The 68,513-nt window shown below is 36.5% G+C and overlaps 1 protein-coding gene across 1 annotated transcript; it reads left to right on the forward strand.

Annotated features, from left to right (window-relative positions):
• Window positions 1-4,586: 4,586 nt before the first annotated feature.
• On the forward strand, window positions 4,587-50,247 carry LOC306855686 (gamma-aminobutyric acid receptor subunit beta-2-like; the record flags this gene model as incomplete). Its single annotated transcript, XM_079394491.1, has 7 exons — window positions 4,587-4,801; window positions 18,493-18,575; window positions 36,027-36,164; window positions 38,234-38,386; window positions 42,573-42,817; window positions 48,620-48,760; window positions 49,900-50,247. Exons 1-7 carry the CDS (start codon window positions 4,596-4,598, stop codon window positions 50,245-50,247), a joined length of 1,314 nt encoding a protein of 437 aa, XP_079250617.1. The 5' UTR covers window positions 4,587-4,595.
• Window positions 50,248-68,513: the final 18,266 nt, after the last annotated feature.

Raw genomic sequence — 68,513 nt, forward strand, 5'->3', positions numbered from 1 at the left:
TTATATTGGGACACTACCTGCAGCCTCAGCCCTGACACATAAACAGCCGGCTCTTTAGTAAAACTATTTGACTTATAAAAAAACATACATACTGTTTTGGAAACATTTAGTTGCAAGCAATTCTCTTTTAGCCATGTCGACACATTAACCATGGAAATCGTAAGATCATTTGCAACTTGTGTGAAGCAATTACCATGTAAATAGATTACAGTATCATCCGCATACATTTGTATATTAATGCCAGGACATGCCAAATGAAGATCATTTATATATAGAGCAAAGAACAGTGGACCCAAAATAGATCCTTGAGGAACACCATTAGAAGTACCTATATCAGTTGATTGGTGATTTTGTACTCTAACACACTGAAGTCGACCTGACAGATATGATTCTATCCAATTGAGTGAATGCAAAGAGAAATTGAAACTAGATAACTTAGACATAATAATTCTATGATTAAGAGTGCCAAAGGCTTTCTTCAGATCAAGGAACACGACTCCAACTACACCACCTTTGTCTAAAAGAGTTTTAATATTTGCTATAAAAAAAACGATTTGCCGTCTCTGTTGAATACTTTGCTCTAAAACCAAACTGCATTTGATGCAAGGAAAAGGATCTATTACTCAAGTGATGACTAATTTGCTCTGCAACTAGTTTCTCCATAACCTTAGAAACGGTGGGTAATATACTGATTGGCCTATACTTGTCAATAAAAAAGGGATCTCCATCTTTAAATATTGGAACAACAACAGCCGACTTCCAAACACTTGGACATTTACCAAGAGAAACTGAAAGGTTAATAATTCCAATAATAGGTTTGATTAGTGTCGAGCTAGACTCTTTGAGCATAATAACATCTATACCATATTTGTCTTTTGCTCTAGATGGTTTAAGGGTAACACTTTAGAATAAGGTTCCATTTATTAACATTAGTTAACAACATTAGTAAACATGAACTAAGAATGAACAATACTTCTACAGCATTTATTAATCTTAGTTAATGTTAATTTCAGCATTTACTGATGCATTATTAAATTCACAAGTTGTGTTTGTTAACATTAGTTATTGTAGTGTGAACTAACATGAGTGAACAATGAACAACTGTATTTTCATTAACATTAACAAAGTTTAATAAATAGTGTAATAAATGCATTGTTCATTGTTTGTTCATGTTAGTTAATACATTAACTAATGTTAATAAATGGAACCTTATTCTAAAGTGTTACCGGTTTAAGAGATCTAATTGTTCTCATAACATCCAAATCACTAACAGGTCTTATAGTAAAAACGGGCTTCACTGTTGTAACTGGACAGCCAAAAAGCAACGTGTAATGGACAGAGTCAATAAAATGAGGATTAAAAATTTCTGCTACTTCAGCTGGATTGTTGAATGACTTTCCCTTTATTTCCCTAAATTTTCCTGTCTTCATTATGTTGTCCTGTTAGTTTTTTAACTGGTTCCAAATAATTATAGGATTGCTTTATCTATACTGAATAAAATTATAAACGCAACACTTTTGTTTTTGCCCCCATTTTTCATGAGTTGAACTCAAAGATCTAAGACTTTTTCTATGTACACCAAAGGCCTATTTCTCTCAAATATTGTTCACAAATCTGTCTAAATCTGTGTTAGTGAGCACTTCTCCTTTGCCGAGATAATTCATCCACCTCACAGGTGTGGCATATCAAGATGCTAATTAGACAGCATGATCATTGCACAGGTGTGCCTTAGGCTGGCCACAATAAAAGTTCACTCTAAAATATGCAGTTTTATCACATAGCACAATGCCACAGATGTCGCAAGTTTTGAGGCAGCGTGCAATTGGCATGCTGACTGCAGGAATGTCCACCAGAGCTGTTGCCCATGAATTGAATGTTCATTTCTCTACCATAAGCCGTCTCCAAATTCGTTTCACAGAATTTGGCAGTACATTCAACCGGCCTCACAACCGCAGACCACGTGTAACCACACCAGCCCAGGATCTTCACCTCCAAGATCGCCTGAGACCAGCCATCAGGACAGCTGCTGCAACAATCGGTTTGCATAACCAAAGAAATTCTGCACAAACTGTCAGAAACCGTCTCAGGGAAGCTCATCTGCATGCTCGTCGTCCTCATCGGTGTCTCGACCTGACTGCAGCCCGTTGTCGTAACTGACTTGAGTGGGCAAATGCTCACATTCGATGGCGTCTGGTACTTTGGAGAGGTGTTCTCTTCACGGATGAATCCCGGTTTTCACTGTACAGGGCAGATGGCAGACAGCGTGTATGGCGTCGTGTGGGTGAGCGGTTTGCTGATGTGGGGTTATGGTATGGACAGGCGTATGTTATGGACAACGAACACAGGTGCATTTTATTGATGGCATTTTGAATGCACAGAGATATCGTAATGAGATCCTGAGGCCCATCATTGTGCCGTTTATCCACGACCATCACCTCATGTTTCAAACCCCCCCGGACCCCCTCAATACAGTAAAACTGCACATTTTAGAGTGGCCTTTTATTGTGGCCAGCCTAAGGCACACCTGTGCAATAATCATGCTGTCTAATCAGCATCTTGATATGCCACACCTATGAGGTGGATGGATTATCTTGGCAAAGGAGAAGTGCTCACTAACACAGATTTAGACAGATTTGTGAACAATATTTGAGAGAAATAGATCTTTTGTATACATAGAAAAAGTCTTAGATCTTTGAGTTCAGCTCATGAAAAATGGGGGCAAAAACAAGTGTTGCGTTTATAATTTTGGTCAGTGTATATATGTAATTATTTAATTTCCTTTAAATGTGAAGTAAGCAGTTTTAAAAATCAAAGCATATATTCAAACAAACTTTGCAAATGCCACTTACACATGACACCCTTACAATTATTCTTATCCTTACAATATATTTCTTATTTTATCTGAGGCTTGATAGTAAAGAGTTAATGTGTGGCAAACACTTGAGTTCAGCTTACCTGTCAAGAAGCAACTCTGCAAGTTTGGCACTTTCAATGAAATCCAAAAATTCCATCAAACCTTGTAAAATCACTGTCATTGTTTACCCTTTTTTACACCGTTGTCTGTCAATGTGTATTTTGGCAAGTATTTGAATTATAGCTTCTGTTACCGAATCTGAATTTATCGCTGTTGGTTAAGCTGGAATTAGATTGACAGATGAGTGGACCACTCTAAATATTTTGATGGGGCCTGGAATACTCAGTGTTTACACCTTTGGGAATATTAAGGATAGCATTCAGTTTGCCGTTTTTTTTTTTTTTTTTCATTTGAGTAGCTGCACTTTTTAATAATATTTGTTCTGGAACTATGAAGACATTTACAAATGATCTTCCTTAGTATATATTCCCTTTCTTTTCTTTATCAAAGACATATGCCTTGCTTGAACACCCCGGGAAGTACTGAATATATAATTCCAATCCTAACATTTCTATCAAGCTGAGAGGTCTGTCTATTGCTCCTGATGAGAAATGGAGGCATGGTTTGGAAAGTGGAAGTATAAGTGGGAGTACAGCTTGTTATGAACAGGGTTTTTACAGAGATGCTGGAGCATGTGCTGATGGGACAGGGTGCTCTATATATTGTATTTTAAATTGTATTAAAAACTGTAAATAAATTTGTGGTGACCATTAACTCACATAAACCAGCAGTTCTTGTGTGTCATAACACTGTCGAATTATATCATTCACAACTTATATGTTACTTGTTTGCTGTTTTACAATACTATATTTTACTGTTTTTACCTTTGAAATAATGTTTAACATGAAAGTGGGAAATGAGTGAGCTTGATGGGGGTTGGTTCTTTAAAAAATGACAAGGTTGTTTGTTTCACAAAATAAATGCAAATATAATATAAAACTGATGCATATGTTTTCTAATAATGTTACATTTCACGTCACCTACTGTCACAACTTATTATCTGTTGGCATAGCATTTCACATTTTAGTATTTCAGCACAACTTTAATTTGTAGCTGAAAAATGTGGGCACATTGTATCAAAGTTTGAAATAAATAGCCCCAAAACACTGAGTTACAAACATGTGTTGTAAAATGTGTTGTACATCTCTCATATACTGTCACCTGCCTGGATCTCTCTCATGTGCGTTTGTAGATTCATGCTTTGTGTTTGAAATACTTTATACTTTATCATACAAATATATACTTTATCATACAAATATATACAAATACTTTGTCAAATAGTTATTTGACAGTCCAAAATTAGCAGCATGCAGCTTTTTAATGACATGAGGGCATTTGTGTTGGGTGAACTCTGTCCTCAAAGTGTGATTGAAATGATTAATGCTGTTTTGATCAGTGTGCTCTCCTCTGTCATTATACCTGTACTCTTCTCCTGGGTTTTTCTTATAGATCTCAGCTCCTTAACACTCATTTTTAACCTGATGTGAACTGTTGTGCTTTTAAAGTTATACATCATCAAATTTTAAAGCCAGTCATGCAATACTCATCCCCAAAAGATTTTAAAATATACCCGAAAATGCCTCCTTCCTTCTTCTATCTTTCCTCTTTCTTTGACATTATTATATTTATAACCCATTAATCTTTCTTTGTATGGTTTATTTTTCAGGACTACACATTGACTATGTATTTCCAGCAAGCCTGGCGAGACAAACGTCTGTCGTATTCTGAGATTCCTCTTAACTTGACGCTGGATAACCGGGTAGCCGATCAGCTGTGGGTGCCGGACACATACTTCCTAAACGACAAGAAGTCTTTTGTACATGGTGTAACAGTGAAGAACAGAATGATCCGTCTCCATCCAGATGGCACTGTGCTTTATGGGCTCAGGTAACAACTCAAAAGCATCTATCCATCACCTAATAATAATACTATATATATATATAATTTTATTTAATTATTATTACTTTTACTTTGCTTTACTTTACAATTAGGAACAGCCATGTTCCCTAGATGTACACAACATCAAACTGATTGAAATCGACAAGACTTATACTGTATATGTGATACAATGACAATGTATTTAATTAAAAGAAGAACTTAATTAAGATGAGGATTATATCTGACATGGCTACTACAGTGACTTTTCTGGACAGTCCATGATGAGAAGCTTGTTATTGATTTAATTATCTTTTTAAGTCAGATAGGAAGCCAGTAGTGCTTAAAAGTTGGCATAGATGCCCATGTGAACCGAGCAACGTGAAGTGAAAGTTAGCTTTGCTTATGATATTGTGGTCAAAATAAATTAAGGGAAGAGTTGTGGAAAATACAGTACCACCATCACAAAAATTCCTATTCTAATATGTTTCGATTTCTCAGAGAATCCCTACAGTTACTAAGGTTTTATAGCATAATTAAAACACAAATTTAAATAACCAGATAATACTACTCTGAACCAAATAAGGCTTTAGATCTAGGGGAAAAATGCTGGAAAAAGTCAAATATATATTTAATTTATTATAGTTTGTTTTTGTTTACTTTCTACTTTTTAGGTAATACAAGTTTGCATGTTACATGTTTCAGCTTTTCTTTAGGGATACACGCTGATTTTTTAGTAAAAAAAAAAATCCTACTCTCAATATCTCAAAGTCCCTGTTCTTCCTGGTGTACTAGTCAGCTGTCCCAAATACTTTTGTCCGTATAGATAGATAGATAGATAGATAGATAGATAGATAGATAGATAGATAGATAGATAGATAGATAGATAGATAGATAGATAGATAGATAGATAGATAGATAGATAGATAAGCAATTACTACGAACTCTTCGGAGGTAAGAAGTACAATCGACTCTGACCTACAGATTTACTCTTGACATGAAAATATTACTGTTAATGAGAAACTGGTTGGGATTTATTGAACTACTGCCTTCCTCCAAACGATTACCTACTCCAGTAACGATCCAGCTTAATAAAGCTGCCTGTGGAAAGAAGTTGGATCATTTCAGAGCTCCACTCTCTCTCTCATTTCTCAGCTGGATTTCAGGATCTTTCAGCACATGGTTTGTTGGCTGTGCACTGGAAGTTGGCATTACATAACCTCTCATCTCCTTTCTCTGGAGCAAAGAGCAATTAGCCAATTGTTTAAGAACATGATTCATTGGTTATTAAAATCTGGCGTATTATTGCTGGGGCCATTTCGCTCCTCGTTTATTAGAGAGCTCTACTGTCCAAAGCAATCTCATCTGTCACTAAACTGTGCAGTCCGATCAAAGGAGTTCAGCTCATTATTCTCTTTGTTGTTCTCAGATTTACATATTTGAAGAATATCCTCTCAGGTTTTGTGTAACCTGTCATTCGCTCTAAGACCTGTCACATTTTCTCTCTTACTGCTAAACTTGATGTAATTCACTCTAAACTATGTCATTAACACATAATATAACAGCGTTATGTGTTTAAAAACAACAGGTATTGTACAAAATACAATCAGAAGTGATGTGCGCTGTGAGTGAACACTCTTTTATGATATGTGTTAAAGGTGCTGTTATGAGTGACAGGAGGATATAACTTCCTGAGGAATTTCCTGTTGGGAATTTTATGGAGGAATAGTGAGACGTCTCTATTTACACACCTGAACATAAACAGTGAGAAATGCTTTTAGGGATGAAAGTTGGATCCAGTATTCACAAGACAACAGACTGTCAATGCCTCTGATATTTTTAAATGATTAAAGTATATTTAATAGAAATGTTTAAGTCTTTAGAATTGTTTATACAGCTACAAATCATATATTTTGCAATGCATTTTAATGCAAATTGCTAGCTTTTTGTTTTTTTGTTTTTTAAAATTTGTCCTGAGTTGATGAATTGTGCTGGTGAATCTTGAATTTCACTAATGAAGGGAAAACTTTTGCTTACCAGTTTTCTAAAAATTGCATCTCATGAACCTTCAGCTGGCAGAACAGAGCAAGAAGTAGAAGAGACTAAGGATGTAGGCACGTTTCTGATCCCTACTTTGGCCCATGTTCACAGTCATGACCTTAAAATAGCCAAGGCATGCAGGTCAAAAATGACGGCCGAATCATTCAACCATTTAGGTATGCATTTCAATAATATGCACCGTACTGCATTTTACATTTTACAGTAAATATATTTTAAACACATGCATACTGTAACAAACACTCACACACACACACACACACACACACACAAACACACACACATGTGCCTATACAGAGTTGTGACCGTTTGTCTGACTCCTAGTAAAACTGTAACTGAAAATCCTGTCCAGTTACTTGCAATCAATATCCCACATATAGTAATGTGCAAACTTGTACTTTTGAAACTGATATGTGCCATACAGAAGCCATATAATATCAGGACATACTGTTATAGAACATTATAAGCATTATAATCTTATTGTGAACTACGACACAAGGGCTTGTCTTTCTGATGGCACTTTTATGTTTATTGACACAAATACTTACTTTTCAGAGATGAACTTAGGGTTTTGAGAAAGTTACAGGCTTTTGTGTTGTGCTGTTTGTATGAATAATTTTAAGAAATTCACTTACTGGCTTGCAAATTCTAAGGATGATTTAAGGAATACAAAAGTAAAACATAACAGATCACATTTTACCGCATGCATTCTGTATTGGATTATATTTTAAAAGTAATCCTCCCAGTATGTACAGTATGCAAGTTTTTTTTCTTCTTCTTTTTTTTAAATGCGAGAAAACCCTAGCAGTCAAAGCCTTCCAAATTTATTTAGAAAATCATAATAAATTCACAGGTTGTTCTCATTTAGATGCTATGTTTTACAGTTTTGTTATATTTTCGTTCTTCATTAAACTGAACATTAACAAATTTACAAATGATTACAGTCATTCTTATGACAATCAACTTGAAGCATTTTTAAACCATCACATATCACGACATTTTACTTTTGAGTTCATTTGTAATGTTAATTGTTCTTCTTAATGAGTGATTCTCATTAGATACAGTAATAAAATAATTGTGTTTGTTATTAACGCCAATTAAGGGCAGTTCAAAAAGTACCATTAGACCTGAGTAGGCCTAAATATTTTATGACTTAAATAATATACTGAATAGATTTGTTTTTCTCTTTACAGAAATGAGAATGCTTTTTTTATATAATTATAGTAATACAAACTGCATCTGCATATTTCATGAAAATAATACCAAAATGCAAATCTTAATGGTTTGTAAAGACTATTCTCGTTTCTTCTTTTTCATCTGATGGTAATAATTGATACGTTTTATTTTGACTAGTTTTATGAGATTCATCCATACAGTAAATTAGCATGCATTATTGACTAAATAACAGTGTAAATGCAGAGCAGAGAGGCAGATGTCTGAAAGATGCTCTGACTTAAGCCCTGAAGCTACAAGCACAGAAGTGAATCACAATGCACACCTGAGCTTCACATCACTGCTGCACTTCTCCCAGAGTCAAGCCATCTAACAGTGCCTGGGGGTTTGCCCCTGTTCCTCAACACCACCTTCATCTTGAAAGAGAAGTCAGAGACATCAGCAGAAAAAAAAAAAAAAAGCTGGCAATTTGCTGCGTGACATTGGGGGTCAGAAGCGCCATCACCTTGGGCTTGTGAGAATCCAGTCTTGCGGTTAGCAGAAAGATAGTTTAACAGAATAGTGCGATGCTAACATTTATCATTATTATTATGATTTAAGAATTTTAGGTTAAACTCTTAAGTATACCTCTATATCAGTGTTTCCCTTATCTGACTTATGTCAGGTCTTGTTGTCTCTCTTTCTAATGAGCTAATGAGTTGAATCAGGTGTGTTTGATTAGAAACGGTTTGATTTTATAAAGTGTAGGTGTGTCTCTAGGAACTGGGTTGAGAAACTTGTAATTAGTAACTTTTTTGTCCCATTTTACGTTAGATGTCCTCAGTTATGATGCACTTACATTTTAAAACTAAGTTTTTTATATAATGTTCTTACTGTTTACATACATACTCTGAAAAAAAAAAAAAAAAAAAACTCTTGCCAGATTTGCATTCGCTGCTGATGAGGTTGAAATGTGGGTAGGGAAAGGTTTAGGGGTATAAAAGTATAAGTATATTATTTATGTTATAAAAGTATGTCATTTTAAAAGATAACATACAAAACAATTGTACAGCAATTGTTACTTTTTTGTTACCATAGTTACCCTTTTAAAAGGTTCTAATATGTACCGCTTAGGTAATAATATGTACATTTAAGGCACTAATGTGCAAAAATGTATCTTTTAAATAATAATAAAGTAACACTTTATTTTAAGGTGCCCATAATACAGAGTAATTACCTAATTAAGTAATTAGCAGTAGTTGTTGTACTTACATGAAACAAAATGTTATGGAATAGCCTGTAAATACAGTTTGTAATTATGAAGATGTAATGGACAGCTAATGTTACACACATGTATCAGACTGAGTCTGTTACACAGCTACTTATGCAACCAAAAATTGTTACATATGTGTTGCAGACTTTTTACAACATAATTATAAATATAAGTACACAGAGATAACAAGCTACTTAAAATAAAGTGTATCAAGATTGTACTTAAGTGTACTAGTAGCTGTGTAACAGACTCGGCCTGACACACACACAAACCTAATTTCAAGGCGACACATTCCTGATCAGGAATCAAAGCCCCACTCCCAGCATGTGACTGGCCGGCCGATCTCTTGCCCTGAACCTCCTTATCTCAGGAGAACTCTAAAAACCCAGAATATATTTGAGAAGAGCATCTGGATATCTTTAAAGAACAGCACCGTCAATGTTCGTGATCGGTTTACTATAAATAAAGTCGAACAGGGCAAAGACCTTGTCACTCCGGCACAAACCCTCCCTGATTCCCTGACCATTAACGCAGTAATTCAATGATGTTATCTGCAGGGAAGACGGTTTTACAGCCAACGTCCGAACTAAGCAAAACACCAGATCTCCACGAAAGTGACCTTCCCGCGACCTCGCGTTTCTCCCCAAAAGAGAAACGCGCCTTTTTACTCTCTAACAGACAAAGAGACGCAATGTTTTCGCTCAAGTATTTTAAAAGGGACAAATTATACTAGTTTCTGCTATTGAAGCAATATACTCGAAAACAATATATACAATAGTTCTAAAGTTATTACAATTGACATACTGTAGATCCAGTGTTTGGCACTCACAAGCAGTCTAACTGACAGGTATCTGTTTTTGAATGTTCACATACAGATACACTTCACCATAATGCAGTTAATAAATTGATTTGTAAACAAAAGTATTTGTCAGATCGACACATTAAGACTTGCAGTAAAAATATACACCTCTTTGTCAATTATTGGTGAACAACAGTGTTTATTTAATTGAGAAATAATTGAAGGCTGTTAGTATTAAACTTTCAATATAAAAAATAAAAATAAAAATTCTGTGCAATAGCATATAGTGTTTGGAGAACTTAAATTGGTTTCAAGAATCATGAAATTTTACTGGCATTTGCACTATTGAAATTTTGATTTGAGAGGGAGATGTGAGTTTAAGCACAACTTTTTAATCACTGGTTAAATGAGTGGAGTAACACTGACATGAGTGCTGTCCCTTCATAAAGCGAGCGAGAGCCTTTGACTTCACTGACACTCTTTACATGTAAGAGCTATTATATGCACTCATGCTTGATTATATGAATATGCATGAGAGCATCTCCTAATTAGATTTAGATATGCTCTTTATGTATAACTAATTATAGTATAATTAGCCCTACATTAGTTGAACTATCTTGCTGAAGTAAAGAAATGCATCTTTCAAATTATATGATCAGTTACCAAGTGCCTCATAAGTCTGCATTAACAGTACTGAAAGTTTCTGCTCAAGTTCATTGAGTTTGCTGCTTTTCTATTACTTGAGGTCAAATGCATAATTTATGACAAAATGTATAATAATAATAATAATAATAATGCTTATGATAATAAGCTTCTGAAGTAAGCTTGGGCACACCAGCAAGAAGTCAGAATAATTTACTTACTGCCTTGTTTACTAGACAGTCGGTATGCCATTATATATAATCTGCACTGGTAATTAAAGATTGTTTGACTTTGGAATTGTTGTGGCCCTGCAGTAAAACAGATGGCTTTGTTGTCTAAGAGGGGTTTCATAAAAAAAAAAAAAAAGTTCTATGTTTTTATCAGAACGATGCAGTGACAATTAAAGTCTCATTAAAGACTGCATTAATTCAGTAGCAAAGGAAGCCTTTTATTTCTGTATACATTTTTTCTAAACACTTTCTGAATCTAATGCTCATTTCATTCCACCTTTGCAACCTTCAAAGTTTTGAACTAGATGTTTAAAATCAACATGTAGAACTATCTTTGTGAAAACTTGCCCTGGTCTTAGTACATTTATGCAATCATACTTCTGTAAGAGTTTCCAGTTCGCCATAATTATCAAACAACATCATAGATCAGCTGAAATGACGTTTCCTCTGAAATATAGAATAGATTTGGTGGTTTGAAAACCATCTGCTGCTTCAAGCTTTGTCATTCACAATGTTTATGTCACATTACAGGTCATTTATATTCTGCAGTGCAGCAGTCTCCTGCAATGCACTGATTTAGTGATATTGTAGGTAACACTTTTTTGATAGTCTACTTTAAACATATGAATAACTGCTATTACATATCAACTCACAGTCATTAGAATTTTAATAGACTGTCTGTTTAACATTTACTATATATATATATATATATATTCATTTATTTATTGTATTTTTTTTAGTTTTTTTTGCCAGGCATCTGGTGTGCCTGGTGTTTCTTCACCTTGAGAGCTTCTGTACACTTGAGCTAAGGACACAGCCATCTTGTTAGCTTCCTTTACTTTAAATGTGGCGTATATGTTTTCTTTATCTCTAATCTTTTGTGCTTATACCACTACTCAATCTTGTACTCTTCTGAACTTTCCCTCCATATATGAGCAATATCACACGAGCAGGAGTGTGATATGGCTCTATATCAGCACAGCTCACAGTCATGTCGGTACAGAGCCATATCAATCTCCTGCTCATGTCATATTGCATTTGTACGTTCCACAGAATACCATTTTAAATACCCCAAAAGTTCTAGTGTAACTACTTTCTTCCACCGTATCTGCTGTTCATTTCTTACACCCGCTTGTCATAGAGAATGAAGAAGGTAAAACAGTATTTACATTTTCAAACAGCTGTTTTCCGAATTTTCTATTCGCTTTGGTGTTCATTTTCTATGCACTATGGTGATAAAGAATCATTTTCTGATATCCTGGACACAGTCAGTGGAGTCTTCCTGCATATCTGGACTATTCAGCCAAAATATGCTGTTTCAATCAATTGATTACATAGTTGAACAGATTAGTCTCAATAAGCTTCATTATTTAACTGTGTAGCAAATGTTATTGTGTTAAATGTTATATTATGGCTGCATCTGAAATCAAACACTAGGTACTTTTTAAATAAGCAAGAGACTTGTTAAAAATATGCTCCGTATAAAATGAATGTGTGTAGTATGAAGGTAATCTGGATGTAAAACATGCGTCACTATATTTGCATGCACTTTTATAATGCGATTATAATGGGATTTTGGAAATAATACTTTAATCAAACTATTACAACAATCAAACTAAACTATGCAATTTAATCCTTCATAATTGGAGTAACCCTAACTGCATTTAACTACATAGCGTTCACAAATTTTAATCACAATATACAGGTATGTAAACACCTGAATTCTTATCTTCAGTCAGAAACAATGTGGAGAACATGATGGCAGCATAAGAATCCACAGTACATAGAAAAGATCCAGAGGCCAAAAAATGAAGGGTTGCTAGAAAATCAATAGATAGGCCTATAAAACAGTTCAAGCATATCACAGTATTCGTTTAAATGTTTAACCTCTATAAATGTGCGCTGTTAGACGCATATCCAACAGTTTAGGACATGGAGGCTCCAGCGTGGTCACTTGTATTTTTTTTTCTGACAGTAAAAACAACTTAAAATACGCCGTGTGATTTTTGCTCATGAAGGTAAGAGTAATATATCATTTGGAACTGTAAAGGGTCTACTTTTATTTGTGTGCATTCACAATATCAACATTGTGCTTTTATAAAATAGGAAAACAGAGAATGCGCTTTCTGCCGGTCTTGAACAAGAGCGCTTCAATGTTGAACCGAAACTCGGCAACTCGAAACTGGCTCTCAGATATGATATCTATAGAAAGCTTTAAATTACTACTTTAAAACGAAATAATGAAAAGCAAAGCAAAAACTCTTCAATAGCCTATGTAATCCGTTAAGATGCATACATTTCTCTCTGCACGTCCAATGAGGAGATGGCGAGTCGTTTTAAATGACCATCTAAAATATAAAAATAAGGGAAAGCCTAAAACAGGCCCGTTTATAATTTGCGTTTTATTTTATAATTGTATCCAATAATAAAAAAAAGTATGTAATATTTGTCCTTGAAATTTAAAGGATTTGACGCAATTTTCAAATTATTTATTGGCCTATATTTTTAATCCATGCAGCAAATGCTTTAAAAACAGTTTTAAAATTACATTATTGCATTCCAGATGCTTTTAAAGAACTTTTCACTATACATTTTAAGGGTTTTTAAGCTTGAATGTAGCTTGAATGTAAAACATTGTTATGAATTCATTGTAGCCTATTCCCATTTGTAAAATAGCTAATTGATGTCTAACACGATCTCATGAAAGTGCATAGGCTTTAGCACGATTTTCTGTTTCTATTTGGCGTAATATTTATATGCAGAAATGAATTAACCCCCCCACAGCACCCCCTACATAAAACACCTTCCCGCGCCCCTGCATTATGTAGTAATACACCATGCATAAATGCTTTGAAATAGCAAGCCAGTCAAAAGATCTGCCATCCCAGTCATATGACCAAGAAATTCAACCAGCCGCAAACCACAGAGGACCATATGGGTCCCCTATTATTCCTGTTATCACCATATCCTTTCACCAGTTACTAACAGAATTGGTGCTTTTACAAGCTTCTTAATTTTGGCTAAAATCGTCATTCAGGTAAACAGTACCGAGTCAGCTCTGTATGTTTTGAGGCACTTTATTTTAGGTGGAGCACTTACTCTGATGATGGAGAAAAGTCTTCACTTATATGTCAAATTGTCTAAGTAGTCTCTATCGCACTCTTACCTTGAAACTTTCTCACCAACACCATTTGCTATCTTAACAACAGCTGCCAGCCCTGCTAACACATTTAGCAATCTGAACAAGCTCTCCCTGAGGAATTCATATCATTCTTTTTCCTCTTTGTTCTCGCTGAGGCTTGCCAGTCGTCTAACACACCCAGGGCCCTTATTCTGCTTGAGCGATTTTGGCAGGTTATAACTTTGAAAGGTGAAAGAGTGCAGCCCTAGACAAGGCTAGCTGTCTCTCATTGCTGTTTCCTTTCCAAAATGAATGTAATGTTAATTATCTCACCAACCAAAGCCAGCACAGGCTTTATTAAAAACCTAATAGCTTTTCAATATTAATAAGCAGACACCAGGAGCCTTTGTAACTCAGAAGAAAGGTGTTTTGCAAAATCTCTTTCTTCCTATGGTCACTTTGAATTACCTAAATTGGTGGCCAAAATGACTAGAACGCTAATATTTTCAGCAGCTAAAAATGTGTTTTAAGAGACGTTGCCACAGTTCTTCTGGATTTAGTCTGTCTCAGTTTGTTCTGTTTCTTCATGTCATTCCAGACAGACTGGATGATGATCAGATCAGATCTCTGTGTGGAGGACAACAATCTCACTGGATTATTACAATTACTGTAGGGCTGGGCGATAATTCGATAACGATAATTATCGCGATATAACTTTCCTCGATAAAATGATATGAAGAGTTCGATAAATGTTCGATATAATGTTTATGCGCCAAGCGGAATGAAACAGCGCGCCTCATTTGAAGTGCGCCACACGGACCGTTTATCCGCTCGAATCAAAGTTCAAACTGCCACGCGGCGCGAGCTCACTTGAGCACTTGGTCACGCGAGCACTAAACAGCGCTGTGAGATCCAGTGTGAAGAGCTTGAGTTCAGCTATGAACACAAATGACTCCGTGATTTAAACTAGTTTAGAGCCAAACAGGAGAAACACTGTGTGCAACGAGACAGTCAGAAGGCTTTTCAAACTACACATCCCCATCGTTTACCGTGGATTTACTGTAGTAACACTCACTGCACCATAGTGTTATGACAGAAATGTGGGATATTCACATTGAATTTTATTACAGGAGTAATGGTGTATAATTATAGTGTATGTATTTGCGATTAAGCTATAGCATGTGTGCATTTATACACAATGTTTTTAGACTGTTGTTTTTCATACAAATAGGCTACCTAAAAACCATATAGTTATATTATTACCATGTATTGAGGTGATATATGTGTGGATTTAATTGTGTTTATCATGATTTAAATGTATGGACATCATAAAATTAATTTAAAAAACAAATTATCAGAATAAATTTAACCATATAAAACTGAGGTTGGTACAATTTTTACAGATGTTACTGATTTTAAAAATGAACAAAAATTTGCCTCTGCATCCTAACTCAAGCTACTACCAAATGTGCATTTCTAAGAAACAAAAAAGGTATATTATTATTAATATTATCAGGCAACCCAAACCTGTTTCTTGATTTGAAATAATATCACTCATTAGAACATGCAGAAACTAAGAAATTCATTTTTCTATTTAGATATATATTTTAGATATATATTTTGTTAATTCTGGCTTTAAACTTGAAAGAAATAAAGATTTGACATTTATTGTGATAATTATCGATGTCGACTGATATGAATTTATTGTGATAATTTTTTTTGCCATATCGCCCAGCCCTAATTTGGTGTAATGCAATGTGTTTAAGCGGTTTAAGCTTAAAAAATACATTATTTTCCATAAACTGTACATTATTGTTGCTCCTCTAATCCTCACCTTTCTGAAACACGCCGATTTTTACAAAGCTCATTGTCCTGAGAAGCGAGGTGTGCTCTGATTGGCCAGCTATCCAGTGCTTAGTGATTGGCCAACTACCTCAAGCGTGAGACGGAAATGTTACCCCCCTAACCGTATTGTGATGCCGTGTCCTGGCGCGATGACACAAAAACAATAAAATCCATAATAATTGAGGCATTTGTTGCATCCAGTGGGGACATAATTACTGATTATAATGACCCATACTGTCTTTTTAAGCGTTGCGTTGCATCGCGCCACGTAAACATTACCATGTCTGTATTTGTGATTGGAGAAACGATAAACAACAAGCACTACTCTACACTGCTCAAAACTCGCATTTGAATAGTCAGTAGCAGAAACATACTTACAGGCTGAGAGTCAGAAGCGTCAGACTGTCCTTGTAAAGCTGGAATTGCCGCACTTTATAGAAACAGCCTTTGAGCAAGCCAGCATTGTAGGCTACTCTCCCAGGTTCAGGAAATAGTCCTGTGTAAAATGCACACACACTAATATTTGGGTTTGACTATTCTGGAACAGTATTGTAAATACAACTTAACCACTGATTTCTAGTTGTGTCCTCTTTTGGAAGCCCAAACAAAGTACTTTCCCTTTCACAACGAAACACAGCGTCTCCACGGCATGGGTCCGGCGGCAGCAACAATACTACAGCCAGAATAATAGTTATGCCTTCTTTCTTTGCGTATACATTTGGGCGATGTTTTGCAAATCTTCAAAAAAAAATTCAAATGTTTAAATGAGCTGTTTTAAGGGGACATGGCAGAGTCTTAACTTTTATAAAGAATATATCTTTGCTTTTGAGACTTTAGTCTTTGCAACTTCAGGGATCTTATCTATGCATGAACAGTTTGTAACACTCCAAAGAGAAAGGAAAATCGCATCATATTACCCCTTTAACAATTTGTTTAGAAAGCCTGTACCATAATCTGGCCCATTCTGCTCTATTTTTCTCAGATTCATCAGCATTTTTTATGAAACCTTGTTAAGCTTGTTAAGCAATATACAAACTCTGTAGTAGAATCTGAAGCTACTGTAAGTCTGCAAGGAGCACCTGCACTATTACCAATATAATATACTGTAACATACATCAAAGAGGATATTAATACCCCTTTTGCTTGCCCTCTTTTTTTTTGGTATTCTCACTTACTTGCTACGACACAGCTATGACACGGAGGCAAGGTGATTCTGGTACGACTTGAAACTAGGGCACAGATTTTCGCTCAAGAGTATTTATCTTGCACCGTTCACTGCAGTGAATGTTTGCAGCACCGCAAACGCCTTCTCTGAGTTCAAACACTCTTTACTGCTCATTTCACATGCTTTCTGTTTTGAAGAGGAAAACAGCGACTATTCAATTCACTAAAAGCTTTTTAGACTTGACATTGCAGTCACAGATTCAAAAGAAAGTGTAGTGAGATGGTTATATTAACTTTCATTCTTTACACAGATATAAATAAAGCACATCTTAGCACTCTAAAAATGGCAATCTCTGTTTTGTAGCAGCAGCAAGTGCCAGTGAACCCATACATTTTGGAGATCAACAGCAATTTTTCCCTCATAGAACATCATGTTTACTCGGGAATATGTGACATATGGTTGATTTTATCCATCTGTAACGGACTGGGTCTGTAAAGCTGTTAGTGAAGAGTTAACATTTACATGTGACTATTTATCTTTAAGCTTTTAAAACCCTTACTTGTGCTAATGCACCTAATTTCAATTGCATCATTGAAATTTTGCAGTCATAATGAAGTTATCTTGTGCAGAAACATGCACATTTTTATCCTCTGTTGTTGTTTGCGTGGTGGTTATTTTATTATATTTTTTAGGGGTTTTAGGTTTTGTGGTACTAAATTATATTAAAGAAGACACTTGGCAGATTATTGTTGAAGTGAATGTTTAAAAAGTAAAATAAAACAAAGTTATAGAAGTTTTTATCTTGAAATATGTTTATTTTTTTCTTACATAACTGATGAAACTTGTTTATATATTGGGTCAAACTTTATTTTAAGGTCTAGTTCTCACTATTAACAAGTCATATAGGACTGTTGCCTCAGTAAACTCCTAATTTGCTGCTTATTAATAGTTAGTAAGGTAGTTGTTAAATTTAGGTTTTGGGTAGGATTATGGATGTAGATTATGGTCTTGCAGAATATGTGCTTTAAAACTACTAATAAGCAGCCATTATGTTAGTAATAGGCATGCTAATAAGCAACTAGTTCATAGTGAGAATTGGCTCCTATACTAAAGTGTTTCCATATATGTTAATTATGTATTATTCATATACATTGGTGTGAGATTAGGGCAAGGCCTGTTTGTGGGGCGATGGGGAAAGTGTTCAGGAAAGCGGTTATACAAATTAAAAATCCTTTCATACACTTTGCCTTGAAAATACATTATATTAATAAATTATGAAGAATAAAGACAAAGGAATGTGAAAGAGTATTGTATGTTGGAAATAAATTACTCTGGCATGGACACAAATTTATAATGAACAGAATGCTAGAGAAATAGTCGCTTATGTTGACTAACAGTTAAACGCTCTGTGTGCTCAGGATTACGACCACTGCCGCCTGCATGATGGACTTGCGCAGATACCCGCTTGATGAGCAGAACTGCACGCTGGAGATCGAGAGCTGTGAGTGTCCCACGAGACTTTTTCTTTCTTTCGCTGCATCAATTTTTCATATTCATCTGACATAAATGCATTTTATATATAGTGATTTTTTCAGATGTTGTTATATTACATGCTTATGCTACAATGATTCAAATTATTTTTCCACTGTATTCTGCACTCCATAGGCCATAATAACAAACGCAAATCTCAGGTTTGAGAGAACTTTGCAAATAGATACACTGTAAAAAAAATTTAAAATAAATTAAAATTAAAATTAAAAAATCTGTAAAGTGTACGATACAAAAATGGCTGCTGTGGTTGCCAGAATTTTACCGCAAAAAAATATGGTAGCAACATTTTAGGGTTAAAAAGTTACAATTAAACAAGTGTATTTCATTGACTGATATAATGTCAATATACCAACCTGTTGAAGATCTGAAATCTGTTTTGTACCTTTGTAATACACTGATAACCATCAAAATCAGGTGGTGATGAGAAAGTCACATGATGAACCAAAGCTTACCACTAGCAGCTTTTCCACAAGCTGAGAAGACCAATACTAGTGTATATATATATATAGAAGGTGAACAGTGTCATTCACACAAACACTAAACACCATCATGGTGACACATGAAACTGAAATATGCCACAAACATTAATTTAACAACATTAGATGTAACATACAAACCTACTAAACATAACTGGTAAGAAGAAACATAGTTATTTCAAAGAAAAAACATCAAATTTAAAATGTGACGCAGATAATTCTGGGAATGTCAATTTACTTTTTTTTTTCTTTTTTTTTTACTGTAAATTAAGCATTCTTTTTCACTTCCAAAAATTATATTTTACCATAAAATTACATGAAATGTATATTACAGTTTTTCACCGTATATAGTAGGGGGACACTTTTAACCGTTTAACAGGTTTATACTGTAGCATTTTGACAGTTTTTTACCATTAAAATCACAATAATTTTTTACAGTGTAGATTTGGGGGGTGGGGGACAGAAATATCACATTGCATAAGTATTCAGACCCTTAACTCAGTACTTAGCTGAAGCACCTTCAGCAGCAATTACAGTCTTTTGCGTCTATAATACGACAAGCTTTGCACACCTAGATTAGGAGGTTTTCATTATTCCCTGCAGATCCTCTCAAGCTCTGTCAAGTTGAGTGGGGACATTTGGTGGACAGATTTTTTTTCAGATCTCTACAAAGATGTTTGATTGGGTTCAAGTTTGTGCTCTAGCTGGGCCACTCAAGAACATTCAAAGAGTCGACACTAAGCTACTTACATTACGTTTACTGTGTATTTAGTTTGAGATCCAGAGTGCTCTGGACCATGTTTTCATTAAGGTTATTTCTGTATTTCGCTGTGTTCAGCATTTCTTCTACCATGACCAGGGCCTGCTTCAGCGCTGGGGTTGTGCAGGTGGTTGTCTGGTTTCCTCCAGGCATGACGCTTTGGGAAATGTGGTTCTTTAGACCAGAGAATCTTGTTTCTCACAGTTTGAAAGTCCTTTTGGTGCTTTTTTGCAAATCCCAAGTGGCCTTTCATGTGTCCTCACTTCTATCTGGCCGCTCTGTCATTTAGCCCAGGCCGGTGGAATGATGCAGGGATGGCTGTCCTTCTGCGAGTTTCTCTCATCTCCACACATGATCTCTGCACCTCCACCTGAGTTCTTGGTCACCGGGAGGCCATGCAGCTCCTTGAAGATTTATTGGTTGTTCCAAACCTCATGCATTTAGAAGATATGAAGGCCAGTCTGCTCTTGAAAAACTTTAATGCAGTAGGTTTTTGTGGCCTTCCCCCGATCTGTGCCTCTGTCTCTGAGCTCTGCAGGGCAGCTCCTTAGACTTGGTTTTTGCTCTCTTCTGCATTTTCTGCTTTTAGACCTTGTATAGACAGGTGTGTGCCTTTTATGTCTAATCATCTGAATTTGCAGTAGATGGACTCTGGTCAAAGTGTAGAAACATCTCAAAGATGAGAGAAATGGGATGCAACGTAAATTCTCAAAAAAATGTAAGTGTCATAGCAATGTGATGTTTCAGTTTTGTTTTTTCTCTCTTCTTTTTAATACATTTGCAAAGTAATCTCAAATCTGTTTTTTGCTTTATCATTATGGGTTAAGAGGTGTAGATTGGTATGAAAAAAATGTAGTGCTTTGGCATGAGTTTGCAACATACTAAAATGTGAAAAAAGAGGGTTTGTTTACTTTAGCAAGGCACTGCATACATAGTATTGTCTGGACAGGATGACTTTAATTGACATTACATGTTGGGTTAGGTTTGACATCATTGTCAATGTCAATGGCTTTTGCATGTGTTGTGAAGAAAATTCAACGTTTTAAGTATGTACATATGTTTTTCAGTCTGGTTCTAAAGTCTGGATATAAAGATACAAATGCAGAGAGAATACAGAGGCCTGTCCTCTGTTTAGGACCTCTGCAAGCAAATATCCTCACTCATATAAAGAACCTGGGTGTTGTTTTTGATTCTGAGTTAAAATTCGACAATCAAATAAACTCTTCAGCTTAGGGGTTTCCAGAAACTGAAATCTTTTCCATCTTTTAGTGATCTAGAGACAGACATTCATGCTTTCATTTCAACAAGGCTTGATTATTGCAATGCTTTATATGCTGGTGCCAACCCTTTCATGTTTCCCCAGTTTTTTCACTTGCAACTAGTTCAAAATGCTGCAGCTCGCTTCTTAATGGGGAAGAAAAAGAGTGAGCATATCACCCCTATTTTATCCCATTTGCATTGGCTACCAGTTAAATTCAGAATTGATTACAAGGTTTTGACTTTAGTATTTAAAGCCTTGCAAGGTCTGGCTCCATTTTACATCTCAGACCTTATTTGTGACCCTGGACCACAAAACCAGTCATAAAGGTCCATTTTTTTTTTCAAAATTGGGATTTATTCATCCTCTGAAATCTGAATAAATAATCTTTCCATTGAAGTATGGTTTGTTATGATAGGACAATATATAGCCGAGATACAACTATTTGAAAATCTGGAATCTGAAGGTGCAAAAAAAATCTAAATATTGAGAAAATCGCCTTTAAAGTTGTTCAAATGCAGTTCTTATCAATGCATATTACTAATCAAAAATTAAGTTTTGATATATTTACAGTAAGAAATTTACTAAATATCTTCATGTAACATGATCTTTACTTAATATCCTAATGATTTTTGGCATAAAAGAAAAATCAATAATTTTAACCCATACAATGTATTTTTGGCTATTGCTACAAATATACCCCAGTGACTTAAGACTGGTTTTGTGGTCCAGGGTCACATTTATCCATACTCCCCCTGAAGATCTCTTACATCATCCTCAAACCAGTAATCCCATTGTCCCGCTTAAAATCTATCGGTGACATAGCGTTTTCTGTATTCAACTGCAGTCATCATTTTAATTTGGGAATCACGACCCATTCAGTTTGAATTCTAAGGGTTTTTTGAACACAAGCAACACAAGAGAGGTCTCTGAGAGGACAATGTGTGTGTAGAGAGAGAGCCAGCCGTACTCCACCATTACCTTAATTAGGATGACCTTCATCTCCATAAAGCCAGGAGATAAAGAGAGGCAGTCAGCATTCGTGCCACGCAGTGCCATGAACAGAAAAGGCCTAATCAAATCTAATTGCGACTATATATGTGGTGTGCGCTGGGAGAGAGCAAGGATCCAGCAAGAATCCTCCAGCGTCCGCTGTTACGTACGGCCCACGGCCCGCTGCCATTAAAGCAGAGAGACGGAAAGTTAAGAGCTGGAGGAGATCAGGAGAGGGCACGTGTGTAAACTTGCTAATTGCGCTCTTGTGAACTCCAGCACGTTGGTTGCACTTTAGAGAACAGCTAATGCTTAGTGCTAAGATAAAGTGAAAACGCACAAATCCTTCCTTTTTTCAAATTGGGCTCGTAATGTAATGTCCAAGTCGGTGGTTTCTCAGCTAAGAAACATTTTTCTTTCTTTCTTTCTTTCTTTCTTTCTTTCTTTCTTTCTTTCTTTCTTTCTTTCTTTCTTTTAGTTGTGAAATGGCACTCTGTATTGACAGCCGTATTGACATCCTGTCAGTGAGCATAATGTGTCTATAACCTCAAATCCTCTGAGAATCCTGTGAACTTTTATCTAATTGGTTTTGCTGGTTTCTTTTTCCAAGCTCTGTCCAAGTTTCTCACAAGTTTCACTTTCTTTCAAGTAAACTCCGCAGAGGATTGTGAGAACACAGAGTGTTCTGAGAGCGCCAGCTGTACGCCACCATTTTATAACCAAGCCAAGGTCACAGGTTCATTTCCCAGCGAGCACATATTGATGAATGTATACTGAATGCACTGCAAGTCTCTTTGCAAAAATGGTTAGTGGGGTCAGATGGTCAGGTCGTCCTCTGAAGTGACTCCTGCAGTCTATTCATGCAGAACACACACAAGACGGACTGAGCTAACTGAATCATTGGTGCTACGCAACTTTCAGAATGTGCAGGTTTTTACAGACGTGTTTTGGAGAAAACAGCCTCTAAAGATTTCAAACAATTTTGAGATAAATCACATTAGGGGATTCATTTAAACTTAACCTGTTATTGATGTCCTAATTTTTAATTTAAGTAAGAATATAATAATATAATCTATCCATCTATCAACTAACTAATGAGCTATGGATATTGAATGACTTTCCTGAGGTAAATTAGGTGACATTTTGTTTAACATTTATTGTCAGATTTTTTTTTTAGATTGTTCAATGAATATAATATATACATATATATATATATATATATATTTTTTTTTTTTTTTTTTTTTTTTGAGACTTTATTAAGTTGAAGTTGAGTTACTTTTCTGCTTAGCAATACTGAGATGGAATTAATGCATAAAATACACTAAAAGGTCATTGCAAGAAAAAAAAAAAAAAAATATATATATATATATATATATATATATATTTGAGAAATATAAAAATGCAGTGGTGTGAAAAAGTGTTGGCCCCCTTCCTGATTTTTTATTTTTTTGCATGTTTGTCACACTTTAATGTTTCAGATCATCAAACAAATTTAAATATTAATCAAAGATAACACAAGTAAACACAACATGCAGTTTTTGAATGAAGTTTTTTATTATGAAGGGAAAACAAAATCCAAACCCACATGGCCCTGTGTGAAAAAGTGCTTGCCCCCTAAACCTAATAACTGGTTGGGCCACCCGTAGCAGCAACAACTGCAATCAAGCGTTTGCGATAACTTGCAATGAGTCTGTTACAGCGCTGTGGAGGAATGGCCAACTCATCTTGGCAGAATTGTTGTAATTCAGCCACATTGGAGGGTTTCCGAGTATGAACCGCCTTTTTAAGGTCATGCCACAGCATCTCAATAGGATTCAGGTCAGGACTTTGACTAGGCCACTCCAAAGTCTTCATTTTGTTTTTCTTCAGCCATTCAGAGGTGGATTTGCTGGTGTGTGTTGGATCATTGTCCTGCTGCAGAACCCAAGTTCTCTTCAGTTTGAGGTCACGAACAGATGGCCGGACATTGTCCTTCAGGATTTTTTGGTAGACAGCTGAATTCATGGTTCCATTTATCACAGCAAGTCTTCCAGGTCCTGAAGCAGCAAAACAGCCCCAGACCATCACACTACCACCACCATATTTTACTGTTGGTTTGATGTTCTTTTTCTGAAATGCTGTGTTACTTTTATGCCAGATGTAATGGGACATACACCTTCCAAAAAGTTCAACTTTTGTCTCGTCAGAGTATTTTCCCAAAAGGCTTGGGGATCATCAAGATGTTTTCTGGCAAAACTGAGACGAGCCTTTATGTTCTTTTTGCTCAGCAGCGGTTTTCGTCTTGGAGCTCTGCCATGCAGGCCATTTTTGCCCAGTCTCTTTCTTATGGTGGAGTCATGAACGCTGACCTTAACTGAGGCAAGTGAGGCCTGCAGTTCTTTAGATGTTGTTGTGGGGTCTCTTGTGACCTCTTGGATGAGTCATCGCTGCACTCTTGGGGTAATTTTGGCCGGCCGGCCACTGCTGGGAAGTTTCACCAATGGCTAATGGATAATGGCTCTCACTGTGGTTCGCTGGAGTCCCAAAGCTTTAGAAATGGCTTTATAACCTTTTCCAGACTGATAGATCTCAATTACTTTCTTTCTCATTTGTTCCTGAATTTCTTTGGATCTCAACATGATGTGTAGCTTTTGAGGATCTTTTGGTTTACTTCACTTTGTCAGGCAGGTCCTATTTAAGTGATTTATTGATTGCGAACAGGTGTGGCAGTAAACAGGCCTGGATGTGGCTAGAGAAACTGAACTCAGGTGTGATAAACCTCAGTTATGTTTTAACACAAACAAAAATGTTTTAATACAAACACGTTTTCACACAGGGCCATGTTGGTTTGGATTTTGTTTTCCCTTCATAATAAAAACTTCAAATAATTCAAAAACTGCATGTTGTGTTTACTTGTGTTATCTTTGATTAATATTTAAATTTGTTTGATGATCTGAAACATTAAAGTGTGACAAACATGCAAAAAAATAAAAAATCAGGAAGGGGCCAACACTTTTTCACACCACTGTACGTATTTAAATCATATTATATAATACCACACCAAATAATAATGAAAGACAGACATACACTCACATACAATAAAAACAGAAATTTATGAAATATGCTCAGAAGTGCAATTGCAAAAAAAAAAAAAACAACTCTGCATTATATTCATTGAACAATCTAATGCCAAAATGTTTTATCTGTGCATTGAATAATGTCAAATTACTTTGCTTCCTAAGGAGCCGACCAGTTTTTTACGCCTAGTTGGTGACAAAATATCATGAAGCGGATGATGATTCTGAAATATAATGCAAATTGCACGTTTTTACTTATAACCACCCTTCTCCACAAATGGCTCATCTTCTGATTTATAACGATTAAATGTACCACATATAAACACAGAGAGTTTTAGCACTTAGCAGGTGTGCTACATATCCACTTGCATAACTTTCTATTACAGTTTGTTTTCTTAGTTTTATGAGTGTACTTATTGTTTTTGCAAGTACAGGAATTATGATCGTGAAGTTTGCTCTACTCTGATCTTGTGCTAAAGATCAAAACTGCTTCTAAACAACATGTGAAGTGGTCTGTACTTGTGTAAGCATGCAGTTGTTGACCAGATTAAGTTACAGTGTGGACCAGATTTCATGCTGATAGTGAGACTATGTGGCCTGTGGATTGATGGCAGTCCAGTCATTGTGGTTCACTATGTGTTACAGACATGGAGAAACTAAAAATAAAAAATAAAATCCTATGCTAAATTTCTGACAGCTGTAAGGAGGTTAAGATCAGGTATGCCTGTCAGTGGTGTGGTGTTGTGTCACGAGGCTGTCATTGGGCTCAGACGTGGATGACACTGATTTGATGGGAGGCAGATCCACCGCTCCTGTTAAACTGTGTGGGAAAGGCTTTGTGCTAGCAACAGCTAATGTAAACAGTCCTAAAAAGTGGAAATCTAGGTGATTTAATTTCCAACACAATCTCATCCCAACTCACATATTGAAGCTTGGTCAGGATGGTTTTGGCTTCGCTTTTTGACGCTCAAGGTACCCCTTTAGCGTCACTTTTTGACGTGAAGGGTCCTGATGGGCCAAAACGGTCCTGATCAAGCTTCATTATGTGACGAGTTGGGATGAGACTGTGTTGTAATTTCAGAGTCATGATCTAATAGGCTACCATAACGATGCAGCTCAATTAGTTTTTTTTTTGTTTGTTTTTTTTTGGCACTGTGCAAATCTTTGTCTTTGTTAAAAGTTTGTCAAATTCTGCTACTAAATTTCACGATTACAAAGAAAGGTCAAGTAACAAACTGAATTAAATGTGAAATTTTAAAAACTAAAGTATTTTATTGTAAAACATACAGCTATATTTGCAGCTTCAAAAGAAACAATGCTAAAAAGAAGTACACTTCAAGTTGTAACACTTTAGTTTTGGCACCAATTCTCACTATTAACTAGTTGCTTATTAGCATGCATATTACTAGCATATTGGCTGTTTATTAGTACTTATAAAGTACATATTAATTTCTTATTCTGCATGATTACATTTTAGATCCTTAATCCTACTCAATACCTAAACTTAACAACTACTTTACTAACTATTATTAAGCAGCAAATTAGGAGTTTATTGAGGCAAAAGTTATAGTTAATAGTTAGTTAATAGTGAGTATTTGACTGTAAACTAACGCCTGACCCTTCAAGTTAATTTTTATTAATTAAACATAGTATACGTTTAAATGTAGATTACATGTAATATAAATGCAGTATACTTTATGTAGTTATATCTAATGTACTAGTAGTATACTTGTTTGATTGATTGATTTTATTTGACCACTTAAATATAAAAATATGAAAACAGTACTCTGTGTCATATATTAAAATACATAAATAGTCAGGGATGACACAATAAAGCCCAAAGACTTATTTCCATTGTGGTCCCTATACGGACAAGGGGAAAGGACAAGTTACAGCAATTCACACATCAATCATGTTTCATACATTTAACAAATATATTCATATTGTAAAAAAAAAAAAACAATAAAAATAACCTCAATTATAATAAAAACTATAATTGGCATCTAAGCCATACTTTCAAACCCTGTTTAAAACTGCCTATGCTTCGTACTGTCTTTAGTGTAACAGGTAACCGATTCCAAAGATAGTTGTACTGTATGTGTACTATTTCAATACTTATTGGGACTAAATTAGGCCATGTTAAGTCTATAAAAGTTTACATTTCAGTGTACTTTAAGAGTAACAGTAGTAAACTTTGAATACAGAATGTAATTATGTTACATTTTATTGTTTCTTTAGTATTGCAACTATAATAGAAGTTAAGTTTAGGTATACTAGTTAGGTAATTGGCACTGCAGATGTGTCCTCGGTGTTTGCTCATGGCAAAGGACTTATTTGTTACTGATGCTGTCTTGTTTTGAGATTTGACGGCGAACATATGTAAATCCTGAAATTAGATTCTTTAAGTTTGCTTGGAACGGAAATTGTGATTCCCTATTGTGATGTACGTTCATGTGAAACAGCTACTCAAACCAGATGTAGGGCAGGACTTGAGTTTTTCCATAGGGAATTGATTGGATCATTGGATCGTTGTCGTTTGCTAATTGCTGTGATCTTGTGAGTGACAGGTTGCCGGAGGAGAGGCCTACCTCTGGTGCACACATCACTGGAGAAGAGATGGAAGTCAGTGTTTACTATTAACGATTATGAGAAAAACATTATTAAAAAAAGTACATTTTGACTCCATTGCTTATTTATGAGATTAATAACACTGAACAAGGACAAGTACAACATGCAATAAGCATGCAACCAATTTAAATAACTGCTTGTACATCTCTGATGAAACCATAAATAAATAAATAAAGATAATAATAAAAAATGAAACAGAAGTATAGCATGTAGGTGCAATGGCAATCAGCACCTGAAACTGCTGACATGAATATCTCATGAATATTTAATAAGGCTGGCATTGGGACAATTTATGATTGTTTTCTGTAGCTAAGCAATTCATCATAACATTTTACCCACTTTACTCAACTATAGAACAGCAGACTCTGAATCTTCAGCATCTGGGAACTTTTCCCTGCCTTTAAAATTATTTAAATTGAAAATTATATCATTACTCAATATATTAACAACGCTTTGCTCATTTCAGTTTACCTGGAAATCGGAAGCAGGGAAATCATCTCAAAAAGGCATGAACTGCATCCTAATTAGTGTAAACAGAAACCCAAAAATTGCAGCATACATATTTTTCCTTCAACCCTAATTGGACATACGAGGTGCTGGTAGAAACAGGGCAGTTGTTTGCAAAACATATTGTAGGTCACAATAAATAGATGGTCGAGATTACGCTTTCTGTGTTTCCAGGAATTTCAGTGTAGCTCTTACTTCATCACAGCTCACCAACTCACCCCCACATTCACTGGATTGTTAGATAGCTGTTGGCTGATCTGTCTATGTCTTGAGAAAATGTCATGCAATGAGAAATGAACTGTGACTTGGCCCTAAGGAGAGCTGCAAAACGAATATCTGCCATGACGTATAACCAGACTAAATGTGACTCTAATAAAGGTACAATAACAAAAATGCAGCTACACAAACCCATTCGTCTCTAAGTCACAGTCGAGAGATGCAGAAACTATTGCGACATTGGTATTTGAAGTCAGTGCTAAGACCTCCAGTGATGCACAATCCATGCTCAACTAGACAACAACAAATGCCTAATATTAGGCGTGATAATCTTTCTGTGCCTTACTATTCGATTCAAATCAATGCTTTAGGTCATGATTTGATTAAAAATCAATTCCTGATCGATTTTGATTCATGCATAGATTTGATTTTAGTTTACTGATTTTACCGGACTCTGTTTTAATCATCCTCGGGGACTTTAGTAAAGCAAATCTCTCCCACGAACTGCCAAAATACAGACAGCACATCACATGTCCCACCAAAGACAGTAATATATTGAATCACTGTTACACAGCGATAAAGGACGCATATCACTCTGTCCCACGAACAGCTCTAGGACTCTCTGATCACTGTTTGGTTCATCTCATACCGACCAAGAGGCTGAAACTTAAATATGCAAAACCTGTATTAAGATCTGTTAAAAGATGGACTAATGAAACAGAGTGGGATTTACAAGCCTGTTTCTCCCTCACTGATTGGATTGTTTTTGAAGCTGCTGCCACCGATCTGGACGAGCTCACAGAGACTGTAACTTCATATATCAGTTTCTGTGAGGATATGTGCATTCCTAACAGGACTCATCTAATCTACAACAATGACAAACCATGGTTCACTGCCAAACTCAGACAGCTCCGTCAGGCCAAAGAAAATGCTTACAGAAAGGGGGATAAAGTCTTGTACAAACAGGCCAAATACACACGGGAAAAGGAGATCAGAGCGGCAAAGAGGAATTATTCTGACAAGCTAAGGAACAAATTATCTTCCAGTGATTCTGCTTCAGTGTGGAAAGGTATGAAAGATATCACCAGTTACAAGACACCATCCCCCAGCACTCTGGAGAATCAACAACTGGCAAACGATCTGAATGAGCTTTATTGCAGGTTTGAAAAATCACCCCACACCCGCCTTGAACACCTCTCCACACATCCATTCACGCCTCCAGCAATCCCCCTCTCCCCCACACCTACAATTCAGATCAGCGAAGATGAGGTGCGCCAGGTCTTCAGAAAGAACAAAAGAAGGAAAGCACCAGGCCCAGATGGTGTGTCACCAGCCTGCCTAAAAATCTGTGCTGACCAGCTGGCACCCATCTTCACACAGATCTTCAACAGATCACTGGAGCTGTGCGAAAGTCCCCTCATGCTTCAAATGCTCCCCGTCCCAAAGAAACCCAAAATTACTGGACTTAATGACTACAGACCTGTGGCTCTAATGTCTGTGGCCATGAAATCATTTGAAAGACTGGTTTTGGCTTATCTGAAGGCCTCCACTGGACCCTTACTGGACCCCCTGCAGTTTGCCTACAGAGCAAACAGGTCTGTGGATGATGCAGTCAACATGGGACTGCACTTCACCCTGCAGCATCTGGAAAAACCAGGGACTTATATGAGGATCCTGTTTGTGGACTTCAGCTCCGCTTTTAACACCATCATCACAGACACCCTTCAGAATAAACTGACACAGCTCTCCATCCCCACCTCCGTCTGTCAGTGGCTCAACAGCTTTATATATATATATATATATAGAGAGAGAGAGAGAGAGAGAGAGAGAGAGTTGGACTTGTAACCTGAAAGTTGTGGGTTCGAGTCTCAGGCCCGACAGTGATTGTAGGTGGGGGGAGTGAATAACCAACACTCTCTCCACCCTCAATACCACAACTGAGGTGAGACCCTTGAGCAATGCACCAAACCCCCAACTTCTCCCTATTACTTTCTATTCTGTGTGACATTTAAAGAGTAAAATTGAGCACCAGCCCACACACAAATACTGTTCATAAGAAAACAAAGAACAAGGCTGAAAAGCTCATTTCTTAATACCTTCTAACAAGAAAATTATATAAAAAAAATAAATAAAATACAACTTATTTTTTAAATGGACACTTCACATTTACGAAATTTCATCAGTGAATAAAACACACTTGTAATTGAAAGGCCAGCAGTGGGCTGCTTCAGGCTAATGGCAAAAATGTGTTATCTTTATTGCTTTGAAATTAGTACTCAGTAAGAGTTATACTATACCACTATATTTACAAAATAATATTTCTTAATAAAGAAAAATTATAAAACTTTTATGAAAAGGCAGTATACATACCATTATGCATTGCAGGCTAAACTGAAATTAACTTGAAATTTAATATAAGATGCATGTCCTTCGTGGCCTTTATACTGTAGATGTTAAAGTGTTTGGGTTGAGGAATCAATATGAAGTGTGTGAAGTGTCATTCTGCCAGGCGCTGATCGTTACTCAGACTGATTTTAAACCAGCAGTACCGAGGCCAGACAAGACACAGACAGGTTAAGCTCCTCATTGAGAACTGCTGCCTCTCTGTTCATTTGGCTTGTCTGCAGATATCAGCTTAATTGGAGACAATGTTGGTAAAGAGCATCCCGGCAAACTCATCTCATTACAAGCCTTGTTGTTGTCAAGTTTGATATAAATATATCAAGCATCTACACAGAGCACCAGAGATAACATGTGCATGGTTTTGTCCAGACCTGTTAAAAGAATTTAGCATTGGAGGAAGCATTATTATGTATTATGAACTGGTATTTTAGCCGGAAACAGATGGATTTGAAGATGGATCTGTTTCTTACAAACATAGAGCTTTTGTCTTCACAAAACATTAACTGATGGACTGGAGTGGTGTGGATTGCTTATGGATTATTGTGATGTTTTTATCAACTGTTTGAACTCTCATTCTGACGGCACCCATTCACTGCAGAGCATCCATTGCTGAGACAGCGATGCAATGACACATTTCTCCAAATCTGATGAAGAAACAAACTCAATTTGAAGTACATTTTCTGGAATTCTTCATTTGTTTGAGACACCTATTCCTTTAAGTATTGTAGAAGTGGTAACACTTGATTTTAAGGACCGATTCTCTCTGTTAACTAGCTGTTTATTTGCATGCATATTATTAGCATTCTGGCTGTTTATTGGTACTTATAAAGCACATTTTAATGTCTTATTCTGCATGACCATATTTTAGACCTACTATTCACAAGCAGCAAATTAGGAGTTTATTGAGGGAAACCTTAGAGTTAAAAGTGAATGTGTTCCCTATTCTAAAATGTTACTTTAAAAGCTTGAAAGTACTCCATGTTTTTAATCAGGCCTCAAATTAAAATATTTTTATATATGTCTGAAATGTTTACACATTTTTACACAGTTTTCACATTTTTTGATGATTTGAGTGTACTTTATCTTATGCTTATTTATCCATGCTTATTACATAAAATTAATTGCACATGAAATTGTTTGAGTTATAAGAAGAAAGCAGCTGCAGAGTGTCGAGGTTGATCTTAAAGCATTATTTTTCTTATACAAAATATACTTTACAAATACATAGGGGAAAAGGAAAGCATGTCTTTTCCATAGAGGTGACTTAACATAGTGTTTGACTTTTATTTTACTTTTGATGGCCTAATCTCGTTTTACCAGGCCTCTGCATATTACTCAAATTTTCTGCACTGCCGAAGCACAGCACACAGAGCCGGCAGCCGTCAGAAGCAATTCTGCAAATGCATATCTCCTCTGCCGTATAAAGAGGTTTGCTTGTATAGGTGTCTTGTTTCAGATTCTCCTGCGCTGTGTTTGTGCAAAGTTAAGGAGATGATATACCATGTGTGAATTCAGGGACACTTTTAATTGCACACTAGAAATAGGATTAAAGAAGCTTTGAACCATCTGGATCAAGCATTTCTGTAGAGGCACACATGCGCTGCTGGAGACATTCCCCACCTAGACGTGTTTTTCTTTTTTTGTTGAATGTGCTAGCAGGCAACTCCATAACATGCATATGAAGAAGAATCGGAAGATATTTAACTAGAGGGCTTTTAGCCCCTCCGGTCCCACCTCGACACTCGGGTGAATGTTTTATCTCTTTTTCTTTCTTTTTTTAGGCAGACCAGCCCTTATTAAGAGCTGCCATGCAGTTCAGACACTATTGAAGTGCATCCTAACTGCAGGTTATTTATTTTTTAATCCTTATTAATTTCCATAATGCTTTCATGGGAGGCAATTTTCAGAACATTTGTCCTCATGCAAGCATACGAAATTTAAGCAAATTTCACAGCATGACTGTTTTCTGAAATTACAAGTCATGAAATAAGTAAGAGTCAGAGACACTGTTTTAAAACTTTTTGAGCTGCCTAACTAGGCATCATTGTCAGGCATTATACTCTGTTCCAAAGCTCTGCTAACATGCTGTCATTATTATTACTGTACTATTTATTTTCATGTAAATATTTAGGTCAGGTAGATTTGAAAACTTCATTAATTATGAAACATTGGTTTAGTGCAGATACATTTTTGTATACAATTTTTTTATTATTATTTTGCTTTTGCACAGATGAGGACATTCTAGAAGTTTCTGAAGCATTCTAGAATATTCTAGTGGTTTCTGGAACATTCCAGACCATTGTGGGACAAGTCATAAAAAACAAAAATCCTCGGGTATACATTTGAGGGGCTGGTTGCACCAGCTAGACGTAAAATAAGTTGTGTATGTGCCTTACCTACGTCCAGCTTTACAATATTATTTACTGTTACATCAACTAAAACTATGCCCAGTGGAGTCCAGTGGTCTTCAATCCTGGTGCTCAGGACCCACTGCTCTGTCCATTTTGTATGTCTCCCTTATCTGACACACTCAGTTCAGCTCATGGATCTCTCTCCAAACGAGCTGATGATCTGAATCGTGTTAAATAAGGGAGACATACAAAATGTGCAGAGCAGTAGGTCCCGAGGATTTTGTTTTTAAGTAAAATAAAGCATTGCAATACAAATTAGTCTTTTTTTTCTCTTTAAACTCTTTCTGTTCCTGTCGCCTAAGTATAGAATAATTGTAAATGCTCTGATGTGCCAAGCCGTCAGAACTAAACCAAACCAAAAACCAAGGTGTGTGATTTCAAAATCAGCCATTTAAGAAGCTATCTAATATGCAAAACAAAATTTATTCTGATTTGTAAGACATGACTATAGAATTAGCTGAACACCATTGCTCTTCCTTCTCCTCATGCTGGAGCTCCTGTGGTTCACAGCTAGCGGAGCGGTTCAAATGCAGTGATGTAAGAGCCCTGACAGGAATGTTAGCAAAGCTAATTTGCTAAGTCAGGCTCAATGACATAGAAACAATGGAGTTAAGTGGCTTTGAATAGCCCAACCAACCACACAAATACCATTATTCTCTGCAAAACAATATGATGTCATGTCTGTGTGATGTAATGATCGTTGAACACAAAAGAGTGATGCAATGAAAGCTCAATCTGGAGCTTCAGGTAATTACTGTAATTAATGACTGGGCACAATTAATGGATCATCAATACAAACATTTCACAAACCAGTTTATTGAATCAATTTATTTATTTATTTTTACTTAAAAAAATAAATAAACAAATATATATATATATATATATATATATATATATATATACATATACATATATATATATATATATATAATTTTTTTTTTTTCAAGCCGTATGGGCTTGAAAGACATGAGGGAAATAAAATCACAAAATTGTGGACATACTTTGGACTAAAGGATTGAAAGATCTAAAATATGATCATGCAGAATAAGGCATTAATATTTGCTTTATAAGTACTAATAACCAGCCAATATTCTAGTAATATGCATGCTAATAAACAAACTAGTTAAGAGTGAGAATTGGTGCCTAAACTAAAGTGTTACCAAATTTTTATAATTGGGTAAATGCATTACTTTCTTATAAATATAGCCACACAATTTCAATTTATTCATGCACTCACAAGCCCTTGCCGAACACCACTGGTCTGTTGTATGTTTTTATGTTACGCATATGTAGAGTCAGTGGTTAACTCACTTTTCAAGGTTAAAGTCTTGTGTGATGGGTTATATATAATTGTAAAATGTGGTTCTTTTGATGATACAGCTTACTCTTTCGTAATCTTTAGTAGCTCTGGTGTTTACGTGGGAACGCTGTGCTTCCGTTTACTCCTCTCTCGTTCTCCTGCTGTAGATCTTTCTCTCTGATCTAGTATTCTCTTGCGTTTGGACCGTCAGTCTGATAACTGGAGGATCGTCCACGAGTGGTTTATGCAAGGCCAAGAGAGTTTTCTGGTCTGACGCAGAGCGCCGTTTGCCGCGATACAATACAATGTTTCTCAATCATTGATGGGCTGCTGTTCGTGTTTCTGTCAGTTTCGGCACAGAGAGCACTGAAGCAAACTAAATATCTCATGTTGCGCTTGAATATTTATGAAGGCTTTTTTCTGCAGCTGAGGTCAGAAACGGACTGCTGTATGATTTGACTGGACAATGAGTTTGACCCAAGGCTTGCATGCTCTTATCCTCTGCTCTCTAATAACACAGGTTCAGCTTGACCTCAAGTCCACAAAAAATAAATGAAAACATGTGGCACAAACACGTTCCTCTGTTGTTATTATATCATATCAGTGCAAATCCATTTCAGAGCTCTTCTCAGATGTAGTAAATGTTCAGAGATGAACTTGATTGCACTTTTCATCATTTGGAATTCTTCACATCTTAGCACGCTTTGAAAAATTTAACATTTTAAATTATGAATATGCGAGGTTTATAATGAAGCTGTTAGCTGCTGTAGCTTTTTTGTAGTTTGCTTTAGCTGACTGTTTATAACCTGACAAAGTTTTAATTTTCCCAACCATGTAAGAACAAGTAAGAGCGTTCATTTCTTATAAATCAAGAATTAGTTTGCATTTGCATCTGTCCAGACAACATCCCAGCTGCGAGATCGTTTCATAAACATCTTGCTTTTTTGGGTCACTAACTAATCAACTCAAGTTAGCTGTGCAAGTGTGTGTTCATTTCTGTAATGGGCTGCGAACTGCAAGATTATGCAGATTGTTATAAGCTGAGGCAGTAAGCTGTTTTATTTATTTATTAATTAAGCAATAACAGTGATGTCAGGATATGGTCAATACATGACCTTTGATTTTATTAATTTGATAGCAATTATTAGGGTTTGATAGCATTTATGCATGCTTTAAAATGTGATTCATATACATATATACCGACTCGCAGTGACGGTAATAGGCATTTTGGTTGCCTATAATTTGAATTAAGGGACATTATTATAGAATTGATCTATTTTTGCAATTTCAGTTTCAATTAAAATGGTCACGCCAAGACCAAGACCTCATGAGAGACCTCAATCACACGACATCCACCCATACTTGTTTTAATATCTGTCTGTTTCTCCCTCAGACGGCTACACCACAGATGATATTGAGTTTTACTGGCGAGGAGGAGACCATGCAGTGACCGGGGTGGAAAGAATAGAGCTTCCTCAGTTCTCCATAGTGGACTACAAACTCATCTCTAAAAACGTGGTGTTTTCTACAGGTAATTAAACCAAACTACACAACACTTCTGTAGTAAGCTGAGAACTGAAATAAATATGTGACCCTGGAGCACAAAAGCAGTCATAAGTAGCATGGGTATATTTGTAGCAATAGCCAACAACACATTGTATGGGTTAAAATGATTGAGTTTCCTTTTATACGAAAAGTCAAGTCAAGTCAAGTTAAGTCACGTCAATATTATTTGTATAGCACTTTTAACAATACAAATTGTGTCAAAGCTGCTTTACATGGGCTTGATATAAAGCTGGGTGGCTTTACAGTATTTAGATGGGGAAATAGTTTGTCAAAATAGTGTCATTCTCCTCTGGCCTGACAAAATCAGCAGTTTAAATCTAGGCTAAAGCAGAGTCAGATTGTGCAAAGGACTCATCTGGTTTCTGTGGTCTTGTCCTGATGGACGTCTTGGAGACAGGGTCTTCATCATTAGGATATTAAGTAAAGATCATGTTCCATGAAGATATTTTGTAAATTTCCTACCGTAAAAATATCAAAACTTCATTTTTGATTAGTAATATGCATTGCTAAGAACTTCATTTGAACAACTTTAAAGGAGATTTTCTCAATATTTTCAGATTTTTGCTCCCTCAGATTCCAGATTTTCAAATAGTTGTATCTCAGCCAGATATTGTCCGATCCTAACAAACCATACATCAATGGAAATACTATTTATTCAGCTTTTTATATGATATTTAAATCTCAATTTAAAAAAAATACTCTTATGACTGGTTATGTGGTTCAGGGTCACATAAATGATTAAGGGATAACAAGGTGAAGTTTAATCTTTACCTTGCTGAAAATACTTCCAAAAACTTGCAGCTTAAAATAGGTGTTCCCAAATGCATAAAGTCTACAACTTTTCCACTTACTAGGGCACTCTGAGGTCAAAAACATCTCCCATTCAGGCACATATACTGTAAATATCCTAACTACCAGAGCATCTAGCTCTAGTGGGCAGCTACTAATGTCTGGGTTTATGAACCCTCTCGCTTTGGCACGGCTGGTGTTATCTGAGGCGTCCAGCAGCTGTACCACGCAACCCTGACCTGAGAATGAAACACACACACACACTAAAAACAAGAAACAGGGTGTTCTTATAAGTTATTTAACAAAGTGTTGTGTGACCACTTGATTTATTCATTGACTGCATTTTCATATTCAGGAATGTGTCATGCAAGTCAGGAGGTTAGCTGTAGACGCAGTCTTTGGAAGTAATGTCTGGTTCAGAATGTCTAAGAGGATGAAGACAGTGTGCTAATGTTAAACTTTAACCACTCTACCAAGCTGGCCAGTTTTAACAAGAAGACTACGCCATTCAGTCTAGGTGCTGATCGAGATAACCAGTTCTGCATTATGATGTACTGTGACAGTCTAGATTCTTAAACAGTTCTGAAAATGTACATTGACGCTAATTTTAGTTACAACGCATTATTATATCTCTTATAACTAAACCTAATCCTAACCATTTCTTAAATATTATAGTACAAAGACTAACCTAACAAATAGACAAGTATAGTTCTACTTATGTAATGCATTTGTGGTGTGTTTTAGGCCATATTTTAAGCCAAAGCAAAGTCAAAAATCGATGTCACTACGTTGCATTTGCAGTGTGATGTAAATGCACTGATTATTATTATTATTATTATTATTATTATTATTATTATTTATTGTTTTTTCAGACGTTATCAACATGCAGTAACATAATTCTTGCTCCTCTGCTCTTCTCCTTTGTGATTCCTGTCTTTCATTCACTGTATAGTCCTTTTAAAGGCAATATAGATATAAATAAATATAAATTATCTATATAAACTGTATATGTAATAATCCGCATGTGTTCAAGCATCACTTTCATCCTATGATATTAAAAGCCTCAATGCACAAATGTTAATATTACATATAGTAGAGAGTCTAGTACACAATCAGATGCTTCGGTTTGATTAATGGAGGAAGTCGTGAGTGGGACTTATTCTTTTTTCTAAAGCAAAATATAAAAAGGTCTTAAAATGTACAAAACGCATTTGATAAATCTGGCTAATTGCTGTTTTCATCCAGGTTCATATCCCCGCCTCTCCCTGAGCTTCAAGCTTAAGAGAAACATTGGCTACTTCATTCTGCAGACCTACATGCCTTCCATCCTAATCACCATCTTGTCCTGGGTATCCTTCTGGATCAACTATGATGCCTCGGCTGCCAGGGTTGCTTTAGGTAGGTGCTAATCTAACAAAACTCTCTCACAGCTGGTGACTTTCATTATACATATATACATTTACTTCTAACATACGAGTTAAGACTGTAGTAAACATAATGTCTGATGCCATTTCAGTCAGAATTATGCTTTAAACATATATATATATATATTCATCCATCATTTCAGTATTGGATGCCTAGAGTGGCACTGTCTGTTCTCCTGAGTTGTTCTCCATGCACAGCAGTCAGACACACTCCACTCAGCTCACCCTGTCCACCTACAGTCTCTTCAGCAGAGCTTCTCTTCTGCTCAGCCCTACTCACTCTCCTATCCCAACAAATCCATCATCCATTATATATATTTTTAAATGTACTAAAATAATAATAATAAAATGAAAAAAAAATTATTGGTAAAATTTTATTTTGATGGTCCCTTTTGAACTTTCTGTTGACAATAAATAACTTTGCACTTACGTGTCAACAAACTCTCAGTAGAGTATTAGTAGGCTGTCTGATTAATATCTGCTAACTCTTTATAGTGATAGTCTCCCAACAGATAATCTACTGACTGTAAGTAACTTTTCAAGTACGTCAATTTATTCTAACCCTAAACCTAACAGTTTACTAATACTGTACTAACACTTTAATGAGAGGTAGTAGGTGCAACGTTACTTATTGTCAACAGAATGTGTTAAAGGGAGCATCAAAATAAACTAAAATTCTAAGAAAAAACCTTTTACACCAAAAGTAAACAATAAACAACAACAACAAGTAAAATTGCATTATACTGTACAACCATTATTCATTAATTCATTCATATATTTTATTTGGCTTTAGCATATTTAGTCAAACTATCGTGATTGTTTAGTCAAGTTTTAGTTGACTAGAGGTCTGAGACAATTAAAACTTAATTAAAAATCACATGCTGTATAATGGTTAAACTGATAATCACAGTTATTTAGTTATTTTTCTGATCTTGATTGTCGTCATTTGTAAAATGTAATCCTTAAGATTTAAGATTTTTGCACTTTCAACTATATAAGCACAAATAAGGATCATGTTAACTCATAGACAGGGTTTATTTTACCTAATTTATTACATTATCATATACATTTCCACAATCTCTTGATTATGAACACTGGTAAAACGTAAAAGCTCTCTCAAAAAGCTAAAAGTTAATTATTAATTCCAGTAATTGCAAATTATATTCATGTTTTTTTTTTTTTCTAATAAAACAACACAAAATACTAATAAAACTGCACGATGCCTATAAGTGCATTTGTTCAGGAACCTCAATCGCAAACAATAAAGTCGAGATCCATGTTTGCATTTATTACAGTTTTTATGTATATATATATATATATATATATATATATATATATATATAATTGTGTGTATTATTAATAATAGTTCATTCTTTAAAGTTATTGTATTAAAGCATACATAAAAACTTCTGTTTTTTTTTTTTTTTTATTAAATATGAACATGTTTCATGAGATTCACCCCAAAATTTTAAAAATGAAAGTCATTAATCAAGCATAGTAACGGATATTTTTACTGATTTGATTGTCTTTTTTACACCACACATTCTCTCTCTCTCTCTCTCTCTCTCTTTCTCTTCCTCTTTCTTTCTCTCTCTTTCTCTCTCTCTCTGTGTTTTGTAAGCCTCCACTTTTTTCCCGTCATCACTGATTATGTAAGGCTGATGTAGGCAGCAAGCGTGCAGGCTTCTCAGTGTGAATAAAAGAGCACTCTTTGTGATTGCTGTCTGGCTTGGCCTCATTCATCCACACAAGTGCAAAACCGCTGTAGCGTTGAACATAAGGCAGAGTGAGCGTGGATGTATAGAATGAGCAGATATTACTGTTAAAGCTCATCCTGATTAGAATCATTAGGCATTAGATTGCAAATGTGCATTTACATGTATGGCGCTACAAAAAGGCCAGTTTTCCTCTGTGCATCACCACACGAGAGAGTATCAGCTGCATAACTCAGATTTAGCCAATAAAACGCGGCAGGAAGAGGATGGCATCTGCTGTGCTATTGGTCAAGTTTAATCATGTCTAAATTGGTTCCATATGCAAATTACACTCACAGTGCTTAGCAACCAAGAGAGGTGATGATGGGGAACAGAGAAGGGTGAAATGTTTCTGTGGCATCACCTTTAGCTATACTGCTAGTAATAATGATAAAAACACAATGGTTTATGGAGAATAATAACTCTGCACCTCATAAGCTCTGCAATACCTGTCACAGGATCCACAGTTAATGTCATGAAAACTGTCAGAATGACACTGAAAGGATATTTCAATGCATAAAAAGACAACTATTTGTTAATCACCGCTTAGCTGGAGGCAGGCTTTGTGTTTCACTGATTAAGGTGCATAACTCCCACTCCGCCAGCTGAAAGCATGAAAAATCATACAAATTTAAGATTCTGAATCATCAGCTGAAAGAAAAGAATGGCGATAAAGCCCCCTCACACATGCACAGATGTTTACCTAACTTTCTAAATGAGGATACGCTCCGGGTGATCTGGTTTGATATTCACAGATTGCGGTGAGAGAATGCAACAAACTTAGAGTTTACTCTTATGTTTATTTGTTAGGATAAAAATAGATCAGTGCATGGGCAACTTCACTTAAAAAAGTAAAGCCTTTTATGTTTGTATAACTTGAGAGATGGTTATGTATAAACACTTTAACATATTTCCCCTCAGACTATTTACCATGCAATCACTTTTAAAGCTAAAATGTTCTGTAAAAAAGTTTACAGAAAAGAGTTACACTTTATTTTGACATTAATGACACATTTTAATGTTTTTTCCCCCCATTAAAATTGTTTATGTCTTCAAATGGCTTGAATGTAACTGTATGCCCTCACCTCATTTACTGTACGTGGATCTGTATGAATATGCAAATTAGTTCCCACCTCCGCTCAATTGCAGAAGATAAGACCGGCTTCTCTTTCGCTCAGTTAACTGAAGTAGTGAACGCTACACAATAGCAAGTGGCTATTGGGCACTGAATCCATGAGTGAATGTCTTCAAATTCTGAATGGATTATAGTCTAGAAAGCACACAAAGAGTGCTCCCCTTACAATCACTGAATTACATGAAGTTGTATTATAATCAATGAAACTCTACACTACACAATTAATCTATTATTTACATTTTGTCCATACTTTGTTTTGTTATAATGAGAGGATTCAAAAACATGCAGAACTCAGCACTGAACAAAACTCCTGTGTTTTGAGTGGATCTTAACCTTAAACGCCTCTGATTCAGTCAACAGATATTTATGTGATTGGCTACACTGCTAGGCTGCAAGAACATGTTGTAAATAGAAACCTTTGATAAGTTGAGATAATGATATGAAAAGCCCCACCCCACAGGTTGATGGGATTGGTTAAATGTTTGTGACAGTAGGAAACATTTGCTCATGGTTGGTCTTTAAGCATATTAACAATACCAGATATATGGTAACACTTTACTTTGGGGATCAATTTTCACTATAAACTAGTTGCTTATTAGCACGCATATTACTAGTGCATTGTCTGTTTATAGTACTTATAAAGCGCATATTAATGTATTATTCTGTATGATCATATTTTAGATCCCTTAATCCACACCATACCTAAACTAAAAACTACCTACTAACTATTAATAAGCAGCAAATTAGGAATTTGTTGAGGCAGAAGTTGTAGGTGATTGTAGGTTAAATAATAGTGAGAACTGATCACAAATCTAAAGTGTGACATGCAAACAACTTTAAAAACTTGATTTTGACCACATGGGGGCTTCAAGTAACTTTGCAACTGCATGTCAACTAACTTTCATTGATTTGCAACTATAGGCCATCTCATTCAGTGCCATTCTCTAATTCAGTTTTATTAGAGTATTAGTAGACTCTTAGACAAGGATTAGCAGAATATGTTGACATGCATTTGTGAAGTTACTTATAAGTCAGTTGAATCTGTTTTGTGGGACCATCAAAATAAATTGTGAGCAGATACTAAACAGACAGTCTACTAATACTCTAAAGACTACAACGCTACTTATAGTTAGTTGAATGTCTAAACAAAGTGTTTTCCAGGAAGGGATTGAACAGTATTTATAAATCCTTATTTCCAAGAATTATGGTTGCTCAACCGAATCCACTTCTTGTGATATGCACCTTTAACAATGAGTTACTCTTGACCGCAGGTATCACCACTGTGTTGACCATGACCACCATCAACACACATTTGCGGGAGACGCTTCCAAAGATCCCGTATGTCAAAGCCATTGATATGTACCTGATGGGCTGTTTCGTCTTTGTCTTCCTGGCTCTGCTGGAGTATGCGCTGGTCAACTACATTTTCTTTGGCAGAGGACCGCAGCGGCAGAAGAAAGCTGCAGAGAAAGCCTCCGCAGCCAACAATGAAAAGATGAGACTGGATCCCAACAAAGTATGTTTGAACATCACACACTACCAGTGTTTATAATCGCTGCACAGGAACTTTATCTCTAATTACACAGTAATAAAAAGGCAAATTGTAAAAATACTGGTAAAACTTTACAAGAATTTTGTTTTGAATCAATGTTACCAAGAGAAAAAGCGCTGTGGTGATAGAAAAAAATAAATAAATAAGGTGTCCTTTTTACAGTGTAATTATACTTAAGTGCTGAGTAATATTCATTAACTATATGTACTTACTATATGGTTAGGGTTTGTCTTAGGGTTACTTGCATGTAATTATGCATAATCTATTGTTATTATAATAGTAAGTACATGTAACGTGTAACAAGGACACCAGGTTACAAGGTTATCAAAAAAAGTTACATATGCTACTATAGTTTTAACAATACAAAGATGGTTGAAAATCTCTTTAAATACATTACTTAAAGTAACAAAAATATTTAATTTAGTTTATTTGCAAAAGCTGTATCTGCGCTAACCTAAGCTGCCAATGAATAGTCGTATTATTATTAACTAATGTTAACAAAAATTCATAAAAACTGCAACAAATGATTTGTCCATTGTTAATGTTAATGCATTAACTTACATTGATAAACGCGACCTTGTTTTGTTACCAAAATAGTATATTTATATTCTAAAGTAGTTCTTCCATTCTTATCAGAATATTTTTGCAAATTAATGTGCTTTTAATGTTAAAGGGTATTTACAAATACATTGATTTAATCACACTGCATGACTACTGAATTGTATAAAACTGAAGCAACGATCGCTGACGCTCATGTCCCTGGAAATCGCCAGCTCTGATTTTAAATAAATGACTTCAGGTGGTTTTGTCGCAACAAATTGATGTCAGCGTCAATGCCTTTTACTTGTGAAAGTTTTGATTGTTCTGTCTAGTCCGTATTCATACCTTCACCGCAATTTCAATGTGTAACTTGATTGTAACTAACATGAGCCTGCCCTATAACATCTGTACATTTACAGTAGTTTGCTTGTTTGACAGTGAAAGCTGGGGTTCTTCTTCAACATAGTCATTATTTTATGACTTTGGTTTGCAGTCATAATTGGTAGATGGTTGGCTGTTGCAGACATCAGATGTGAGTTTATGATAGGGTAGAGGTAGTTTGTGAATTTATTATTTACTGTGAGTCAAGCCTTTTGCTTTTATTATTATTATTATTATTATTCCAAATAAAGGCACATAAATCTACCACTCCTGCATCAGTAGATGGCAATAACCAGTCATCACAATCAGAATAACCCTGTAATGTGTAATCACTCTCCTTTATGACATCAAACTAAATATATTTGGTTGTTGTACTATTACATCATTGGGTGACATCGGATCAAAATTATGTTAAAAACAAGATAAATATAACGTGGCAAGAATAGGTTTGTGAACCCTAAAGACGTTTATTGGATGTCTGATTACTCATAAAAGCCGCTCTGATTTTCTTCTAAATTATAGACAAACACAATCTGACAGCTCTTGTGGCGTCAAAAATGACCAATTATTTTAAATTATTATTATAATGTACTCATCATTTTATAATGTATTATAGTGTACTTTATTTTAATTCTATAATATTTATGTAAAATTGTATATTTTTAGTGAATATTGTGGTACTAAATTATATTTATGGATTAGTAATGATCAATTCATTACCTGTTCACCACACAAAGCCTGGTTATTGACAAATCTGCTCTTCTCTGGAAAGAGTTAGTGTGACACAATGCCAAAAGCTTTGACAGGTAGATTACAGAGATGCATAACGCTGCTGGAAAAGGCTATAAAAGACCTGGATCCTCATGAATCCACAGTAAGACCTCATCCCTCTGTGAAAAACCTCACCCCAGCTGTGAGGATAAGTGGAAGGATCGTCATGGTTTAGTGCTGCTTTTGAAAATATCAGGACACTTTACAATCATTAAAGGAAGAATGAATTCAAAAGTGCATCAAGACATTGACCTGCGTCCTAACCTTAAAGGGGACATACAGCAGGATGACATTTTCACTTTTTTTATGGTTTCTACGTAGATAGCTACTCATTTGAATAAGACCACCTCTGAGTCATACGGATATATTCATGTGTGTCACGGATCGCTGAGAGGAAAAGACGAGGTCAGGGTCCAAATGCAGGTGAGGTCTTTAATAAACCAAACAAAGGCCAACACGGCACAACAAACACTTCAGCACGGCAGATCACAAAATGGCAAGACAAGTAATGAACCCACACCAGAGTGGTGGGAGAGGGGAGACTAAATAGTCAGTGGCAAATGGGGAACAGCTGTGGGTGTACTGAGTGTGATGATGATGCAGCAGGTGTGTGTTATGTGGCAGGTGTATGTGATATGGGAGAGGAGTCCGGGAGAACGGGAGATGGCGGCCTCCTGTGGCACCAGGGAGAAGTGCAGGACCCGGACTCGTGACACTACCCCTCCCTAAAGGAACGGCTTCCAGACGTTCCACCAAGCGCAAAAGTCTGGAGGGAGGTGGAACCGGGGGAGGGATGGCGGGCCAGGTCCGTGTGAAGGCAGAGGGCCTGGAGACAGAGACCGAGCAGGAGACCAGGGCGGATTCGGAGGGTTGGACCAGGGAGACTCCAGCCGAACAGGAACCCCAGCGAACGGCCAGGGTGGGACCGGAGGGACAAACCAGGCGGGCACTGCCGCCTCGGGAGCTTCGTGAGTGAGCACAACTGTCTCGGGAGCTTCGTGAGCGAACGCCGCGCTCTCAGGAGGAACGTGAGTGATCACAGCTGTCTCGGGAGCTTCGTGAGTGAGCACAGCTGTCTCGGGAGCTTCGTGAGCGAACGCTGCGCTCTCAGGAGGAACGTGAGTGATCACAGCTGTCTCGGGAGCTTCGTGAGTGACCACAGCTGTCTCGGGAGCTTCGTGAGCGAAAGCCGCGCTCTCAGGAGGAACGTGAGTGATCACAGCTGTCTCGGGAGCTTCGTGAGCGAACGCCGCGCTCTCAGGAGGAATGTGAGTGACCACAGCTGTCTCGGGAGGAACGTGAGTGAGCACAGCTGTCTCGGGAGCTTCGTGAGCGAACGCCGCGCTCTCAGGAGGAACGTGAGTGATCACAGCTGTCTCGGGAGGAACGTGAGTGAGCACAGCTGTCTCGGGAGCTTCGTGAGCGAACGCCGCGCTCTCAGGAGGAATGTGAGTGACCACAGCTGTCTCGGGAGGAATGTGAGTGACCACAGCTGTCTCGGGAGCTTCGTGAGCGAACGCCGCGCTCGCAGGAGGAACGTGAGTGATCACAGCTGTCTCGGGAGGAACGTGAGTGAGCACAGCTGTCTCGGGAGCTTCGTGAGTGAGCACAGCTGTCTCGGGAGCTTCGTGAGCGAACGCCGCGCTCTCAGGAGGAACGTGAGTGACCACAGCTGTCTCGGGAGCTTCGTGAGCGAACGCCGCGCTCTCAGGAGGAACGTGAGTGATCACAGCTGTCTCGGGAGGAACGTGAGTGAGCACAGCTGTCTCGGGAGCTTCGTGAGCGAACGCCGCACTCTCAGGAGGAACGTGAGTGATCACAGCTGTCTCGGAAGCAACGTGAGTGACCACAGCTGTCTCGGGAGCTTCGTGAGCGAACGCCGCGCTCTCAGGAGGAACGTGAGTGAGCACAGCTGTCTCGGGAGCTTCGTGAGCGAACGCCACACTCTCAGGAGGAACGTGAGTGATCACAGCTGTCTCGGAAGCAACGTGAGTGACCACAGCTGTCTCGGGAGCTTCGTGAGCGAACGCCGCACTCTCAGGAGGAACGTGAGTGATCACAGCTGTCTCGGGAGCTTCGTGAGCGAACGCGCGCTCTCAGGAGGAACGTGAGTGATCACAGCTGTCTCAGGAGCTTCGTGAGCGAACGCCGCACTCTCAGGAGGAACGTGAGTGATCACAGCTGTCTCGGGAGCTTCGTGAGCGAACGCCGCGCTCTCAGGAGGAACGTGAGTGAGCACAGCTGTCTCGGAAGCCTTGTGAGCGGGCACCGCCGCTAACTCCACCCTGAAGGTTGAGCCGCTCATCCATAGAACCAGGTTGATGTACTCCTCCAGCGACTCCTCAGGGTCCCAGAATGGTGCCAGGGACTTGAAGGGCTCGGCTAGGCCACCCCTGAAAAAGACCATAAGACAGGTCTTCTCCCTCTCCGATCGCCGAGCCAATTCAAAAAACTCCCTGGCGTACTCCTCCGTGCTCCGGACTCCCTGGCGAATGTTGAGGAGCCTCCCTGCTGGACCCATGTGCGGTGGGTTCATTCTGTCACGGATCGCTGAGAGGAAAAGACGAGATCAGGGTCCAAATGCAGGTGAGGTCTTTAATAAACCAAACAAAGGCCAACACGGCACAACAAACACTTCAGCACGACAGATCACAAAATGGCAAGACAAGTAATGAACCCACACCAGAGTGGTGGGAGAGGGGAGACTAAATAGTCAGTGGCAAATGGGGAACAGCTGTGGGTGTACTGAGTGTGATGATGATGCAGCAGGTGTGTGTTATGTGGCAGGTGTATGTGATATGGGAGAGGAGTCCGGGAGAACGGGAGATGGCGGCCTCCTGTGGCGCCAGGGAGAAGTGCAGGACCCGGACTCGTGACAATGTGTCTTGTGTCGACACGCCCCACGTAAGAGAGGGGCGGGGTGAGCAGAGCTCATTATCATTTAAAGAGACATGCACTGAAATGGCTTGCTGTGAACAGAGCTGTTTAGTAAAAAGGCATGCATTGAGCAATTTTAACCAAAGTACAGCAGACATTTCATGAAGACCCTAATGAATCATACGAACTTGTGGAAAATTGTTATCGGATGTCCCCTTTAAACCAATTTAGATGCTGTGGCATAACCTAAAGAGGAAGACAACCCAGAAATACAGAGACAACCGAGAAACTGATGCAGATTTGTGAGGGATGGTCCAAAATTGGTCAAAAGCCTTTTAAGCAGCTACAGGAAATATATGCTTTTGCAACAAGTTACTAAATTCAAGGGTACTCTACGATCTACTCTACTTTCTTAAAAAAAAAAAATAAATAAAAAATAAAGTGAGTAGTGAGTTTAGTGAGTTTTTCTGTTGTCTGTATAATTGTGAGTTAAATTAAGATCAGACAACATTTTAAGAATAAGAAATGCAGAAAACCAAATATTTGGGTTCACTAATCTATTTTTGCCACTGTGAGATAAATATGATACATGCATATAAAACAGTTAAGAAGAAGCAGAAAAACAGCACTTGAGCTTTATAAGAATTATTTATATTTTTTTGGTTCTGATTGGTCTATCATTATTTCAGGAAAAGCATACTGCTTATTTCAGGATCATGCTGGCTTATATTGTTCTATAGTTAGAGGACAAACTAATGATTAGTTGTTTATATATTTTATATAATTTGAACAGAGAGACATAGATCCTTAATTCTCACACAGTTTTGCTTCAGGGTCCAGATTTTATCTTAGGCTTTTTATTATTGGCATTTAGATTTTTTTTCTCCCTGGATATTTTAAACTCTATTAGAAAAGATCTTATTTATTTATTAGTTTGCTTGTTTGGCATTTGAAAACCCCTATATATAATAGATGAAGTAATAACAGCACTCCTGGAACTGGTCAAGACTCTAGGTCTGTTATTTTGTTGAAATTGTGACGATGTTTTGCTGGTGCTCAGATGTTGTGTATTTTAGTATTCTGGAGGCATAATCCACAAAATGCCAGCATTGCCTCACACTCTCAAAGCCAATATGTAAGTTTCACCACCTCTCTTGAAGCGACTGCTTTGACAGTGCTGATTTTGTATGCTTTCAGTGGATGGTGGGAAATGTAGTTCAGAGAGACGATGCTCTGTATGCCAGAATGAAACAGAGGGATATTGACGGGCATGACTCCATGTGGGAACCAATCTTTGTGGATGATGCAGCATTAGGACTAGGCGATTCAAAAAATAAGGTACTGAAAAAGTTCATCAGGAGAATAACGGCATCCAATGCGGCCAATTTATTTAAGCCTTTTTTTTTGTGATTCCTTGTTTCCTCTTAAAATAATTGTTGACCCAAACATAAAATTCTGTCTTAATTTTAATGCTCTCATGTTGTCTAATGACTTTCTTCTTGAGGGAAGGTCATCAGTGGTCTATTATAAAAATAAAAATAAAAAGTATTCAGATTTCTTTACAAGTCGTCTAAATCATATGGGCTAATTTATGGTACTTGTTTGTCCAATTGGAGCTTGTCAGCATTCTGTTTCAATTTTGTGTACAAAAAAAGACAGACATGAGGGTGAGGAAATCATGACAGAATGTCTTATTTTTTCTTTCTTTCTTTTTCGGTGATTTATTCCTATTATATTATTTCTCCATTGACATCATCACGTCTCTTTTCCCTCCGAACCACTCAACCAAACAAATGTTTTTAAATTTTAGATACCATTTTACAAAATCGTTACTTTTGAAAGTACAGTTCAGAAAGGAAAAGGCAATCTGTTTTTGAGGGAGAACAATTGAAAATGTACTTTTTGTTTGTTTATTTTTCAAAATTTCAGTTCAGCATCTAATGGGATGCCCTATTATTTGTCATCAAAAGGACATAATTTTGTAGCTATATATAGCATAAATACCATCATGTGTACCACCATGTCTTACCTTTGCTTTACATCTTCATGTGTACCAACCCATTTCCACTGTGTGTTACTGGCACTATGTTTTGTCTCAATATGTATTATATACTGTGTTGAAAGTTTAAAGAGTCATTCTTGAAAAGCAGTAGGTAAGTCAGCATTTGATTTCTTGTTTTGACAAAAAAAGTCACTATTCTGAATTTTTATAATATAAACTCACAATTGCATGCTAACCCAGGACAAAATTATGATATAATATGATAATCTTGCAGTTCTGAGAAATAAAGTCATAAATGTGTCATATATAAACTTTCAAATGCAACTGAAATTGTCTCACTGTAGAGCCCTGAAAGAAAGACCTTTAGAAAAACAATCTGTGATTGTTTTGACTAAAATCGTTAGCAGTACATAAAAAAAGGAAAAAAGGAAAACTGTTGTCAGTAATAACCTATTGATGGGTCTTTATGTCTTAGATGGACCCCCATGAAAACATCCTTCTCACTCCTCTGGAGATCAAGAATGAAATGGGCACATCGGAGTTGACCCTGGGTCTGGGCGACCCACGTGTGACCATGCTGGCCTACGATAGCACCTCGCTGCAGTATCGCAAACCCGGCCTGGCCAGACACAACTTTGGACGCAATGCGCTGGAACGCCACGTCGCGCAGAAGAAGAGCCGACTACGGCGGCGCACTTCACAGCTTAAAATCACCATCCCTGACTTAACTGACGTCAATTCAATCGACAAGTGGTCAAGAATGATCTTCCCCACCGTATTTTCCTTCTTCAATGTCGTCTATTGGCTTTATTATATCAACTAACTGGATTCTCGGCCATCTGAGAAGCGCCACTTATTTTTGTGTCCGTATATTGTTCTGTCTGATTTTGCAATGCAAGCAGGACTTATGTTGACAAATTCAAATCAGGACTAATTCTCTTTGACCTTGGGTTCACCTTAATTGCTGGCTGACACTGATACTCTAAAGAGGTTCAGAAAAAATTGTGCCTGCTCCAAAAATCAGTAGTTTTCAGTGCTCTTGCGTTTGGTTTGATATATTTTTTTTCAAATTATTTCTTTTAGGACAAGATTAATCTGTTTTGTTGCCAAATTATCAAAACAGTTACTGCTGCAAATTAGTTATCTTTATACTAACCAAAAAACCAACAAAAACCAATCAAAGACAAAACATGGACGTCGACAGTTCTTTCCCCTTTTAGCCATTTCTAAGAGAGCAGCACTGGATAATTTAATATTTATATACCTTTATTTGTAATCTTTCTTGTTTTCACAGTCTATTGAGTGAAGAGACTCTATAAATAGTTTTAACATAAGCCTGTATTTTCTACTTCTCAACTCACAGATAGTTTATTTATTCAAGAGAATTTATTATACACTTTTACGTAACCTCATTTATTTTGATAAAACTTTTCACTCAAATACTGTACTCTAAATTTTATCCTCACACCTTAGCCGGCTTTATATTTTCACGATGGTTGTATTGTGTTTAATTTCGTGCTATGGAAATTGAAGGCATTACTACTAATAACACAACCCCAAATTTGATAGCGCTCATAGATTTAATTTGTTATTGAGCTAATCTCTCCGTTAGCATTCCCACTCATTCTCATGAGCACTCAGTTCACTTGAGCTGTAAATGTCACGTGACTGATTGGCATTCAGCAGTAAATTCAGTGCTTATAGGCTGATAACAGGAACAGAGGCAGAGGAACATGCACAGTCCCAAGCCTTCGATACATAGTGATAATCCAGAGCTGTGACATGAATGGCAGCAGACAAGGAAAAAATAATGTTTGTAAAAATAATGCATTTTGTCTTTAAATCGATGTAGTTACATCTACCAGGGCTGTGTTTCCTAAAAGTATCGTAAGCTTAAAGGGATAGTTCACCCAAAAAGGGTAAAATTCTGTCATTAATTACTCACCCTCACTGTTGTTCCAAACCTGTAAGATCTTCGTTAATCTTCTGAACACATATTAAGATATTTTTGATGAAATCCGAGAGCTCTCTGACCCTCCCATAGACAGCAAGGATCCTAACATGATCAAGACTCAGAAACGTAGCAAGGACATTGTTAAAATAATCCATGTGACATCAGTAGTTCAACTGTAATTTTAAGAAGCTTCGAGAATACTTTTTGAATGCAAAGAAAACAAAAATAATGACTTTATTCAACAATTTGTCTCCTCCACGTCACCCTTGAGCCATTTTGGAGAGTATCACATACGAAAACAACATATGCTGTTCTGTGTCAGCAGCACCGTTTCCGTTGTTTACGCTTTGATCTGAATGTAAACAACGTATCCGCGCACATTCGTTGCAGACATTGTTTACCTATGTGAAACTCTCCAAAATTACGGTTGAACCACTGATGTCATGTGGATTATTTTAACGATGTCCTTGCTTATGTTTCTGAGCCTTGATCGTGTTAGGATCCGTGCTGTCTATGGGAGGGTCAGAGAGCTCTCGGATTTCATCAAAAATATTTTAATTTGTGTTCAGAAGATGAATGAAGGTCTTCTGGGTTTGGAACGACATGAAGGTGGGTAATTTATGACAGAATTTTCATTTTTGGGTGAACTATCCCTTCAAGTTTATCGTAGCTCAATTGGTTTCAGTGGGTCTACGATGTACTTAAGCTTACAATGCTTTTGGGAAACGCAGCCCAGCATGGGTTGACCGGATGCTGACCAGCTAAACTTTGGCATCTTGGACCAGTTTTACTAACAGCTTGTACCAGCGCAAACCGTCTTTTGGTGTTAAAATAGTACAGTCAGGATTTACTGAAGACGTGCATTGAAGAATTAGCCCTGAAAAGATGTGGACAAAGTTATTTTTGCACCTGACTTATTGAATTTGCATTTGTTGGAGTTTCCCTTTCAGACGCAAAATTAATGTGAGGAGAGTATTTAAATTAATCAAGCAATGCATTTTACTAACGTTTTGCGCTCATCAAATTACTGGTATTTGCGCCATTATTTAATGCCCAAAAAAAGCATACCTTAAACCATTTTGCACTTGAAATGGCTGCATTCGTTGTTGTTAGGAAGAGGCACCAGCAGGGAACAGAGAGGATTTTTTCCTCATGTATTAATTTATTAGGAATGCCAGAAGAACACATTATCCGAACATATCGTTTGCCAAGCCATGTTATTTTTAATTTGCTTCAGGAAATAAAAGACGACTTGGACCCCTCAATTAGGAGTCACGCAATACCAGGTCTATCAAAACTGATGCAACCCTTCATTTTTTGGCCTCTGGTTCTTTTCAATGTACTGTGGCTTCTTTATTTCTTTATTCTTTAATTGCAACTACGCTAATTTGTGTTGGTCGATATATAAAATGAGAATTTCCGTCTGTTTTTCGTTAATAAGTTGTTAGTAAATCACCCGCAGAAATTTCCACACCCATCGGCGCTGTTGTGGAATTGCGATCTAACGCTAATTTGCCCTGTTTAATAAAACTGGCCCATTGTGTGTAGCCTCAACCTGTCCTCACTCCGAAGGCACCAAATACTGATAATTATCACTATTCACCTCTTCATCACTATTGAGACCCTTAGTATCGCCGTATAGATGAACTACAAATGCAATTGCTTTCAATGAGAAACCTTTGGCGTGAATACACAGGTGGGAATTGTATTGTATTTGTTTCATTATGACATAAATGTTACTATTTTCTCAGTTTAATCCCAAATTATCATTACTGTTTATTTTATATTACGTGTATTTACGTGTATTTACCCAAGAAAGTATTGGGTAGTATAAGGTAACTACATGGGTTAAGGGTAGGATTAGGGGTCAGTTAAGGGTTAGTACCTAGTTATTACCAGTTATTATAATAAGTATATGGTACGTACATGCGGAACAGGACTGTACAATAAAGTGCTTCCCAGATTATTTATATTACACTATTTAGACATTTTGAGCACCCAACTCAACCCTTACTCCGAAACATAGCCATTTCTCAATATAAAACAATATAAACACAGGATATGACTAGAGTATATTCACAATCATTTGTTCAAAAATTATACATATTCTAAGTCTTCCAAGGCCAAATGATTGCTTTGTGTGAGGAACAGACCCACATCTGATCTCCATTCGCTATATTGCTCCCATTAAATAATTGCTACTTGAAGAAGTGTTACATCAGCCCTTGGCTTTCACTTGTTTTGAGACTGACTGCAACATTCTAAAATTTTAATTTATGTTTTGAATGAGATGTGACTCACATAAATACACTGTATATGGCTTCAGAAAACTTGAAAAGCATCACAACTCATTTGTAATACTTTAAAGGGTTGGTTGATTGCAATTTCACTTTTTTAAAATTTAGTTAGTGTGTAATGTTGCTGTTTGAGCATAAACAATACCTGCAAAGTTACGAAGCTGAAAGTTCAATGCAAACGGAGTATCGTCTTTTAAAATTATGGCAGTTTAATGCCCACAAAAACAGCTCGTAGGGACTACAACGAGTTTCTTCCCGGGTTCATGATGTAACAAACCCAGATAAACCCCACCCCCGGGAACATGCAGCAGGACATGCGAGGCCATGCTGTGCTGCTTTAGAGAAGAGGACTAACGATTCTAATGGATTCACAAGTTTCAAAATCAATGTTCTAAAGCAGCGGTTCTTAATCCTGTCCCTCGTGTCCCTGCTCCGCACACGCTCTGCATATCTCTCTCTCTCTCATTCAGATTATCAGATCAGCTCCAACAATTGCATTTATACACTTATTTTCACATAGCTATGAGAAGCGTTATACATCGACACGTGTGCGATTGCTGTACTGTATTAAAGCTTTAATTAGGATAAAACCGTATATTAAAAGCTAACAGAAGCAGTAGCATTTACAAATAACAGCGTATCTAAAAGTATGAGACAAAAGGTTTTTAACGAAGCATCTGTAACTGTTTATCTCCCCGTTACATGTTTCGCGCAGTGGTTAGGTTTAGGGTAGGGGTGGGGTTACATGCTCAAAAATATCTATTACGTATATATACATTTCCACTTTTACAGATGTATGCAAAAATTTAAATGCATTTTGGGTCCCACTTATATTAGGTATCATTAAATAATATGTAGTTCCCGACAAAAAAAGGTTAATTGTTTGGTATAATGTACTTATTGTGTTAATGTTGTATGGCAAAACACGTTTGCTGCCATAAAGGTGGGATACAGTTGAGGTTAGAGGCAGGTTTATATATACATATATATATATAAATACACACATACATACAATAAGTACATTGTGCACAAGTACATATTTGTGTATATTTTTTTTTTTTTTTTAAGCTTTGGTGTGAGAACGGGTTGGTATTCAATCTACTAACTTTTAGCAAAAAGTCTGGTCCACAAACTTTATTCTCCCTAATCATTGCATGTTTACACCAAAAGAGACGAATGACATGTAAAATGACTGACTACAGTTTGCTTGTTTATTGTGTAGTGTTTAGCAGGTAAATCTGACATCGACGGCACAGATGTCTCTGTGAACAGTTGTACAGAAACATTAACGAACATTGCGATCAGCATTGTGATCAGAATTTATAACAATCCAAAACTAATAACACATTATTTCACACATATAGCACAAAGATCAAAGCAGACAATATTGTTGCACTGGAAAATGGCTGGTTTAGCTGCTGCTAACTGCCTCTAACAAAACCAGATTCAGTGCTATGAACCTCTCAATCTTTGGTAAATCTGGCAAATCTCCTTAGCTTGTATAATCTGATATTTTGTAAACATTACTTCAAATGGTCTGTGCTGTCTGCATGCCGTCTGAGCCTGATTCAGCTTCTTTCTTTCTTTCTTTCTTTCTTTCTTTCTTTCTTTCTTTCTTTCTTTCTTTCTTTCTTTCTTTCTTTCTTGTGTTTACAGACAATACAGGCGCTTTTAACATCTTTAAGCATTGCTCATTTTGATATTAATTTTGTTTGAAAAAGCCAGCAGTTAAGGAATCTCATGGCTTCCTCAATGAAAAAGAATTCACAAAAAGTGAAGTCATTCCTTTGTGTTATGTACTGTAAATATCTCTTGTATAGGATTGTTAAAATGCTCTTTGTATTCAGAAGAAGAGAGTAGCTCTGTGTTTACATATGAAATGAATTGAAAACAGTGAATTATTGAGACCGTGGAGGGGCTTGTGGTGCAGAACCAATATTGTAATTTTATCAGGAAACATGATGAAATCCATCTAAAAGAGCCGGTCAGAGCCCAACCGTCCTCCACCGGTGAGAAGGGCATATGAATATAGTTTAGCTTTACAATGCTTGAAAAAATATAAAAGCACAATACTGACCAGATTTAACTAAGAAGGTATATATACATCTTTATTTATACATTTACTTTTCATGAAGATTTTCATTTTAGTTTTTTTGGTATAGTGCATCTGACATAATCATTTATAAATATATGTAATCCTGATGGACCTGCATGTAAGACATTTTCCATCAAGGTCTGCAGTCTTCATTTTATCAACAGTCACAGAGATAAAAACAATACATATCATGCTCACCAAGATTTCTTTGTAGTTTGGCATTTTATATCTCAGTATATCAATAATCAATGTTTTCTGTATTTATTTATGTTTAATGAAAAGACAGCAGGGTTTAAACAAGAATAAGTTAAAAGCTCAAGGAAGTAAAAATTTACATTGATTTAATATGATTTTATCATCTTATCTCTCAACCCCTTCAATGATCAGTAATAACTAAATATTAAATGATCTTATGAAACATTATTCATAACCAGGGAGCTGTGGACTTGAAAGCATGCCAGAAATCAAGCAACATATTTATTACTCATGTTTAATCATGCATCCCTCACATCTGTACTGCATGCAATACACCATACAATCAAAACATATTTTGAGATTCATATTGCTAAATCGATTCAAGACAAGTTCAGAAGGAACTAGACATAAATTAGTGGTATTTAACTATATGAAGTGATAAAACATAATATGATAAAAATCATATCTTCTGGACTCAAGGATCAGAAATGTGTGAATGCATTTAATTACCAGTCTGTGGACTATTCAATATGTTATTAATAGTGATTGTATATTCATAATGATGGTGATTATGTAACACTTAAGTGTAACAATGTGATATTTTCTGCTGTTGGTTTATGGTCACAATTATTTGCACAAGATCAATGCTTAAAACATCAAAACAATTCATATCATTCACATATATTCATACGTACAGAAATTTCTTTGTTGATTCTTTACAAGTTGTTGCAAAGTGTTTCATCTTTGCAGCTTCATCTGAGCTGTAGAAGACGTCTCGGTGGTGTACATTGTTAAAGGAAATGACGTAAAGAGAACTTGGGCATTAGGGCTTATTTTAATATATTTCCAAAACTATTTCTAGCTGTAAATATCAATTATGGTACTAAACATCCAATTGGAGCCGGGTGTTCATGTAAATACAAAATACTTTCTAACAACGTGTAATGTAATATTTCTAAACTTTCTGGTTTGTACTTTACTGTTAATGCAAAGGTTACTACAAAGCAATGCTATGAAAAATACTTGGTGACAAATCAATAATGTAAATAATTTGAAACTTGCCACTTGCTCTCCTTAGTAAACAAATATTATTATATTTTATTTTTTATTTTTTTTCTTAAGACTTGCATACAGTGTATTAGGGAATGTTCTCAATATAAGTCAATGCCCACAAAGATATTTATTTATTTTTATTTTATTTATTTATTTGTATAGTCCCTTCAATTTCTGATGTTCTTCATCTCTAAAACACACTGCCATTCTAAAAAGCTGCAATGGGATCTTTTTTTTTTTTTTGAATTATATTTTCCATCTCAGGTCCTGCAATGACTAGATGCCACAATTTGGCCTTTTTAGCTGTTTTAACAGAGCATTCTGTATGATTGTGTGTGTGGGAGACAGAGACGCAGAAAGGATGGAAATGGTCTATGAATGTGTGTGAGCACTAGTTTCTGAGAGCTAGAGAAAATGCAAACGCTTGGTAACTGCTTTGCTTTTTGTTTGTGCCTCTCATTCTTTTATTTTACTTTTTGTTTAATTACTTTTTTATATATTTGTAATACTCCAACAAAGGCAGAAAGTCATATAGAAGCGATGGAGTAAAGACGGCAAACTGATGGTGTGTGTTTGCACATGTTCACAGATTAAGCCTTAGCTTCCATTCACAGAGGAGTCGTGCTGATATCTCACAACATCACAAAACAGCAAACGCTCTCTGACGCCAAGGGTCAGCAGATGCATATGGACAGACAGGAACAATTCTTGTTATAATTTTCGGAAATCTATGAACCCTCAATAAATACTGTATAAAACTCCAAACGCTGTTGGATTCTCAGTTTATGATGTGTTTATTTTCTTGTGCAATGTTCCTTTTCTGAACTTCACAGAAATAAATGTCCTCAAGCCAGCCTCACACATGCAGCCACCCACATACACAGCCAATATTGGTGGTCTGAAGCTGATGTTATTAAAAAAAGTCAATTCAGTCAGTTGTGTGTTTACTATCTGAGGCTCTTATAATCTGTGCTACACTCTAATTCTCACTTTCCACAACTGAAAATATCAATACACAGATAAAGAAACAATTGGGAAAGAAATAAAATGTAATATTGAATCTGAGAACTTGGTCTCAAAATTATATTAGGCAATGTCAATGATCATTTGTAGAGAAAAGTTGGGCAAAATTCGAATTTTTCTTTTTTCTTTTTCTTTTTTTTAGGAGAAGTGCCTCCCTTTTAACTAATGAGTGTGAATTTTAACTGAATTGGGAAAAAACATAAATAAATTGGTTGTTGAGTTGAGATTTTAATTGGAGTGACAAGAAAATAAGTAAATTAATAAATGAATGAATAAATAAATACAAACAAACCCAAAAGAGGAATAAAAATATATGTAATGTATTATCTTGTGTACATTCATTTTCAACTTATAAGACCTATAAGATTTTAATTTTGTCGAATCAATAAAAAAAAAAAAAAAATTGAGAATTCCCCAAGCAATGATTGTGAATTTGAAAGTTTGAACTGGATTAAAAACACCCATAGTATTTTGAGTAGAGAGTTTAATTGGAATGACAATAATTATGTTTCCCTCCTGGATACTGTGAATGTTTAATATCTGTAGAATCATGCAAAGATATTCTTCCTCAGGCATCTAGTTCCAGAAAAGACATGGACCGTGATGTAGATGACAACGTGTGGACGACTGAAAAAAAGCCACACTGACTTACATTTCTGTGCTTCCATATTGGAGCCAAATATGGATATGTTGGTAGGCCATATATATGTGGTATTTGATAATAATAAAGCATGGGGAAACAAAAATTGAAAGCATACACAAACTAAATGTGTGATTTATTCTTGTAGCATGAACATTTTGTTTTGTGGAGAAATTGATTGTACTGAAAGATCACAGCAGGGGCCTCATTGATAAAGTGTGCGTACGCACAGATTTGATCTTAGAGTGTGCGTGCACGTGAATCCACGCCAACGCTCATATTTGTAAAAACTGTTTTTGACATGGAAAAGTGCTAAGCACTTATTTCTTGTCGGAGTACTGCAGGTTTTTGGAAATGTAAGCTGTTCTTGCAGCTCGCTGTTTTAAATTAAAGAATTTGGACGATGAATGGTGATCTTTTACATGTTAATGTAAGATTTGCACCAGTGGTATCTATATATTTTTTTCTTTGTTTTATTTTGTAATCATATTTTCCATCTCAGGTTCTAAAATGACTAGATGCCACAATTAGGCCTGTTTAGCTGTTTTAACAGAACGTTCTGTATGATGACGTGAAAGAGACGTGTACTTGCGTTTTCTGTGCGTACGTTCAGTCTATAAATCACACATTTTGGAGAGATGATCGTAAGATCAAATTATTTAAAACGTTTTTATAAAAAAAAACCTTAAAATATTTTATAAATGAGGCCCCTGGATCTCCATGTTACAGTAATAAACTACATTATTAAAATTACGGCTCACACTTTAGTTTGGGGACTGATTTTCACTATTAACTAACTATTAACTATGACTTTTGCCTCAATAAGATCCTAATTTGCTGCTTAGTTAGGTATTGGGTGGATTAGGGGATCTAGAATAGACCATGTAGAATAAGACATTAATATATGCTTTATAAGTACTAGTACACAGCCAATATTCTAGTAAAATGCATGCTAATAAATAGCTAGTTAATAGTGAGAATTGGTCCCTAAACTAAAACACATTACTGTAGCCTCTCTCCTCTCTGAAAATCAATTTTAAAAGCATTCTTAATGTATATGTGTATATACGGTGCATAGTTATTGTAAGTATGGGTTACAAACTTAACTGGTTTGTATGCAAATGTTAAAGAACAACCAACAACACAGACTTATGTTGTACGAAAGTGTACTGTGTATACTATATGTTTCGCAGTGGACTTTCTATAATGTGTGTGTGGCCTTATGCAGCGAGGAGAACATCCCTCCGGGCGCCTTCATGTCGGATGACAAGAGGTGCAATCTGTACAGCTCTGAAAGAATGCGAAACTGATGTAGCCACTGAGTTCATTTATATTTAAAAAGATGCTTGAAGGTACAGTGGGGCAGAATCCTGAAGGAAGTTCCCCTCAAGTAATTTGTTCGTATAGGATGAGCTGATGATACACACTGACAACGTGCAACGAAATTCACTTTTAAACCTGAGACAGAGCCGTGTTCCTTTAAATTGCTGTCAAACTGTAAAAATTACTACATGAAATAGAGTTTTAAGGCTATTAAGGCTGCTAACTTTAAGGTCATCATAAAGTATGCTAGTGTTCAAGTTTGAGTTGTAGGCAATAGATAAGATATTAGGAAGGTAATAGATAGACAAGGTAGATATATAGGTATAGGTCAAGAATAGATGAGGTAATAGATAGACAATAGACTTTCCCTGCTCACGATTTACCCAGGGTTAGCAATTAATTCTGAGGACTAGGATTCTATCAACTAAACCAACCAGCTATGAAAAGAATCACAACATTACAAATGTTTAAGCTAAAAACTAAATGAAAAAATAAATAAATAAATAAAAAAGACAAAGGTATTAGACTGTGTACTTAATAGCTTTAGTGAAGGAATGAACTACAATCCCATGAAGAACTGCGGATGACATTAGTCAAATTAGAAACAAAGGAGAAATATGAAACTATTCATTTAAAGTTGTTGGTTGTATCTACAGAAACAAAGCATTAAAATATGCATATAAATACAAATATTTAAGTATTTTGAGAGCGTGGTGTGACCAACTCGATTACAAGATCTCTGGGACTTTCTGATTGGTGAAATAGAATTTTCTGTACAGCATCATGGATAATGTAGTTTTTCCACTATGAATTCCGCTAATAGACATGATTATTTTAAAAATAAATTGAATGAATGCAAAAGCATATATAATCGATTAACAATCTTTGAGTTCACAACAGGTCTGTCTTTTAAAATCAAAAGGTTTAAAATCAGTTTGCCTATAGAGAAAATTAATAGAATTTTTACTTCCGGAACTCAACTGTTGCGCTCTATGCAGGGTTAACATCGCTAACGTGCTGTAATGCAGAATGAACAGGGCTTCGTTCAAAGACATCACTTTCAGAGCACGATTGCACAAATAAGCAGAACCTGCGCTTGCATAAACATTTATCTGCCCTGCTTTGATGTTCAAATATTTCGGTTCACCTGGTGCAGAAAGACAAATTTGCAGTGTGGTAAAATGCAATGTATTATTCAACACCTGGGGTAGACTAGCAAAAGAGCAGTGCCATTGAATGCCATGCACAAGCCAATTTTAGATGCTCAAATATGCATGCACACAGAAACAGAGATATGCACGCACTGGCAGTCGATTTTAGTTTGGTTTGCGTTCCAATTAGATCTTTAAGCTTTTCACTTTTCATATTCTCAAAAAAAAAAAGTTTTCATGCTTCAGTAAATAAATTGATACAATTTCAATACTGTCCAACAGTACAAACGCAAAGTGAGCTGCCTTTGATAGGTGAAATATTCTCAGGCATTCAACTAAGTGACCAATTTGTAACACTTTATATCAGCAGAAACATTGCATCAAATAATGTTCCTCACACAAAACTCAACTGTGTTACACATATTGCGAGGCCATCCGAGAACGCTGAAAAATAGTGTGACATGAGCCTTACTGGGAGTGTTGCAGAACAGAGGTAATTTCATTAAATTGGACCCTTTTGTGGTTTAATAAATCGCACTAGGTCAGGGCTCCGAAAGGTCATGTCTCTAATGCTTTGCTCAGACAGGAAACATTTTATCTCACTCAAATTAATTTTGTTGTTTGTAGTTAGAACAGCCAAAAAAAAAAAAAAATGAATAAAGCCTTAGAGAGCAGACCTGACTCTGACCCTAAACCTGGCCTTGTATGATTAGCAAACCACAAGCAGCTTCAATATAATATAATGAACTCTAAAATCCTGCAATATATGGAATGTACAAACTTGTACCAAACGGCATTCATATGTGGCTTGAAATTCAATTAAAAATTTTATTTTATTTAAAATGCATCTGAATGCATCTTAAGCAGTTTCATCACTTTCAGAATGTCAATGTGAACAGTAAACTACAGATTTATATATGGTGTGAACAACATTTGAATTTTCTTTTCAGCAAAGCTCAGGACAATCCCAAGTCACACTGTTTCAAGACATGTGTCTATGAAATGTGCAGTTCAAAAGTATTAATTGAAAGGGTGGTATTAGGATATTTGCTGATAATTGAAAATATTCATTGCTTAGGCAATTTTGACCTCAGGGAGCTCTGAACCTCTGAACCATCGGGACAAGACCACATGAACAAGATGAGTCCTATGCACAATCTGACTCTGCTGCAGCCTAGATTTAAACTGCTGATTTTGTCTGACCAGAGGAGAATGACACCATTTTGACACTATTTCCCTGTCTAAATACTGTAAAGCTGATGTAAAGCCACCCAGCTTTATATATGACTTAATTAAAAACATGTATAACCAAAATAAATGTGCAATAAAAATTGGTCAGCAAAGGACAGACTATGTTTCTCAACAGCGAAGAGTGAGACAGGGCTGCTGCCTCAGCCCGACTTTATTTAACATATATATCAATGAATTGGCAGATCTACTGGACAAATCAGACAGTCCAGGACTACAATTATTCGACACAGAAGTCAAATATTTACTGTATGCAGACGACTTGCTAATTCTATCTAAAACACCAGAAGGTCTCCAGAACAACCTTGACATTTTAACTAAATACTGCCATGATGGGAACTTAGAAGTCAACATCCAAAAAACTAAGATGATATTTCAGAAAAAACACAGAAATCTAGAACATAAACATATATTTACTTTAAACAATGCCACACTTCAGCGTGCTTTACAATATAATTATCTTGGTCTGGTTTTAACTCCCACTGGAAATTTCAATTTGGCAATAAAAACATTACTTGTAAAAGCCTGCAGGGCACTGCACGCCATACCAACTAAATTATTCAAAATAGACATCCCCATCAGAATCTGTACAAAGATTTTTGATAGTGTCATACTGCCTATTGCCCTGTATGGAAGCGAGATCTGGGGCCCAACGAGTAACTACAGCCATAAAGATTGGCACAAACACCCTTTAGAAGCTCTGCATATAGAGTTCTGCAGAAGCATCCTTCATGTGCACAGAAACACACCAAATAACGCCTGCAGAGCGGAGTTAGGCCGTCTCCCCCTAAATCTAATCTTTAAAAAAAAGAGTTTCAAAGTTCTGGATCCACTTAAACTCTAGTTCTGAAGATTCTCTTCATTTTGAAGCACTAAAAACACAAAAAATGAGTGCCCAAAAAAGTCATCTTTGTGTATTGGTGTCAGACCTGACTAGCAAAGCACTCAATATCACCAACCCTGAAAAACCTGGAAGAATTATGAATGAAGAGAAGGAAACATACATACAGCATTGGAAAGAACAAACCAAAGACCAAAGTCATCTCCAATGTTATCTGAAACTCAACAGAGAGCACAGTCTGGCTGATTATCTGATCTCAGTCAGGAATATAACTCACAGTCATATACTGATGAAGTACAGACTGAGTGACCACCAGCTGGCCAAAAAAAGAGGATGACATAAAAAGACGTGGTTACCTAAGGAAGAGCGAATCTGTAATGAATGTAGATCTGGATCAGTTGAGATGGAGGAACACTTTCTCCTCCACTGTGACAAATACACGTCCTTAAGAGACGCACTATACAGTCAAATACAGTAGATTATTCCTGAGTTCCAGTCACTCCATGAAAATTACAAATTAAGAATATTACTCGGTGAAGGACCTGCTTCCTCTTTGGTAGCACAACATATTTATAAATGCCACAAACTAAGAAGTAAAGAGTGAACACAGCTGCTTTAGTAGTATCATTAATGTTTATATAAATATATATATCGATGTATTTTACATTTATTTTATTTTGTTTATTTATGGATATATATTATATATATTTTAGTTTTTATTCTGCTATGTACAATGCTTTGGCAATATGTATCTAAGTATGGCATGCCAATAAAGCAATATGAATCGAATTTAATTGAATTTAGTAAGTAAGTCAGTCAGTCAGTCAGTCAGCAAGTCAGTAATTAAGTAAGTCAGTCAGTCAGTAAGTCAGTAAATCAGTCAGTAAGTCAATCAGTAAGTCAGTGAGTCAGTCAGTCAGTCAGTCAGTGAGTAAGTCAGTCAGTAAGTCAGTAATTAAGTCAGTCAGTAAGCCAGTGAGTAAGTCAGCAAGTCAGTCAGTCAGTCAGTAAGTCAGTCAGTCAGTCAGTCAGTCAGTAAGTAAGTAAGTCAGTCAGTCAGTCAGTAAGTCAGTCAGTCAGTCAGTCAGTCAGTCAGTCAGTCAGTCAATAAGTCAGTCAGTAAGTCAGTCAGTAAGTCAGTCAGTCAGTCAGTCAGTGAGTCAGTAAGTCAGTCAGTCAGTCAGTGAGTCAGTAAGTCAGTCAGTCAGTAAGTCAGTCAATAAGTCAGTCAGTAAGTCAGTCAGTCAGTCTGTCAGTAAGTCAGTCAGTCAGTCAGTCAGTAAGTCAGTCAGTCAGTCTGTCAGTAAGTCAGTTGTCTGTCTGTCTCTCTTTGTCCTTTGTCAAGTCACTGATGCCGTTCACAACTCTGAAACATCTAGAAGAGAAAACCTTTTGATTTCAGCTCGTGCGATAAAAACGTGGTCTGCCTGCACACTGCATTCAGCGTTTGCCAATGTGACTCCCCCCGTGCCATGTGACTTAGGTAGGAGCACCGTATTAGACCACAGAGCCTTCCCACCCTCTCTAGTGTTCAATGAATCGCTTACATAACCCTCCATAGATTCATAGCGAGTCAAAATGCCACCCGCTCCACATACTAAATAACTCGGCCTGTTGAATCAAAGCTTTCTGTGAAGAAGCAGCAAATTATTTATCGGTGTTATCTGTTTCTGGAGCTGGTGTCTAATTTTCACTCAATTAACCTTTTACGAAAGAAAGAACAAATTTGTTTAGGAACACAGCGACGGCAAGATTTTTCATCTCACCCTTCCAAGTAAATGTCCTCCTTGCCTAAATGCCAGTGCCTTTATGAGAAAAAATAACCAAATGGCTTAATGATTCTAAATATTCTGCTGTGGAGTAAAATATTTACTTATTCTTCTTGCAACATCTAATTAACAGGCGTTTGTTTTAATTAGTGTTTGAATACATTTATTTGTTTACATTTGTAGAAATGGAATAAACAGTTTAAGAAGATTATCCATGTAAATAAGCCACATGATAATCACCTGCTGTAATTAAACACACTCTTATAAACGTCTTGTTTTCCAAAAAAAAAAAAAAAATTGAAAGATTAAGGATTTTAGGTTGTGATAAATTATATCATAAACTTAAAATTAGTAAACAAAATAATAACCGTAATGAAAAATAAATATACTAAAATGTATTTGAAATACATTTATGTAATGCTAAGTAAACTGGTATACTTATAGTCTGCTAAATTGGAACAACTACTGTAAATGTGCATTGTGCCCAATTAGTACCGCAAATAAAGTTTAGAATTTTGGTTACACTTTATTTTAAGGTGTCCCTATGACAGTGAAATTATACATTTAAATACTGAGTAATATTAATTAATTACATGTACTCACTATATGGTAAGGTTTAGGATTAGGGTTACTTGCATGTAATTATGCACACTTTATTGTTATTTTAATAGTAAGTGCATATAACACCTTAGGACACCTTAAAATAAAGTGTTACCACATTTGTTTTATATCAGTAAGTCTTGAGCTATATGTTCGTAAATATGTTAACTATATTTGGTATTAAATTAATGCATTTTATATATTTTACTTTTTTAAATTTATTTGCTTTGATGTTCAAATATTTCGGTTCACCTGGTGCAGAAAGACAAATTTGCAGTGTGGTAAAATGCAATGTATTATTCAACACCTGGGGTAGACTAGCAAAAGAGCAGTGCCATTGAATGCCATGCACAAGCCAATTTTAGATGCTCAAATATGCATGCACACAGAAACAGAGATATGCACGCACTGGCAGTCGATTTTAGTTTGGTTTGCGTTCCAATTAGATCTTTAAGCTTTTCACTTTTCATATTCTCAAAAAAAAAAAGTTTTCATGCTTCAGTAAATAAATTGATACAATTTCAATACTGTCCAACAGTACAAACGCAAAGTGAGCTGCCTTTGATAGGTGAAATATTCTCAGGCATTCAACTAAGTGACCAATTTGTAACACTTTATATCAGCAGAAACATTGCATCAAATAATGTTCCTCACACAAAACTCAACTGTGTTACACATATTGCGAGGCCATCCGAGAACGCTGAAAAATAGTGTGACATGAGCCTTACTGGGAGTGTTGCAGAACAGAGGTAATTTCATTAAATTGGACCCTTTTGTGGTTTAATAAATCGCACTAGGTCAGGGCTCCGAAAGGTCATGTCTCTAATGCTTTGCTCAGACAGGAAACATTTTATCTCACTCAAATTAATTTTGTTGTTTGTAGTTAGAACAGCCAAAAAAAAAAAAAAAATGAATAAAGCCTTAGAGAGCAGACCTGACTCTGACCCTAAACCTGGCCTTGTATGATTAGCAAACCACAAGCAGCTTCAATATAATATAATGAACTCTAAAATCCTGCAATATATGGAATGTACAAACTTGTACCAAACGGCATTCATATGTGGCTTGAAATTCAATTAAAAATTTTATTTTATTTAAAATGCATCTGAATGCATCTTAAGCAGTTTCATCACTTTCAGAATGTCAATGTGAACAGTAAACTACAGATTTATATATGGTGTGAACAACATTTGAATTTTCTTTTCAGCAAAGCTCAGGACAATCCCAAGTCACACTGTTTCAAGACATGTGTCTATGAAATGTGCAGTTCAAAAGTATTAATTGAAAGGGTGGTATTAGGATATTTGCTGATAATTGAAAATATTCATTGCTTAGGCAATTTTGACCTCAGGGAGCTCTGAACCTCTGAACCATCGGGACAAGACCACATGAACAAGATGAGTCCTATGCACAATCTGACTCTGCTGCAGCCTAGATTTAAACTGCTGATTTTGTCTGACCAGAGGAGAATGACACCATTTTGACACTATTTCCCTGTCTAAATACTGTAAAGCTGATGTAAAGCCACCCAGCTTTATATATGACTTAATTAAAAACATGTATAACCAAAATAAATGTGCAATAAAAATTGGTCAGCAAAGGACAGACTATGTTTCTCAACAGCGAAGAGTGAGACAGGGCTGCTGCCTCAGCCCGACTTTATTTAACATATATATCAATGAATTGGCAGATCTACTGGACCAATCAGACAGTCCAGGACTACAATTATTCGACACAGAAGTCAAATATTTACTGTATGCAGACGACTTGCTAATTCTATCTAAAACACCAGAAGGTCTCCAGAACAACCTTGACATTTTAACTAAATACTGCCATGATGGGAACTTAGAAGTCAACATCCAAAAAACTAAGATGATATTTCAGAAAAAACACAGAAATCTAGAACATAAACATATATTTACTTTAAACAATGCCACACTTCAGCGTGCTTTACAATATAATTATCTTGGTCTGGTTTTAACTCCCACTGGAAATTTCAATTTGGCAATAAAAACATTACTTGTAAAAGCCTGCAGGGCACTGCACGCCATACCAACTAAATTATTCAAAATAGACATCCCCATCAGAATCTGTACAAAGATTTTTGATAGTGTCATACTGCCTATTGCCCTGTATGGAAGCGAGATCTGGGGCCCAACGAGTAACTACAGCCATAAAGATTGGCACAAACACCCTTTAGAAGCTCTGCATATAGAGTTCTGCAGAAGCATCCTTCATGTGCACAGAAACACACCAAATAACGCCTGCAGAGCGGAGTTAGGCCGTCTCCCCCTAAATCTAATCTTTAAAAAAAAGAGTTTCAAAGTTCTGGATCCACTTAAACTCTAGTTCTGAAGATTCTCTTCATTTTGAAGCACTAAAAACACAAAAAATGAGTGCCCAAAAAAGTCATCTTTGTGTATTGGTGTCAGACCTGACTAGCAAAGCACTCAATATCACCAACCCTGAAAAACCTGGAAGAATTATGAATGAAGAGAAGGAAACATACATACAGCATTGGAAAGAACAAACCAAAGACCAAAGTCATCTCCAATGTTATCTGAAACTCAACAGAGAGCACAGTCTGGCTGATTATCTGATCTCAGTCAGGAATATAACTCACAGTCATATACTGATGAAGTACAGACTGAGTGACCACCAGCTGGCCAAAAAAAGAGGATGACATAAAAAGACGTGGTTACCTAAGGAAGAGCGAATCTGTAATGAATGTAGATCTGGATCAGTTGAGATGGAGGAACACTTTCTCCTCCACTGTGACAAATACACGTCCTTAAGAGACGCACTATACAGTCAAATACAGTAGATTATTCCTGAGTTCCAGTCACTCCATGAAAATTACAAATTAAGAATATTACTCGGTGAAGGACCTGCTTCCTCTT

Source organism: Barbus barbus (assembly GCF_936440315.1).
Source record: "Barbus barbus genome assembly, chromosome: 36".
In the NCBI taxonomy this organism is placed as follows: domain Eukaryota; kingdom Metazoa; phylum Chordata; class Actinopteri; order Cypriniformes; family Cyprinidae; genus Barbus; species Barbus barbus.